Source organism: Meles meles, chromosome 1 (genome assembly GCF_922984935.1).
Source record: "Meles meles chromosome 1, mMelMel3.1 paternal haplotype, whole genome shotgun sequence".
Taxonomy (NCBI): domain Eukaryota; kingdom Metazoa; phylum Chordata; class Mammalia; order Carnivora; family Mustelidae; genus Meles; species Meles meles.
Genome location: NC_060066.1, coordinates 79,065,111 through 79,137,199, shown reverse-complemented (window position 1 = coordinate 79,137,199; position 72,089 = coordinate 79,065,111).

Sequence of the window (72,089 nt, the reverse complement as noted above, 5' to 3'; positions counted from 1 at the left end):
TGTCCAGTCGGAGGATTCTTTACCTAGCTGTCCATTCTGGACATTTTTTTCCCTAGAAGATTTATCATTTTACATAGAAGGCGGTGATTAATTTTGAGTTAATTTAACAAAATTTTTTTTCTTTTTGAGAGAGTGAGCATGCGCATGAGTGGGGCGTGGGGTGGAGGGAGAAGAGAAAAGAGCGTCCTCAAGCAGTCTCCCCAGTGAGCTTGGAGCCTGATTTTGTCCCGGGACCCTGAGAGCATGACAAGAGCCGAAATTAAGAGCTGGCTGCCTCAGCGACTGAGTCACCCAGGCGCCATGAGTTCAGTTTTGTACAGAGGATGAGCCTTCGATTGTGGTCCTCGTCCTCCTCGTCCTCCACCTCCACCTCCTCCTCCTCTCTGCCCCTCCCTCTTCTTCTTCTCCTTCTTCTTCTTTGTCTCTGGAAGTCCACTTGCTCTAGCACCATTTATTCAAAACGCTGTCACTCTTCCATTGAATTGCTTTTCCCCTTTGTCAGAATCCCATTGACATGTTGGTGGTTGGTCTCTTTCTGGGTTTGATCCTGTTCCACTTATCTATCTTTATACTGTTCCATTTGTCTATCCCTTCACCAACACCACACATTTTTGATTACTATAGCTGTAGATCTTGAAATTGGGTGGAAGGATTCCTTTGGTTTTCTTCTTTAGTTTTATTTTCTCATCTTTTTCTAGGTTCTGACGTGGAGAGCTTATTGTTTTGAGACAGGGAGAGACAGAGAGAGAGAGAGAGAGAGAGAGAGAGAGAGAGAGAGACAGGGAAGGGGTACAGAGAGAGAGAGATATAGACGGATTGTTAAGCAGCCTCCATACCCAGCACCAGCACAATGCAGGTTCAGTCTCACAACCCCGAGTTTGATCATGACCCGAGTCCAAATCAAGAGTTGGACTAACTGACTGAGCCTCCCCGATGCTCCTCCTCCTTTCTAACATAGGCAGTGATTGCTCTACATGGTGCTGTCCATTGATTGAGCTGTGTCCCACACATTTTCATATGTTGTATTTTCATTTTCCTTCACTTCAATGCATTGAGATTTGATCTTTGATATTTGATCATCTAGAATGTTACTTTCTCAGTGTTTGGATATTTGTTATCTTTCTCCTTTGGATACCTAGTTTGCTTTTTAAATATTTTTTTTTTTAATGTTTAAATTGTACTTCCGAGAAATTGATCGATAGGGTTGTCTTTGTTTCAGGTGTACAATATAGCGATTCCCCTCCCCTACCCCAACTGCTGTCAGCTCCTGTTGCAGGCACTGATGTGCCTTGGAGACTCAGGTGCACCTCCCCCACCCCTCCTCCATTCAGCTCCTATGGCCAGGCACTGGTTTGCGTTGGAGACGGAACCCTCGTAGGGGTTCCAAGCACTTCCTAGTGGCCCAGAAGACACTGGTAATCGGAGACAAAGCCACAAGGCTCTTTGGAGCCAGCTGGTGGCCATCCAAATGACTCCCCACACAGTTCTGGAGCCGCTGTGGGCTGTCCTGGAGCAGCTATGGGCTGCTTGGTTGGTGATATACGAACGTTGGCCACATGTGCCACGAGTCTCTGGGTTTCGCTGGGAGATCCTGGTGTGCACTGCAGTGGTGGTGTTCCTGGGAAAGAGTGCATTCAGCTTCCGAAGAAGAAAGGGGCAGTGTGCCCAGAACGAGGAAGTCACTGAAAAGGCATGGAGAAGACCGAACCGGACGCACAAGCCCGTGGAGCTGTCGCATCATCCGAGCCGAAGGCCAGTCCTCTCCCGTTCCAGCTTCTTGCTCTGGCGGCCCTGAATCAAGATGCCGGGTATTGGTCAGGGGGAAACACCACACAACTGCTGAAGGGAGTTCGGGAAAGGCTGTTGAAGAGCCCTCAGCAGCTGCCTCATGAAAATCCCATCTGTGGAGCAGCCCAGGAAGATGGAGAAGCCCTGGTGAGGAAAACACCAGAAGGCTTCAAGGACAGCCGTGATCTGCAGGCAAGTGCAGACCCGCTGGTTCAGGAGATTGGCAGCTGTGGACAGAGAGTGCAGGACGAGGCAGGGCAGGCAGGCAGGCCAGAGCTTCCTGAAGGAGGAGTGTGGCGGCAGGCCAGCGCTGAGGGCCAGAGCCAACAGCACACCCTCAGCCAGATCCTCCTGAAGGGGATGCGTGTGCTTCAACCATACCCATGGCTCCTTTGACTTGAGATCCACCCCATTCTTTAGCCTGATGCTCCATTTTCCCTGGAGCCGTATGAGTGTGAGAGAATATTTTTCAGTGTTAAGCATAACACAAATAAAAATAAAAATATCCAATTGCTGAGACTACTGCTACTGAGAATGGATTTGATTAAGGGATTCTATGCCAAGAAAGGGACGGTTTGAAGTGTCCTTTATCGATCCCTTAATCGTCCCAGTAAGCCAGTGTGTCATTTCTGACTGAGGTTCAGACAGGGGAAACAACTTGCCCCAAGATCACAAAGCTGGTGAATTTCAGAGCTCCCGTTCCAAACCAGGGTTGTCTAATGATCACCTGCTGTGCCAATAACTTCTACTACTATGCCTACTACATTTCTTCTTCTTTTTCTTCTTTAGAGAGACAGAAAGGGAGAAGGCACGCGCACACACACAACACACACACACACACATACACACACACACACACACACACACACAGGCAGGTGGGGGAGGGGCAGAGAGAGAGAGATTCCTAGACAGGATTCAGACTCACGTGCTGAAGTGGACGCTGGACTGGATTTCCAAGATCACGTGATCAGCCCTGAACCGAAATCAGGAGCCAGACTGAACTGACAGTCACCCTTGGGCAAGGAACTTCTAGGCAAGCTGCTGAAGGATCCCAGAAGTGCTTGGTAAAATGTTCTCCTCGTTCACGTCCTAGTAAGGATGCAAAGATTTTAGTGGTGGCTAGCTGAGATCACTTCCCACCTAAGTAGAGAGGGCAGCCTTTAAGGGTCTCCAACGATTCCCATCTTGGGTACACATCGTTTTGTGGTCCATACTCTACCTCTGATTCAAGTCAGGATATACTGACTCACTTGGAAAGGACAGAATGTGGCCAAAGTGATAGGATGTCACTTCGGAGATTAGTTTACAAGGAGACTGGTCTCCTCTTGGGTTTCCCGCCCTCCATCCCTCCCTCCCTCATCTGATCCCAGGGAAGCCAGCTGCTCCTTGTGAGCTTTATTATGGACAGGCCCATGGGGCAAGGAATGACTATTTCTTGCTTCCAGCAATGGAGGGCCTCTGGCTGCTCACAGCCAGCTGAGTGAGCTCAAAAGCAGACTTACCCCCAACAAGCCCGCAGATGACTGAAGATCCAGAGGCCCTCTTGAATGCAGCCTTGTGAGAGATCCTGAGCCACAGGGACCTCGCTTGTTGCAACTGGATGGCTGGCCCACAGAATCCATATCAGGTTATGAATGTTGTTTTAAGCCCATTGGTTCGGGGAAAGCATTCAAGAAAGACAGGTGTGTGAAGCCAAATGTTTGGCTTCTGACCCACCCCCCCTCTCCTGGGATTGAAATTCCAGGGAAATCAAGAGATGGTAGAAACGCCTGAGAGTTGAGGGTAAACAATGGAAGAGAGAGAACGTCTATTCTGTTCGCCATAGATCTCTCTGAGAGGACATCCTCTCACTTGCTCCTCCCGTGTCGATAGGTGGCAAATGCAGGAGGAGACACCTGGCAGTGTGGTCCAAGTCGGCTGAGAGCACTCGACCCAGGCCCGCAGAGCCTCCTAGAAGGCAGAGAAAGAGCCCAGAATTTCCCTGTGGCCCCTAGAGAAAGCACAGAAATTAGATGAGTTGAAACCCTGGGACCTGGTCATTGTACTTCTGGGCTAGAGGGGAGATGGCCTGTGGAAGGACACTGCCCGCAACCCCTGTTGGACCAGACCCCTCCTGTCTGCTTTGGGAGACTGGGGGTAAATAAGAGAATGAATTCGTGTAGAAGAGATGGTGCTCTAACGCTTGGCAGGTTTCAACTTCTTGAAATCATTGACATTCCTTTTCTCCTTTTCGCCATGAGTGGGAAGGGGCTTTCAAAGAAGCAAGAGGATAACATCTATTACAAGCCTGTCCAGTGTCAATATCCAACCACTGCAGTCACTTCTACCCCCTTGGCAGCCCCACTGCTTCCATCAGGACACAGATCCGTTCCTGTACAGGATTTTGAGCAAACGTAAGTTTGGATTTCTCTCAGAGAAATGCCAAGAGTGCAATGACAGGGTCATAGGGTTGTTGCAAATCTAGTTTTCAGAGAAACTGTGTGGAGGGTTGGGTCACTATACTTTGCACCCGAAAAGCCTATTATACTGCTTGTTCACTGGAATTTAAGTCCAGGGCTTGAAAAAGAGAAGGAACTGTGAACTGTTTTCAAGAGTGAGCTCTCTCATCTTCCATTCCCAACAGCGATGCAGGAGCGTTCCAGTCATTCCACATCCTGCTTTGTATTGGGTAGTGGGGTCTCTCTATCCCTCTCGGGTGCATTTGGTTTGCATCATGGTGATAGGTGTGCATTGAGAGCTCGTTGGAGTTTCAATTTGAATTGCCCCGATGCCTACTTTTTATGGGATTTCCGTCTATATACTCTTTGGTAAAGTGTTTCGGTCTTTTGCCCATTTTTTTTTTTGTTTGTTTGTTTGTTTTTCTTCTGACTGGATGGCTTGCTAATTTGAGGGTCAACTTTTGAGGTTCTCTACTTCAGACAGGAGTCCTTTATCACGTATGTGGTTTGCACCTATTTTCTCCCAGTTTGTAGCTTCCCTTTTGGGTCTTCTTCACAAGGTGTTTCACACAGGACAGACTTCCAATTCTGATTGTTGGATCATGTCTAATGAATCAACTTTTCCTGTATGGAGAATGAATTGATGTCCAGTTGGAGGATTCTTTACCTAGCTGTCCATTCTGGACATTTTTTCCCTATAAGATTTATCATTTTATATGTAAGGGGGCGATTAATTTTAAGTTAATTTAAATTTTTTTTTCTTTTTGAGAGAGTGAGCATGCGCATGAGCAGGGCGTGGGGTGGAGGGAGAAGGGAAAAGAGCATCCTGAAGCAGACTCCCTAGTGAGCTGGGAGCGGGATTTTGACCCAGGACCCTCACAGCATGACAAGAGCCGATATCAAGAGCTGGCTGCCTCAGCGGCTGATTCACCCAGGCGCCCCGAGTTCAGTTTTGTACAGAGGATGAGACTTCGATTGTGGTCCTCGTCCTCCTCGTCCTCCACCTCCAACTCCTCCTCCCCTCTACCCCTCCCTCTTCTTCTTCTACTTCTTCTTCTTTGCCTCTGGATGTCCACTTGCTCTAGTTTATTCAATTTATTTGAATTGATAAATTGATAAATTAATCCATTTATTCAAAACGCTGTCACTCCTCTATTGAACTGCTTTTCCCCTTTGTCAGTATCCCATTGGACATATTGGTTGTCCGTCTCTTTCTGGGTCCTTGATCCTGTTCCACTTATCTATGTTTATTCTGTTCCAATTGTCTATCCCTTCACCAACACCACAGAGTTTTGATTTCTTTAACTGTAGATCTTGAAACTGGGTAGAAGGATTCCTTTGGATTTCTTCTTTAGTTTTATTTTCTCATCTTTTTCTAGGTTCTGAAGCGGAGAGCTTATTTTTGAGACAGGGCGAGACTGAGAGAGAGAGAGAGACAGGGAAGTGGTCCAGAGAGAGAGAGGGATTATTAAGCAGCCTCCATGCCCAGCACCAGCAAAATGCAGGTTCAATCTCACAACCCCGAGTTTAATCATGACCCGAGTCAAAATCAAGAGTTGGACTAACTTCCTGAGCCTCCCAGATGCTCCTCCTCCTTTCTAACATATGCATCGAGTGCTCTACATTGTGCTGTCCATTGATTGAGCTGTGTCCCACACATTTTCATATGTTGTATGTTCATTTTCCTTCACTTCAATGCATTGAGATTTGATCTTTGATCTTTGATCACCTAGAATGTTACTTTCTCAGTGTTTGGATATTTGTTATCTTTCTCCTTTGGATACCTACTGTGCTTTTTATATTTTTTCCTTAATGTTTAAATTATATTTCCGAGAAATTGATCGATAGGGTTGTCTTTGTTTCAGGTGTACAATATAGCGATTCCCCTCCCCTACCCCAACTGCTGTCAGCTCCGGTTGCAGGCACTGATGTGCCTTGGAGACTCAGGTGCACCTCCCCCACCCCTCCTCCCTTCAGCTCCTATTGCCAGGCACTGGTTTGCGTTGGAGATGGAACCCTCGTAGGGGTTCCAAGCACTTCCTAGTGGCCCAGAAGACACTGGTGATCGGAGACCAAGCCACAAGGCTCTTTGGAGCCAGCTGGTGGCCGTCCAAATGCCTCCCCACACAGTTCTGGAGCCGCTGTGGGCTGTCCTGGAGCAGCTGTGGGCTGCTGGGTTGGTGATATACGAACGTTGGCCACATGTGCCACGGGTCTCTGAGTTTCGCTGGGAGATCCTGGTTTGCCCCGCAGTGGTGGTGTTCCTGATAAAGTGTGGACTCAGCTTCCGAAGAAGAAAGGGGCATTGTGCCCAGAATGATGAAGTCTCTGGAAAAGGCATGGAGAAGAGCGAAACGGACGCACAAGCCCGTGGAGCTGTCGCATCATCGGAGCAGAGGCCAGTACTTTCCCGTTCCAGCTTCTTGCTCTGGCTGCCCTGAATCAAGATGCCGGGTATTGGTCAGTGGGAAACACCAGGAACTGCTGAAGGGAGTTCGGGAAAGCTGTTGAAGAGCCCTCACCAGCTGCCTCATGAAAATCCCATCTGTGGAGCAGCCCAGGAAGATGGATAAGCACTGGTGAGGAAAACAGCAGAAGGCTTCAAGGACAGCCGTGATCTGCAGGGAAGTGCAGACCCGCTAGTTCAGGAGATTGGCAGCTGTGGACAGAGAGTGCAGGACGAGGCAGGGCAGGCAGGCAGGCCAGAGCTTCCTGAAGTCAGAGTGCGTCGGCAGGGCAGCGGTGAGGGCCAGAGCGAACAGCACACCCTCAGCCAGATCCTCCTGAAGGTGATGCATGTGCTAGAGCTGCTTGGAGATCATCTGGAAGGTGGGGGCTCAAGGAGGCAGGTGGAGACTGGCTCCTCCTGCCCTGACCATGTGCTCTCAGGCGGGAGCCCCGTGAACAAAGGAAAGCCGTCCAGGGCAAAGGAGAAGGCACGTCAGAGGAATAAAGAGCTCCCAAGAAACCCAACAAGCCACCAAGCTGAGCAAGTACCTGTTCACCTTCGGAACACCCTCCTGGACGGTGAGATTCAGAAGTTGTGCCTGAAGCTTGAGGCAGAGCCGAAGCTGTGCGAAGAGCACCTCAGACACCTGGAGAGGAAGATGATGGAGGAGAAGGCACGCTGCCTGAAAGTGAAGAACGAACTTGCCAAGGTGCGCAGGAGGGCGGATGCTTCCCACTGGCACTTGGGCCTCTACAGGAACATGGCCGCAGACCTGCACTAAGAATGGCGGAAAATCTCCTCCTTGCATGAGCGGGAGCGCCTCCAGGTGGAGAACAGAAGTGAGGAGAGCCAGAAGGCTGTCCTGTGGGCAGAGAGGGTGTTCCAAAGGCTCCAGGCCCAAAACCATTGCCTCAGGCAGAAGCTGGCCAACTCTGGGCCCAAGGTTCAGCCTGTCTCTGGGGGGCTTCCTGCTCCTGCTCCTGCTCCTGCTGTTCCGGGCACAGCCTCCAAATACCGTCAAGGGCCAAAGGCTCCCCTGAAACCCAGGAAGCCCAAGAAGGGAGCAAGGGTGCACTGGCCAGACTCCAAGTTCTCGGGTCCCCTGCAGGTCTGATTCCCTTGCCCAGCAGCCACCAACTCTCACAACCAGACAACCAGAGCACAAAAGATCCTCTGTTTACCCCTTAAACCATACCCTTTGCTCCTTTGTCTTGAGATCCACCCCATTATTTAGCTGATGCTCCATATTCCCTGGAGCCGTATGAGTGTGTGAGAATATTCTTCAGTGTTAAGCTTAACACAAATAAAAATAAAAATATCAAAATGCTGAGACTCCTGCTACTAAGAATGGATTTTATTAAGGGATTCTCTGCCAAGAAATGGAGGGTGTGAAGTGTCTTTTATCGATCACTTAATCTTCTCAATAACCCAATGTGTCATGTCTGACTGATTTTCAGAGAGGGGAAACAACTTGCCCCAAGATCACACAGCTAGTGAATTTCAGACCTCCTGTTCCAAAAGAGGGTTGTCTAATGATTCACTGCTGTGCCAATAACTTGTACTACTATGTCTACTACTTCTTCTTCTTCTTCTTCTTCTTCTTCTTCTTCTTCTTCTTCTTCTTCTTCTTCTTCTTCTTCGGAGAGACGAAAGGGAGAAGGCACACACACACACACACACACACACACACACACACACACGCAAGCGGGGGAGTGGCAGAGAGAGATTCCTAGAGGGGCTTCCGACTCAAGTGCAGAACAGGATGCTGGGCTGGATTTCACAGATCATGTGATCACACCCTGACCGAAATCAGGAACCAGACCCTGAACTGACAGGCAACCTTGTGCAAGGAACTTCTAGGTAAGCTGCTGAAGGATCCCAGAAGGGCTTGGTTAAATGTTCTCCTAATTCACATCCTAGTAAGGATGCAAATATTATAGTGGTGGCTAGCTGAGGTCAAGTCCCACCAAAGTAGGGAGGGCAGCCTTAAAGGGTCTCCAATGATTCGCATCTTGGATGCACATCATTTTGTGTTCCATACTCTACCTCTTGATTAGAGTGAGGAACTAGTGACTCACTTCTAAAGGACTGAATATGGCCAAAGTGATAGGATGTCACTTCGGAGTTTAGTTTACAAAGAGACTGATCTCCTCTTGGGCTTGCCCGCCCTTCCTCCATCCCTCAACTTTTCCCAGGGAAGCCGGCTGCTCATTGTCTGCTCTATCGTGGAGAGGCCCATGGGGCAAGTAATGAAGATTTGTTGCATCGAGCTATGGAGGACCTCTGGCTGCTCACATCCCCCTGAGTGACCTCAAAAGCAGATTTCCCCCCAAGAAGCCTGGAGATGACTTAGGATCCAGATGTCATCTTGACTGCACCCTTGTGAGAGATCCTGAGGCACAGGGACCTGACTAGTTGCACTTGGATGGCTGGCCCACAGAAACCATATGATGTTATCAATATTGTTTTAGGCCCTTTGTTTTGCGGAAAACATTCAAGAAAGACAGGAGTGTGAATTCAAATGTTTGGCTTCTGACCCACGCCCCTTCTCCTGGGCTTGAAATTCCAGGGAAATCAAGAGATGGTAGAAAGTACTGAGAGATGAGAGTAAACAATGGAAGAAAGAGGACCTCTATACTGTTTGCAATGTATCTCTCTGAGAGGACGTCCTCTCAATTGATCCTCCCGTGTCGATAGGTGGCAAATGCAGGAGGATACAACTGGCAGGGTGGTCCATGTCCGCTGAGATCACTTGACCCAGCCCCGCAGAGCCTCCTAGAAGGCAGAGAAAGTGCCCAGAAGTTCCCTGGGGCCCCTAGAGAAGGCACAGATATTAGATGAGTTGAAAGCCTGGGACCTGGTCATTGTACTTCTGGGCTAGAGGGGAGTTGGCCTGTGGAAGGGCCACTGCCCGCAACCGCTGTTGGACCAGACCCCTCCTGTCTGCTGTGGGACACTGGGGGTGAATAAGAGAATGAATTCGTGTAGAAGAGATGGTGTTCTAATGCTTGGCAGGTTTCAACTTCTTGAAATCATTGACATTCCTTTTCTCCTTGTCCCCAGGACCACCATGAATGGGAAGGGGCCTTCAAAGAAGCAAGATGAGAACATCTCTTACAAGGCTGTCCAGTGTCAATATCCAACCACTGCAGTCACTTCTACCCCCTTGGCAGCCCCACTGCTTCCATCAGGACACAGATCCATTCCTGTACAGGTTTTTGAGCAAACGAAAGGTTTTTTTTTGTTTGTTTGTTTGTTTACAGCATAACAGTGTTCATTGTTTTGGCATCACACCCAGTGCTCCATGCAGTATGTGCCCTCCCTATTACCCACCACCTGGCTCCTCAACCTCCCACCCCCCCCCCCCGCCCCTTCAAAACCCTCTGGTTGTTTTTCAGAGTCCATAGTCTCTCATGGTTCATCTCCCTTTCCAGTTTCCCTCAACTCCCTCTCCTCTCCATCTCCCCATGTCCTCCGTGTTCTTTGTTGTGCTCCACAAATAAGTGAGACCATATGATACTTGACTCTCTCTGCTTGACTTATTTCACTCAGCATAATCTCTTCCAGTCCCGTCCATGTTGCTACAAATTTGGGTATTCATCCTTTCTGATGGAGGCATAATACTCCATTGTGTATATGGACCACATCTTCCTTATCCATTCATCTATTGAAAGGCATCTTGGTTCTTTCCACATTTTGGCGACCGTAGCCATTGCTGCAATAAACACTGGGGTACAGATGGTCCTTCTTTTCACTACATCTGTATCTTTGTGGTAAATACCCAGCAGTGCAATACAGGGTCATAGGGAAGCTCTATTCTTAATTTCTTCAGGAATCTCCACTCTGTTCTCCAAAGTGGCTGCACTAACTTGCATTCCCACCAACAGTGTAAGAGGGTTCCCCTTTCTCCACATCCTCCCCAACACACGTTGTTTCCTGACTTGCTAATTTTGGCCATTCTAACTGGTGTCAGGTGGTATTTCAATGTGGTTTTAATTTGAATCTCCTTGATGGCTAGTGATGATGAACATTTTTTCATGTGTCTGATAGCCATTTGTATGTCCTCGTTGGAGAAGTGTCTGTTCATATCTTCTGCCCATTTTTTGATATGATTATCTGTTTTGTGTGTGTTGAGTTTGAGGAGTTCTTTATAGACCCTGGATATCAACCTTTTGTCTGTACTGTCATTTGCAAATATCTTCTCCCATTCCGTGGGTTGCCTTTTTGTTTTGTTGACTGTTTCCTTTGCTGTGCAGAAGCTTTTGATCTTGATGAAGTCCCAAAAGTTCATTTTCGCTTTTGTTTCCTTGGCCTTTGGAGACATATCTTGAAAGAAGTTCCTGTGGCTGATGTCGAAGAGGTTACTGCCTATGTTCTCCTCCAGGATTCTGATAGATTGCTGTCTCACGTTGAGGTCTTTTATCCATTTCCAGTTGATCTTTCTGTATCGTTTAAGAGAATGGTCGAGTGTCATTCTTCTACATATCGCTGTCCAGTTTTCCCAGCACCATTTATTGAAGAGACTGTCTTTTTTCCATTGAATATTTTTTCCTGTTTTGTCGAAGATTATTTCACCATAGAGTTGAGGGTCCATATCTGGGCTCTCCACTCTGTTCCACTGGTCTATGTGTCTGTTTTTATGCCAGTACCACACTGTCTTGGTGATCACAGCTTTGTAGTAAAGCTTGAAATCGGGTAATGTGATGCCACCAGTTTTGTTTTTGTTTTTCAACATTTCCTTAGCAATTCGGGGTCTCTTCTGATTCCATACAAATTTTAGGATTATTTGCTCCAGCTCTTTGAAAAATATCGGTGGAATTTTGATTGGAATGGCATTAAAAGTATAGATTGCTCTAGGCAGTATAGACATTTTAACAATGTTTATTCTTCCAATCCAAGAGCATGGAGCAGTCTTCCATCTTTTGGTGTCTTCTTCAATTTCTTTCATGAGTGTTCTGTAGTTCCTCGAGTACAGGTCCTTTACCTCTTTGGTTAGGTTTATTCCCAGGTATCTTATGTTTCTTGGTGCTATAGTAAATGGAATCGATTCTCTAATTTCCCTTTCTGTATTTTCATTGTTAGTGTATAAGAAAGCCACTGATTTCTGTACATTGACTTTGTATCCTGCCATGTTACTGAATTGCTGTATGAGTTCTAATAGTTTGGGGGTGGAGTCTTTGGGGTTTTCCATATAAAGAATCATGTCATCTGCGAAGAGAGAGAGTTTGACTTCTTCCTTGCCAATTTGGATACCTTTGATTTCTCTTTGTTGTCTGATTGCCATTGCTAGAACTTCTAATACTATGTTGAACAAGAGTGGTGAGAGTGGGCATCCTTGTCGTGTTCCTGATCTCAACGGGAAGACTGCAAGCTTTTTCCCATTGAGGATGATATTTACTGTGGGTCTTTCATAGATAGATTTTATGAAGTTCAGTATATCCCTATACTTTGAAGCGTTTTCATCAGGAACGGATGCTGGATTTTGTCAAATGCTATTTCTGCATCAATTGAGAAGACCATGTGGTTCTTCTCTCTTCTCTTATTGATTTGTTCTATCACATTGATTGATTTGCGAATGTTGAACCATCCTTGCAACCCAGGGATGAATCCCACCTGGTCATGGTGGATAATCTTTTGAATGTGCTGCTGGATCCTGTTTGCTAGGATCTTGTTGAGAATCTTTGCATCCATATTCATCAGTGATATTGGTCTGAAATTCTCCTTTTTGGTAGGGTCTTTGCATGGTTTGGGGATCAGGGTAATGCTGGCTTCATAAAAAGAGTCTGGAAGTTGTCCTTCTGCTTCAATTTTTTGGAACAGCTTCAGGAGAATTGGTGTTATTTCTTCTTTGAAAGTTTGGTAGAATTCCCCAGGGAATCCGTCAGGTCCTGGGCTCTTGTTTTTGGGGAGGTTTTTGATCACTGCTTCAATCTCGTTACTAGATATCGGTCTATTCAGGTTGTCAATTTCTTCCTGGTTCGATTTTGGGAGTTTGTAGTTTTCCAGGAATGCATCCATTTCATCTAGGTTGCTTAGCTTATTGGCATATAACTGTTGGTAATAATTTCTGATGATTGTTTCTATTTCCTTGGTGTTCGTTGTGATCTCTCCCTTTTCAGTCATAATTTTATTAATGTGGGCTTTCTCTCTTTTCTTTTGGATTAGTGTGGCCAATGGTTTATCGATCTTATTGATTCTTTCAAAAAACCAGCTTCTAGTTTCTTTGATACATTCTACTGTATCTCTCGTTTCTACCTCATTGATCTCTGCTCTAATCTTGATTATTTCCCTTTTTGCATGTTGAGTTGGTTGGATTTGTTGTTGATTCTCCAGTTCTTTAAGGTATAGAGACAGCTGGTGTATTCTGGATTTTTCAGTGTTTTGGAGGGAGGCTTGGATGGCTATGTATTTCCCCCTTAGAACCACCTTTGCTGTATCCCATAGGTTTTGGACCGAAGTGTCTTCATTTTCATTGGTTTCCATGAATTGTTTAAGTTCATCTTTGATCTCCTGTTTTATCCAAGCATTCTTAAGCAAGGTGGTCTTTAGCTTCCAGGTGTTTGAGTTCTGATAGCTGTTAGATCTTTTAATTTACAAAGTTGATTATACTTGTTTACTAGCTTTTATAAGAGGATTTTAATGATGTACATAGCATAGTAAAATTTTATTTGTGATAATAACTTATTAATTTCTAACCTCTTAAAAAATCATGTTCGATTTTACTTTTGTCATCTGGAGACCCATATTTCTAAGTAAGAATTTTTGTGCCATTAATAATAATCCATCACTGAAATAAAACAGAATTATATATGATGAATTACAATGTAGAAGTAATAATAAATATCTTGAAATTATATTCTTTGTTTTATTTTTTAAAAGGCTTTTCTTGCTTTATCTACCAGCTATCCGGGGAATATCAAACATTTAATTGTTTCTATATTGAGTTGAGAGTATTTACACTTAAACAGTTGTGATGTCATTGTTTTTGTGTCTTTATCACTATCTGGATTTTTTGTAGGGTGGGTCTGCTTGATTTTATATCCCTGGCATTAATCAGTTTGCATATAAATTGAGTCAGCTTTGATTTTAATATTGCTTTCTTATGAAATATTAATGTTTTTATTAAATCTTTACTACTGCCAGGTACATTGAATGTTATGGAGAGATTGTAAAATGAAAATTGGAATTAGTCTAATGCCTTGTCTTGAAGTACATGATGAATTAGAGTGGTTTTCCTCTGAAGCTGGGATGATGTTACCATGGTGAGAGCTTCTGTTGCCATGACATTTGCTTGCATATTTTGATAGGTCTTCATTTGAAGAAGGGCTCTGTTTCCTGGCAGACTGGAAAAGTGTCATTCTATCTTTTCCCCAAATGTGTTATTTTTTACTGAAAAATATAATAATTTCCAAAGAATTGTAATAGTGAAGTGCCAAGAAAGAAAATATACCTTATTTTAAATTTTTTCCCTTGTTCAACTTTTGGAACATAGCAACATAGTCTTAGCTTGCTTTGTATGAGAAGGAAGAACATCATTTTTCTAGTTTTCTTAATAAATAGAATACTGTATTTCCATTGGATTGTGTTGACAAAATAAGCAGCTAAAGATGAATTATTTGTAATCAGTCTCAGTTGGATATAGATATATAATGTTATTGTACAACCAAAGACATGGCTAATGATGATATATTGGTAGCAGAGCAAGGGGAAATAAATATAAATAAGGATTTCACAAAAAATGAATGAATCAGTGAATTCCAGTAGGATAAATATATAAAGTGTAAAATCAGTTTTCATATAAATGATAAATATTAAACACAATGAATTAAGGATAGTTCTTTCTTACTCATAACGTAGGTTTAGTGTTGAAACATTAATGGTAATTTTTTTAAAAAAATGTATTTGACAGTGGTATGTTTTTAATTTTTAATTGCTCTCCCATATCATCTCTTCCTCAGTTACTGACTATTGCTAGTTTTTAACTTTTTGTGTTTCTTTATGCATTTATAAACAATTACAAATATGTTAATACATTCTTATTCCCACCCTACTTTTCAAGAAAGGCAGCATATTATTTTGTGCTTTGCTTTTAAGAATTTGTCCATCCATGTTTTTAAATGTGTATTTTGTTAGTGCTTTAATTTTAGCATATGGGGACATGTTGGGATCAGCACAAAGATAGGGGTTATTTTAGACATCTCCCATCCTTTATGCTTGAGGCAATTCAGAGTTTTAGAAGAAAATATTTAAAAGTACACATTCTGTCAATTAAGAATGAAAAAAATTGATTTTCATTTTGTTGTTGAAGTTCAGTGATGACTTCAGTGGCTTTTTCTACTGGTAGACCAATTTGTTTTGTAAAAGGTATAAATTGAAATGTTCTGTAATGAGTACACATTTATACAAGCTATTTTTTTTTCTGCTTCAAATTGTTTTCTTCTTTCCTCTATTACTCCCATTCATCCTTCGAATGTGAAATTAGGTGTTGCTTGGGGAAGCCAGGTCTGGCTAGGTGAGTGTGACTCTGCCCTGCTACCACAGTACTCTTGCTGGCTCCAAATCATTTAACACCATATTGTGATTTTTAGTTATTTTAAGAATTCGTTTTTCCCTAACTAGACTATAAATACCATGAAAGCAGAGACCATATTTGTCTCATTCACAGTGATATTTTTAGTACCTATAACGTAGTAGGTTCTCAGAGGATGACTATTAGGTGCTGTGTTTTGTATGTATACATTCTAAATGTCTCAGTTCCTGAGATTCACTGGACTTTCTCTTATTTCTGTTTATATTCATTCTTCTTCCCTAGAACTCTCTGTTTAAATTTTACTTCCTTTGAGAAGCTTCTCTTGATCTGTTTGATTATATGCTGTATTCTATATTACATACCATCATAGTTCTGAACTGCACATTTGGTATAGTTCATAATCTATTGTAATTGCTTATTTGTCTGAAATCCTCCCATTACCTTCATCTCTCTGGCCTCTAGTGTAGAGGTTGACACAGACCTACTAGTTGATCGGTAGATATTTGTTGGAGAAAAAAGGAATGAATGCATACTCTAGACAGTGGTTCTCAACTGGGGCCATTTTATTTGCCAGATGACATTCGACAATGTCTGGAGACATTTTTGATTATCACAGATGAGAGGGGGTGAATCAATGTTGGTGCTGGTGTCAGTGAGCACTGGCCAGGGATGCTGCTAAATCTTCTACTATGCACAGGACAGACCTCCCCTGGCCCCATTCCATGCTGTGCCCCAAGCAAACACTTATCTGGACTACAGATGAAGATTTGGAAGTAGGTTTTTTTAAAAAATATTTTATTTATTTGACAGAGAGAAATCACAACTAGGCAGAGAGGCAGGCAGAGAGAGAGAAGGAAGCAGGCTCCTTGTGGAGCAGAGAGCCCCATGTGGGGCTCGATCCCAGGATCCTGGGATCATGACCTGAGCTGAAGGCAGAGGCTTTAACCCACTGAGCCACCCAGGCGCCCCTGGAAGTAGTTTTTAGCTTAGGTGTATTTGGAGTTCTAGAGGAGTGGGTCATAATGCAGTGAGTAACAGTGAGAAAAGGCAGAGAATAGATACTTGAAGAATGTATATTCAAAATTGATTCCAATGTTGAAATTTACCCCAAGTGACACAATTTTTTAAATCTCTGATAAATATTTGATGTTAATGTTTCTCTGATGGTTTTTAGTGAAGCAGAATAAGCCTGTATAGTATTATATATTGACTTTTTTGCACATTTCCCTGTCTGCCATGCCCTGTTGTGTGATACTTGTATGTGTTTTCTTTCTGTTCCTTGCTTTCTGTCATTCAAGGGCTGTGTGTGTGTGTGTGTGTGTGTGTGTGTGTGTGTATGTGTGTGTGTGTGTTGTGTGTTTCATGTTGAGTAATGTAATGTAAAATTATAAAATTATTTTTGTTATGAAGTTTTTGAGAACTTCTTTGCTTCCTGAGATAATTAAAACTCTTGGAGTTATTTATTAAATAAATGATTTACAAAGAAATTGAGTTGTTCTCTTAAACAGAAATATTGACAAGAGGGCAAAATTACTCCCATTGCCTTCTTTAACTAAATTATCTGCCTTCCAACTGAGAGCACTGCCTATCGTATCAATTCTTCATACCAATGTTAGGAGCACAGAAGATTGTTTTAATGGTATATGTAGTACAAATTACTAAGAAGGAGCTTAATGTGGTTGATGTATAGAGTAACTAGGTTGCAGGTGTTTATTGTATCTAGAGTTTGATCAACTGTCAGTAGACTGCTTTGATTTAGACTTGTGTCCACCAGAGAAGAAGAGAAACTGTGAAAGTCTACTATCTTGAAAAGTTAATGTATGTTTTTAATCATATGACAGTAATCTTAGATATTAAGTGGGAATTAATCTGGAGTTGTGGAATGTATTAGCTCATTCCTTCGTCTAATAAGTTGGGTACTTACTATACATCATATACATTGCTGAGTTTTGGAAATGATAAAAATGGATAGAGGTGAGGTGTCTGCCCACAAAGCACTTGCATTCTGTGGAGAAACTTGACATAGCAGCATGTTACATTACAGTGTATAAGGTGAAAGGGTGCAGACTGATGGAGCAGGGGAGGTTCTCTGGTGGGCCCAGAGAGTAGGATCAGGGTACATGGGGAGATTAGGCCCATGTTAAAGTTAGGTATAGATAGTTGGCTTAGTAGGCTTTCACCATTAGTAGAGATGAAATAAGTGGTTTGGCTTCTGAAGAAGTTTAGGTGCTGAGCTCTTTTCCTGCTATCCAGGACTCTTGCCAGTTGCTTTCTCCTCCCACTCATCCCTCCCCACAAAACTAGAGTCATTAGAAAACCACTGACTTAAAATTGGTTTCCTTTGAACCAGTTTTATAATCTTTTCTCTTGACATCATTTAATCCAAACTTTTCAACCTTTAATCGTTTGTTTTTGGACAAATGATACATTTTATTATGTTAATGGCATGAAGATTTTTGTACTACTGTGATTTGGGAATTTTTTTGGACAAGTTGTAATCATTCTGGTTATCAATTTGTTTATCTGTAAAAGGGGGGAGTTTACTGCATGTTGTCAGGGCCTTTCATTTTTCTAGTATTTTTGTTTGGGTCTATTAACTGGTCTTGATACTGAGTATTTTTATTTAACCTTTTTTTTTAAAGATTTTATTTATTTATTAGAGAGAGGGAGAGATGAGAGAGAGCACACAAACAGGGGGAACAGCAGAGGGAATGGGAGAAGTTGGCTCTCTGTTCAGCAGGGAGCCTCATGTGGTGCTTGATCCCAGGACCCTGGGATCATGACCTGAGCCGAAGGCAGATGATTAACCAACTGAGCCACCCAGGCACCCCTAACCTGTCATTATCCCAGTTTCCTTATTGTCTAAATTTTAAAATCACTGTAGTTCTATGGAACCGCCTAGATACAGATACTAAAGCTGAAGTTTCAGAAGTCTTTGTATAATTATAGTTTTTTCAGAAGTTGTTTCATTAGAAATGTAAGCCACGGGTTATTTTATTAAAACAACAGCAAGAAGAAATTAATTAGACTTGTGAATAAGATAGTAGAAACAGTAATCTGAATGTTTTTGAGTAACCTGAATAAACCAAGAAACTAAATCAGTTCTCTTATAATTTTACTCTCAAATTACAACTTCAATTTCCAGAAGTATCAGTAAAACTTTGTAAGTAAATGAGAAATGTCCGCAAGCTTTTGGGAACTGAGAAGTCTCCATTTTCTTCTCTGAGTCTTTCCATGATACCTCTCCTTACTGTCTCTACAAAGTTTGTCACCTTTCAGAAATGGAATACAAAATGATTGCCTTGACACAGTTTTATTGAGAGAATGGTTCTCCCCTCCCCCCATTTTACATCAATAAGAACAGCATAGAGTAGTGAGCCAATTTAGTCTCAGAAGACTTGAACTAACTTCCCCTCAATTCAGATTATATTCCTGGTCCCATTACTTAGAATCTTGTAAACTGATTGTTTTTAAAAATTCATTTTATGCATTTTTCTTATTCACAAAGACTTCCTTTCACCCATCCCTCTGATTTTAATGTCTTTGTTGTACTTCCTTAGCAACTCTTCCTTTAGTTTTTTTTTTAATACCTTTATTATCTCTTGCAGATTAGATTAAAAGCCTCACTGTGGTTGAGGTCACTGTTTTGTTACTTTGTGTCTTCTCCAGCTAGTGTGGTACTAGGCACAGACTATTTAGTTAGTATTGAATGAATAACTTATCTTCCATACAGGGTATTTATATTTGTCGATTTTGCATCAGAGATATTTGCTATTTTCTTTTCTGTGATCTAACCAAGCCACTAAGTCTGGCGTTGTTTTACTCTTCTGTCCTGTAGCATTATACCTAATTATACCAGTTAGGATTTCTTCTGTTTTCCTTAAAACTAAATGCTAGGACAATAAAAATAAAACTAATATTATGGTAAGACCAGGGATCTTTCTTAGCTTCAAGGTGTGATCCTTGTAAAGAAGGCATTCTGTCTCAGGTTTCAGTGTAGGGCCTAGATGGGATATGATGACATAATTGCTGACATTTTACTAGTCTCAAGCCTTATTGCAGCCTCCCACATATCAAGTATTTATTGAGGATTTTACTAGGGGTTTTGTAGGCACATAATTAGACATGCTTTTTGCAAGAGTAGAATGTAAATTCTAATAAGTATTTAATACATTTTACTCATAAAATCTATGTCATTATAGAATTTACATTCAGTAATTGAGAACTATGGTATTTTAAAGTATAATTTTCTAAAATCTATTATGAATTTCATTAATTTTCATAAAGGTGCTTTGAAATTCCCAATAATATCAAGTCTATTATTTCAAATTAATAAATGGTTTGGTGTGCAATGAGATGAGGAATGACTTAAATTTCTGAATTATTGCTGTGAAAGAAACAGAATTAGTACATGCTGTTTTCTCATTAGATTGAAATTTCCAGAGAGAAGAATTGAAGGATATTTAATGTTTATTATACAAATAATATTATAGATTTAAAATTCTTTTCAGAATTTGTCATTAGCTACCTGTTATGAAATATTTTCAAACTGTACACTGTTAAACTTTCCTATATTTAATAACTTAGATTGGTATTGGTTTTTAAGTGGTCCCATACTCATAGTTGTAAATAAACAGGGAGCAGAAGCAAAGTCTCTAAGGATGACAGTCCTCTGGCAGAGGTTGTAAATGGTGTTAAGGTGGGGTGCTGAATTTACTTTCTTCCCTTACTTTTTTTTAACCCCTCAGTAGCAACAGCGAACCACTCTCACCAAAAGGTCTATGACATTTCTGTCAGGTGTACTTTATTAGAAAAAAGATTAAATTTTATCAGATTGTTTTCATTAGTGGGTTGAGAACTGGAAAATTTTACAGCTTTAGCATTTAAAAAACTTTATATTCAGTAAGTTTAAAGGGATTTATGTGTTCTTACCCCGAAGGAAATATGTTACCTAAATGAATCTTTCAGGGCAAAGAAATGGATGAAATTTCCACTGAAATAGTATATATTTGATTTTATATTCATTCATGTTTAAACACAAGACTTGGGGGAAATAGCATGTATTCTTAAATTTGCTACAGATAAAATATCTTTCCTTTCAAGGCCAGTGGTTTGCCTTTGTAGTAAATCAAGTCATACTAAATTTGTCATTATGTGGATTTCTGTTTGAAATAAGTAATCCCATGACTAGGGTTTTTGCAGTTTTTCTCAGATTTATAAAAATGTATTAGAATGCAATTTGACTTTTACATTTAAGAAAAATACTAGTAGTAGAGAATTCTTAGTCATTTTTCCTTCCTGATGAGTATCTTTCTCATAATACGGCTCCATTCTTAATGCCCTTGCTGAATATATATACTTGCCTCTCCTTCAGTAGGTCCTGTATTTTTCTACTCCTATGTTTTACCATGTTTATTTCATGCTCTGGTCTACATAAGTGAATGTTATCCATCTGTCAAGGCTTATAATGATCATTCCTCTATAATCAGTTACTAATTCACTCAGGTAAAATATTTCCTCTTTTTACTATGTTCCCAGAATATATTTAAACGTTTTTTTTTTTCCCTATAGTCTCTTTAATTGCATGGATAGCAATAACTTATATTTGCCCCACCCCCTAGCTCCTTGTACCTCTTATCACTATGAATTTGCCTATTCTGGATATTTCATGTAGGTGTAGTCATACAGTTTTTGTCTTTTTGTGTCTGGCTTATTTCACTTAGCATAGTGTTTTTGAGATTCATTCATTTCGTAATATGTATTAGAACTTCATTTCTTTTTATGGCTGAATACTCCATTGTATGTACATAGCATATTTTGTTTATCCATTCATATGGTGATGGAACTTAGGTTTCCACCTTTTGACTATGGTGAATAATTCTGCACCAAACATTTGCATATGTAAGTATCTGTTTGAGTCCCTGTTTTCAATTTTTTTTTGGCTGTGTACCTAAGTTAGGGTTGCTGAATCATAGGATAATTCTGTGTTTAACTTTTTGAGGAACTATCAAACTGTTATCTGTAGTGGCTGCATCATTTTTTATTCTGTATAGTAATATATGCCGGTTCTAATTTCTCTGTACTCTGTCTAACACTTGTCCCCCACTTTAAAGACAAATGAAAGCCACCCTAGTAGGTATGAAGTGGTATCCCATTGTGATTTTGATTTACATTATTTTCATGGCTTAGCTTTATGTGCTTATTGGACTTTTTATATCTTCTATGTAGAAATGTCTATTTGATTCAAATGTGGGGCTTATACTCAGGATCCTTATAACGAGAACTGAGCTGAGATGAAGAGTTGGATGCTCAACCGACTGACCACCCCAGGCACCCCTGATAATTTTTAAATTGTATTGTTTGTCCTTTGTTATTGAGTTGTAGGAGTTCTTTATATATTTTGGGTATTAAATCCTTATTAGATAATGATTCGCATTTTCTCTTCCATTCTGTAGATCGTCTTTTCATTTTCTTGATAATGTCTTATGATGTACAAGTTTTTTAATTTACTTTCTTAATCTTTATTTTTTCATTTTTTCCATTTATTTTATTTTATTTCTTTTCAGTGTTCCAGAATTCATTGTTTATGCACCACACCCAGTGCTCCGTGCAGTACATACCCTCCCTAATGCCCACCACCAGGCTCACCCAACCCCCCACCTTCCTCCCCTCTAAAACGCTCAGTTTGTTTCTCAGAGTCCACAGTCTCTTATGGTTTGTCTCCCCCTCCGATTTCCCCCATCTCACTTCTCCTCTCCATCTCTCCATGTCCTCCATGTTATTCGTATGCTCCTCAAGTAAGTGAAACCATATGTTAATTGACTCTCTCTGCTTGACTTATTTCACTCAGCATAATCTCTTCCAGTCCCATCCATGTTGATACAGAAGTTGGCTATTCATCCTTTCTGATGGAGGCATAATACTCCATTGTATATATGAACCATATCTTCCTTTTTTAAAAAATAATTTTCTAATTTTTTATAAACATATAATGTATTATTAGCCCCAAGGGTACAGGTCTGTGAATTGCCAGGTTTAAACACTTCACAGAACTCACCATAGCACATACACTCCCCAATGTCCATAACCCCACCACCCACTCCCTAATCCCCCCCCCCCCCCGCCGGGAACCCTCAGTTTGTGTTGTGAGATTAAGAGAGTCTCTTATGGTTTTGAACAATATCTTCTTTATCCATTAGTATTTTGAAAGGTATCTTGGTTCTTTCCATAGTTTGGTGACTGTGGCCATTGCAGTTATGAACATTGGGGTATATATGGCCCTTCTTTTCACTACATCTGTATCTTTGGTGTAAATACCCAGTACTGCAATTGCGGGGTCATAGGGTAGCTCTATTTTTAATTTTTTGAGTAATCTCCACACTTTTTTCCAAAGTGGCTGCACCAACTTGCATTCTCACCAACAGTGTAAGAGAGTTCCCCTTTCTCTGCATCTTCTCCAACACTTCTTGTTTACTGACCTGTTAATTTTGGCCATTCTAACTGGTGTAAGGTGGAATCTCAGTGTGGTTTTGATTTGAATCTCTCTGATGGCTAGTGATGATGAACATTTTTTCATGTGTCTGTTAGCCATTTGTATGTCTTCTTTGGAGAAGTGTATGTTCATGTCTTCTGCCCATTTTTCGACATGATTATCTGTTTTGTGTGTGTTGAGTTTGAGGAGTTCTTTATAGATCTTGGATATCAGCCCTTTGTCTGTAGTGTCATTTGCAAATACCTTCTCCCATTCCGTGGGTTGTCTCTTTGTTTTGTTAACTGTTTCTTTTGCTGCACAATAGTATTTTAATTTGATGAAGTTCAGTTTACTTTTATTTTTTTCTTTTATTTCTCGTGTTTTTTGTCTCATATCTGAGAATCCATGATTATAAAAATGTGCCCATGTTTTCTTCTAAGAGTTGTATGGTTTTAGTTGTTATATTTAGGTTATTGATCCATTTAAAAATATATACTTATTTATTTTAGAGAGAGAAAATGTATTTATTATAATTAATTATAAAATTATTTATTTTATTATGATTAATTATAAAATTGTTTATTTATAAATAATTTACTTTAGAGAAAGCAAGGAGAGGGGCAGATGGAAAGGGAAAGAATCTTCAAGCAGACTCCCCACTAAGCATGGAGCCTAATGGAGGACTTGATCCCACAACTCCAAGATCATGACCCAGAACAAAATCAAGAGTCAGATGCTCAATTGACTGAGCCACCCAAGCCCCCAACATTGGTCCATTTTTAATTAGTTTTTTTATATAGTGGGAGATAGCAGTCCAACTTCATTATATTTTGCATGTGGAAATCTAGCTATCCCAGCATCATTTGTTGAAGAGAATATTCTCTCCCCAGTGAATAAACTTTGCATCCTTGTAAAAAAAAAAAAATTCATTGGATATTACCATAAAGTTTATTTCTATACTCTCAGTTCTTTTCCATTTGTCTGTGTTTACCTTTATGCCAGTATTTCTGTTTTGATTGACAGTAGCCTTGAACTAAGGTTTGAAATTGCGATGTCTGAATCCTCCAACTTTGTCATTCTCTTTTAAATATTGTTTTGGTTTTCTTGGGTCTCTTGTAATTCTATATGAATATGGGGATCAGCTTTTTTATTTCTATGCAAAAGGCTGTTGGAATTTTGATAGGGATTATGTTGAATCTACAGATTGCTTTGGGTCGTATTGACATCCTAGCAATATTCAGTCTTCCTAAATTGATAGCTAAATTGAGACCATTTCCAGTATGTGATGTGTATGTGGGTTCCCCACATCAACAACTAATTCTAAGACACCAGCTGGGTGTCCTATAATCCAACTCAATTCTGACACTTGGACGTAGTATCAGATTCCACAGGTTGAAGACTCAGTCCTACAAGATTTCTGCCTTCCCCCTTCCCTTTGGAAGCCAGTGGCAAGCCCAGTTGTTACCTGTACTTCTGACCAACTGACTGTAAATCTGAGGTTTCCATGACCCTCTCCTCAGGTTTGATTAATTTGCTAGATGGAATCCATCCATAGACAAAGGAATTGGGAAGGGGCACGGAATTTTTATGCCCTTTCTGGCCTTGCCACTCTCCCCGAATCTTCACATGGTCACCAACCTAAAAGGTCTCTGAACCCTCTCCTTTTGTTGTTGTTCGCGCGCGCGCGTGTGTGTGTGTGTGTGTGTGTGTGTGTGTGTGTTTCCCCCTATGGAGTCTTTATTACATAGGCATGATTGATTAGATTAGTGGCCATTGGTGATTGATCTAATGTCCAGCCCTTCTCTATTCCCTAGAAGTCAGAGGGGGAGGGACTGAAAATTCCTACCCTCTAATCACATGGTTGGCTGCTTTGGCCACCAGTCCTCAACATTAATTAAGTGCTTTCCAAAATCCACCTCACTTGACAGAACAAAAGACCTTTATTGTACTCATCACTTAGGGAATTCCAAGGGTTTTAGGAGCTCTGTGCCAGAAGAAGGATGAAGACCAAATATATATTTCTTACTATAAATCATAATATCATACTATGTATGAACACTGGATGTTTTCCAACTTTTAGGTCTTTAACTTTTTCAGTAAGGTTTGGCAGTTTTCAGTATAAAGATCATTTACTTCCTTGGTTGAATTTATTCCTAGGCATTTTGTTCTTTTAGATGTTATTATAAATGGAATTGCTTTCCTTTTTGGATTGTTTTCATTGCTTTTGTATAGAAACACAATTGATTTTTATATTGATAGTTCAACCAAAATATTAAATTATGAGGAATGAATTTAAGAAAAGTTGCCTTAAGATTCACATATTGAAAACCAGACAACATTGCTGAGAAAATTTTGGAAGACCTAAATAAATATATTTGCAGTGTTCATGAATTGGAAGATTCAGTGTTAAGATGCCATGTCTCTCCAAATCGACCTTTTGATTCAGTGCAATCTTAAATAAAATTCCAGTAGATTTATTTTTTACAGAAATTGATCAGCCAATTTTAAAATTTATGTGGAAATATAAATGCAACCTTAGCTAAGAGGGTTTGGGAAAAGAACAATGTTTAAGGACTTACACAATGAGATTTCACAACTTATGATAAAGCCACAGTAATTGAGACTTCCTGTGTTTACTGCAGCATTATTCATAGTAGCCAAGATATGGAAACCACCCAAGTGTCTATCAACAGATGAATAGGTAAAATATAGTGTGTGTGTGTGTGTGTGTGTGAGAGAGAGAGAGTGTGTGTGTGTGTACACACATATACTTAGGGAATATTATTCAGTCTTAAGGAAAGAAGGAAATTCTGCCATTTGTGACAACATGGATGAAGGTGAAGTACTTTATGCCAAATGGAATAAGCTAGACAAATATCACATGATCTCACATAAATGGAATCTTTAACAAAAAAAAAAAAAAGAAAAGTTGAACACATCATAACAGAGAGAGGACATAGTTACTAGAGACTGAGGATAGGTGAGAAGAGAAGATACTGATCAAAGGGTAAAAACTTTCTATCACCTTGACCCAAAACTAGACAAAGACCCCATCAAAAAGGAGGAATAAAGACCCATATCCCTGATGAACATGGATGCAAAAATTCTCACCAAGATACTAGCCAAGAGGATCCAACAGTACATTAAAAGGATTATTCACCATGATCAAGTGGGATTTACTCCTGGGCTGCAAGGTTTCAACATCTGTAAATCAACAGTGTGATACACTACATAAATAAAAGAAAGGACAGGAGCCATATGATCCTCTTAATAGATGCAGAAAAGTATTTGACAAAGTACAGCTTCCTTTCTTGATTAAAATGCTTCACAGTATAGGGACATAGGGAACATACCTCAATATCATAAAAGCCATCTATGAAAAGCCCACAGTGAATATCATTCTCAATGGGAAAAAATGGGGAGCTTTTCCCCTAAAGTCAGGGATGTCCACCATCACCACTGGTATTCAACATAGTATTAGAAGTCCTAGACTCAGCAGTCAGACAACAAAAAGAAGTAAAAGGCATCTGAATCGGCAAAGAAGAAATCAAACCCTCATTCTTTGTCGATGACACAATACTCAAAACCCAAAGAACTCCACCCCAACACTGATAGAACTCATATAGGAATTCAGCAAAGTGGCAGAACATAAAAATCAATGCACAGAAATCACTTGCATTTCTATACACTAACAATGAGGCACAAGAAAGAGGAATTAAGGAATCAATCCTATTTATAATTGCATGGAAAACCATAAGATAGCCAGGAATAAACCTAACCAAAGAGGCAAAGAATCTGGACTCAAAAAACTATAGAACACTTATGAAAGATATGGAGGAAGACACAAAGAAATGGAAAAATATTCCATGATTATGGATTGGAAGAACAAATACTATTAAAATGGCTATGTTACCTAGAGCAGTCTGTTCAATGCAGTCCCTACCAAAATACCATTGACATTTTTCACAGAGCTGGACTAACAATCCTAAAATTTGTATGGATCCAGAAAAGGCTCCAAATAGCCAGGGGAATGTTGAAAAAGAAAACCAAAGCTGGGGGCATCAGAATGCCTGACTTCAAGCTCTAGTGCAAAGCTGTGATCATCAAAACAGCAAAATACTGGCACAAACAGACATTTAGATCAGTGGAACCGAATAGAGAACCTAGAAATGGACGCTCAACTCTATGGTCAACTAATCTTCAACAAAGCAGGAAAGAATATCCAATGGAAAAAAGTCAGTCTCATCAATAATTGGTACTGGGAAAATTGGACAGCCACCTGCAGAGGAATGAAATGGGACCATTCTCTTATACTGTACACAAAGAAACTCAAAATGGATGAAGGACCTAAATGTGAGACAGGAATCTATCAAAATCCTAGAGGATAACACAGATACTAACCTCATCGACCTTGGCCACAGAAACTTCTTGCAAGATACATCTCTAAGGCAAGGGAAACAAAATCAAAAATGAACTACTGGGACTTTCATCAGGATAAAACGTTTTGCACAGCAAAGGAAGCAGTCAACAGAACTAAAAGGCAACCTGTGGAATGGGAGAAGATATTTGCAAATGAGATCAGATAAAGGGCTGGTATCCAAGATCTATAAAGAACTTAACAAACTCAACACCCAGAGAACACATAATCCAGCCAAGAAACGGGCAGAAGACATGGAAAGACACTTCTCCAAAGAAGACTTATAGGTGTTCAACAGACACATGAAAAAGTGCTCCACATCATTTGCCATCAGAGATATACATATCAAAACCACAATGAGATACCACCTTACACCAGTCAGAATGGCTAAAATTAACAAGGCAGGGAACAACAAATATTGGCAAGGATGTGGAGAAAGGGGAACCCTCTTACAGTTTTGATGGGAATGCAAGCTGGTACAACCATTCTGGAAAACAGTGTGGATGTTCCTCAAGAAGTTAAAAAATAGAGCTACCCTATGACCCAGCAATTGCACTACTTGTTCTTTACCCCAAGGATACAGTTATAGTGAAAAGAAGGGCACATGCACCCCAATGCCCATAGCAACAATGTGCACAATAGCCAAACTATGGAACAAGCTGAGATGTCCTTCAACAGGTGAATGGATAAAGAAGATGTGGTTCATATATGCAATAGAATATTACTCAGCCATCAGAAAGGATGAATACCTGCCATTTACATCAATGTGGTTGGAACTGGAGGGAATTATGTTAAGTGAAATAAGTCAAGCAATAGAATATTACTCAGCCATCAGAAAGGATGAATACCTGCCATTTACATCAGTGTGGTTGGAACTGGAGGGAATTATGCTAAGGGAAATAAGTCAAGCAAAGAAAGACCATTACCACATGGTTTCACTCACATGTGGATTATAAGGAATAGCGCAGAAGATCATAGGGGCGGGAAGGGAAAACTGAATGGGAAGAAATCAGAGGGGGAGACAAACCATGAGAGACTCTTGACTCTGGGAAACAAACTAAGGGTTGGGGAATGGGAGGTGGGTAGGAGGATGGGGTAAATAGGTGATGGGCATTAAGGATGGCACACGATGTGATGAGCAGTGGGTCTTATATGCATCTAATGACTCCTTGAACATTATATCAGAAAATAATGATGTATTATATGTTAGCTAATTGGATTTAAGTAAAAAATGAAAAAAAAATGAAGAAAAGATCTTTCATTAGAGAAACACAAATTAAAATTATGAGATACACTTCTGAATTAAAATGACCAACAGTACCTAGTCCTGGAGTTGATACAGAGAAATTGACCTCTCATATATTACTGGTGGGAATGGAAAATGTTATGGCCACGTTTTAAAACAATTTGACAGTTTCTTATAATGTTAAATATATATTTACCATGTGACCCAGCCATTCTGCTCCTAGATATTTACCCATGTTAGTAAAACATGTCGACAGAAATGTTCAGAGCAACATCATTCATAATTTCCTAAACCTGGAAACAACCCAAATAGGCATTAGCCTGTAAATGTGTAAACAGTTTGTGGTATATACATAAAATGGAATCCCATTCAGTAGTAAAAGGGATCAAACTGCTTATATATGCACCGGCACTGATAGATCGCAAAACCTTAGGTTAAAAATTTCTTATGAGGGGCGCCTGGGTGGCTCAGTGGGTTAAAGCCTCTGCCTTCGGCTCAGGTCATGATCTCAAGGTCCTGGGATCGAGCCCCGCATCCGGCTCTCTGCTCAGCGGGGAGCCTGCTTCCCTTCCTTTCTCTCTCTGCTTGCCTATCTGCCCACTTGTGATCTCTGTCAAATAAATAAAATCTTGAAAAAAAAAAGAATTTCTTATGAATTCTAAAACAGGCACAGGTATAGTGTAAGAAGAAGGTCTCTGTTGCCAGAGAGTTGGAAGAAATTGAGTGCAGATGTCAGGAGGGAACTTTGGGGTGATTGAGTGCTATAGATGATTATTTTGATAGTGATTATATACTTATATCCATGTGTTAATAGTCAATTGTTAGGGGTATCTGGGTGGCTCAGTCAGGTAAGAGTCTACCTTTGGCTCAGTCATGATCCCAGAGTCCCGGGTTGGATGGAGCCCCATGTCGGGCTCCCTGCTCAGCCAGGAATCTGCTTCTCCCTCTTCCTCTGCCCCTCCCCATGTCCTGACTTTCTCTCTCTCAAATAAATAAAAATCTTTAAAAAAATCACTCATTAATTTTATTCTTTGTAAATTATCCCACAATAAAGCTGAACAAGAAAAAACAACTTTTAAATAAATGATCAAACTCCTTTAAGTCATAGAATGATTGGAGAGAATAACAGGTTTCATTTTTTTCTGGACTTTCACAAACGAGGGTGTGCATGCTTTGGCAGAATGGAGAAAGGCTATCACCAAGCAGGTAGGTATCTAGCTTTGCTCATCAGTTGGAGATAAAACTTAAATTCAGAAAAGAAGTAGTAATTTCGCTTAAAATAAAACAAAAATAAAATTTCACTTAAGAGTCTCAAATTTCCAATTATAAAAGAAATAAGTAACAATGATACAAAGTACAGCGTAGGGACTATAGTCAGTAATACTGTAATAATTGTGTGGTGACAGATGGTAACTGCACTTTTCGTGGTGAGCAGCGTGTTTGTAGAATATGTAAAACTGTCAAACTTCTATGTTGCATACCCGAAATGTACATAAGATTGTCTATCAACTGTACTTCAGTTTAAAAAAGTACAAAGCGGGTGCCTGGGTGGCTCAGTGGGTTAAAGCCTCTGCCTTCGGCTCAGGTCATGCTCTCAGGGTCCTTGGATCGAGTCCCGCATCAGGCTCTCTGCTCAGCCGGGAGCCTGCTTCCCCCTCTCTCTCTGCCTGTCTCTCTATTTGTAATCTCTGGCTATCAAATAAAATCTTTATCAAATAAAATATTTTTTAAAAGTACAAAGCAGACATCCAGATGGCCAACAGACACATGAAAAAGTGCTCCACGTCACTCGGCATCAGGGAAATACAAATCAAAACCACAATGAGATATCACCTCACACCAGTCAGAATGGCTAAAATTAACAAGTCAGGAAATGACAGATGCTGGCAAGGATGCGGAGAAAGGGGAACCCTCCTCCACTGTTGGTGGGAATGCAAGCTGGTGCAACCACTCTGGAAAACATCATGGAGGTTCCTCAAAATGTTGAAAATAGAATTACCCTATGACCCAGCAATTGCACTACTAGGTATTTACCCTAAAGATACAAACATAGTGATCCGAAGGGGCACTTGTACCCGAATGTTTATAGCAGCAATGTCTACAATAGCCAAACTATGGAAAGAACCTAGATGTCCATCAACAGATGAATGGATAAAGAAGGTGTGGTATATATACACAATGGAATACTATGCAGCCATCAAAAGAAATAAAATATTGCCATTTGCGACGACGTGGATGGAACTAGAGCGTATCATGCTTAGTGAAATAAGTCAATCGGAGAAAGACAAATTTCATATGATTTCCCTGATATGAGGACATGGAGAAGCAACATGGGGGGTTAGGGGGATAGGAGAAGAATAAATGAAACAAGATGGGATTGGGAGGGAGACAAACCATAAATGACTCTTAATCTCACAAAACAAACTGGGGGTTGCTGGGGGGAGGTGGGATTGGGAGAGGGGGAGGGGGCTATGGACATTGGGGAGGGTATGTGCTATCGTGAGTGCTGTGAAGTGTGTAAACCTGGTGATTCATAGACCTGTACCCCTGGGGATAAAAATACATTATATGGGGGCGCCTGGGTGGCGCAGTGGGTTAAAGCCTCTGCCTTCGGCTCAGGTCATGATCTCAGGGTCCTGGGATCGAGCCCCGCATCGGGCTCTCTGCTCAGCAGGGAGCCTGCTTCCCTTCCTCCCTCTCTGCCTGCCTCTATGCCTGCTTGTGATCTCTGTCTGTCAAATAAATAAATAAATAATCTAAAAAAAAATACATTATATGTTTATTAAAAAAAAAAAAATTTGGAAGGGGAGGCGAACCATAAGAGACTATGGACTCTGAAAAACAACCTGAGGGTTTTGAAGGGTCAGGGGTGGGAGGTTGGGGGAACAGGTGGTGGGTAATAGAGAGGGCACGTTTTGCATGGAGCACTGGGTGTTGTGCAAAAACAATGAATACTGTTATGCTGAAAAAATAAATAAAATGTAAAAAAAAATGTAAAAAAGTACAAAGCATATTATAAAAACTAGTTGATATATCTAACTTTTTAGCTCTTATTAACCATTGTCATTTTAATTCATTTTAGAAATACAAACCCGGCCGATGTGATGATATTTTGAAATGGAAGCCTCCCAGTCTAAAATTCTGTGGATTTCTGCCTAAAGATAACAAGAATGGGAGGAGAAGGGTAAGTATACACTTTTGCCATTTTTACATGAAATATTGCTGTTCGTATAAGGCTTCACTGTCTACTGGATACTTGACATATACTTTACCCTCTCAAAAGTAAAGTACTTTATTTTTACAATATACATACATACCTGTACATCTGATTTTCAGCTGTTAGAACTAACATTTTGTATCCTAACATCTGATTTTCAGCTGTAAGAGCTACTAACATTTTGGTCTTCAAAAGTACAGTTATTTCTAATACAAAAAAAATGAACTTTGTTAAATTGTAAAAGTGAAAATAGATTTTTCTATTCCTGCCAACTGAATTATAAATTAAGATATGATCATGGTTGTTACATCTAAGTGTTTTGAAGTAGGCCTTTTTACTTCAAAAGAAACTACTTCAGGCTTGCATTTGGATAGCAAAAACATTTCTTCATGGTTTAATTGTTGACTTTCATTAAGATTTTTCATAATTAGGGGCACCTGGGTAGCTCAGATGGTTAAGCATCTGCTTTTGCCTCAGGCCCTGATCTCAAGGTCCTGGGATCAGGCCCCACAAGGGGGACACATATAATGGGTTACTAGTTTCAGAAGTAGGCTTCAGTGATTCATCAGTCTTAGGTAATATCCAGTACTCATTACATCACATACCCTACTTAATGTCCATCACTGCAGCAACCCTCAATTTGTTTCCTATGATTAAGAGTCTTTTATGGTTTGTCTTCCTCTCTGATTTCATCTTGTTTTATTTTTCCCTCCCTTTCCCTATGCTCTTCTGTTCTGTTTCTCAAATTCCACTTACAGTGAGATTGTACTATAATTGTCTTTCTCTGATTGATTTATTTCACTTAGCATAATACCCTCTGGTTCCATCCAGGTCATTGCAAATTGCAATATTTCTTTTTCTTTTCTTTTCTTTTTTTTTTGATGGCTACATAGTATTCCATGGTATATATACATACCACTCCTTCTTTATCCATTCATCTGTTGATGGACATCTGGGCTCTTTCCATAGTTTGGCTATTGTGGACATTGCTGCTATAAATATTGGGTGCAGGTGCCCCTTTGGATCACTATATTTGTATCTTGGAGGTAAATACCTAGTAGTGCAGTTGCTGGGTTGTAGGGCTTTGTGTGTGTTTTATTGATGTTTTGTTGAGTTTTGAAAAATTATTTTGTTTTCCTTTTTACAGATCATAATTCTTAGCATTGAAAAGCTACATGAGGCTGTATATAGAATGTGCATTTTCTAGGTAGCAAAAATGGTAATACTAATTTTTTTCTTGCAGTTCCCCACTGCAGTTAAATACAGCAAAATGTTTAGTAGTTTGTCATCCCAGTTTTGCTTTGTTCTTAGTATATTTTAAACTATATTTTATTCTTTTAAAATTTTACCTATTTTTAAATGACTTCTTACAAAAAAAGAGGAATTACTTTTACTTCTGGTACATCTTTAAAACACACCACAATATTAATATTTAAGGTGATTTTATGATAGGAATGTGTAAGTTATATTTGTGTAGGTACATAATTTATTTATGTAACATGGGTTTCAGTTTTCAAAAATAGGGTATTTAATATGAAATACAGTGTAATAATATTACATAAAGCATGTATTATTCAGTTAGCTAGAGTAGTATGATTTTTTAATGTAAAGAATGTTATGTATTATAGCAGTTTTCACTAAATAAATGAGCTTACATCTAATGCCTATGTTAGATGCTGTATGTTAGAGGGCATTTTAAGAAATATGCCTTTAATAGTTTGAAAGGAGAGTAGCCATTTATCTAAATTATAAGAATCTGAGCGACCAGTGTAAGTGGTTTAAGATATTAAAATACCACGAGACAAGCTCATTTCTTTTCTTGATTGCACTTCTAAATATTTCTGAATCTAAAAGTTAATCTAATCTAAAGCTTAGAATGGAGTGGAATGTCTTAAAAAGTGCAATATAAGTACCAATCCTTAAAAATGTCTCTGGTTGGTTTTATTTATTTAATGAACTCTTAGATTTTCAAAGTATGTTTTTAAGTTTTATCCAGCTGCATTACAGCAATAAAGTGGGTATAGTAGAGATTCTTGTTAGTTTAAAATTTAATACAAATAGAAAAATGTATTGTTAAATGCCCTACAATGGCAATTAAAATCTAAACTTCACCTTTTTTTTTTTCAAACTCCTTTTAGTATCATTTCTAAAGTATATTAACTTTGATTTATCATGGCTGTGTCCCACAGATTTAGAACCGTTGTGTTTTCATTATCATTTGTTTCCATGAATTTTTTCAATTCTTCTTTAATTTCCTGGTTGACCCATTCATTCTTTAGAAGGATGCTGTTTAGTCTCCATGTATTTGGGTTCTTTCCAGCTTTCCTCTCGTGATGGAGTTCTAGCTTCAGAGCATTGTGGTCTGAAAATATGCAGGGAATGATCCCAATCTTTTGATACCAGTCGAGACCTGATTTGTGACCCAGGATGTGATCTATTCTGGAGAATGTTCCATGTGCACTAGAGAAGAATGTGTATTCTTTTGCTTTGGGATGAAATGTTCTGAATATATCTGTGATGTCCGTCTGGTCCAGTGTGTCATTTAAGACCTTTATTTCCTTGTTGATCTTTTGCTTGGATGATCTGTCCATTTCAGTGAGGGGAGTGTTCAAGTCCCCTACTATTATTGTATTATTATTGATGTGTTTCTTTGATTTTGTTATTAATTGGTTGATATAGTTGGCTGCTCCCACGTTAGGGGCATAGATATTTAAAATTGTTAGATCTTCTTCTTGGACAGACCCTTTGAGTAGGATATAGTGTCCTTCCTCATCTCTTATTATAGTCTTTGGCTTAAAATCTAATTGATCTGATATAAGGATTGCCACCCCAGCTTTCTTCTGATGCCCATTAGCATGGTAAATTGTTTTCCACCCCCTCACTTTAAATCTGGAGGTGTCTTCGCGTCTAAAATGAGTTTCTTGTAGGCAGCATACTGATAGGTTTTGTTTCTTTATCCATTCTGATACCCTGTGTCTTTTGATTGGGGCATTTAGCCCATTAACATTCAGGGTAACTATTGAGAGATATGAATTTAGTGCCATTCTATTGCCTGTAAGGTGACTGTTACTGTATATTGTCTCTGTACCTTTCTGTTCTACTACTTTTAGGCCCTCTCTTTGCTTAGAGGACCCCTTTCAACATTTCCTGTAGAGCTGGTTTGGTGTTTGCAAATTCTTTCAGTTTTTGTTTGTCCTGGAAGCTTTTTATCTCTCCTTCTATTTTCAATGATAGCCTAGCTGGATAGAGTATTCTTGTCTGCATGTTTTTCTCTTTTAGTGCTCTGAATATATCATGCCAGCTCTTTCTGGCCTGCCAGGTCTCTGTGGATAAGTCTGCTGCCAATCTAATATTTTTATCATTGTATGTTACAGACGTCTTTTCCTGGGCTGCTTTCAGGATTTTCTCTTTGTCACTAAGACTTGTAAATTTTACTATTAGGTGACGGGGTGTGGACCTATTCTTGTTGACTTTGAGGGGGGTTCTCTGCACCTCCTGGATTTTGATGCTTGTTCCCTTTGCCATATTAGGAAAATTCTCACCAATAATTCTCTCCACTAGACCTTCTGCTCCCCTCTCTCTTTCTTCTTCTTCTGGAATCCCAATTATTCTAATGTTGTTTCGTCTTATGGTGTCACTTATCTCTTGAATTCTCCCCTCGTGGTCCAGTAGCTGTTTGTACCTCTTTTGCTCAGCTTCTTTATTCTCTGTCATTTGGTCTTCCACATCACTAATTCTTTCTTCTGCCTCATTTATCCTAGCAGTGAGAGCCTCCATTTTTGATTGCACCTCATTAATAGCTTTTTTGATTTCTACTTGGTTAGATTTTAGTTCTTTAATTTCTCCAGAAAGGGCTCTTATATCTCCAGAGAGGGTTTCTCTAATATCTTCCATGCCTTTTTCGAGCCCAGCTAGAACGTTCAAAATCGTCATTCTGAACTCGTGATCTGACATATTACCAAAGTCTGCATTGATTAGGTCCCTAGCCTTTGGTACTGCCTCTTGTTCTTTTGTCTGTGGTGATTTTTTCCGCCTTGTCATTTTGTCCAGATAAGAGGATATGAAGGATCAAATAAAATATTAAAAGGGTGGCAAAGACCCCAGAAAAATGCGCTGTAACCAAATCAGAAGACACCCCAAATTGTGGGGGATTTTTTCCGCCTTGTCATTTTGTCCAGATAAGAGGATATGAAGGATCAAATAAAATATTAAAAGGGTGGCAAAGACCCCAGAAAAATGCGCTGTAACCAAATCAGAAGACACCCCAAATTGTGGGGGATTTTTTCCGCCTTGTCATTTTGTCCAGATAAGAGGATATGAAGGATCAAATAAAATATTAAAAGGGTGGCAAAGACCCCAGAAAAATGCGCTGTAACCAAATCAGAAGACACCCCAAATTATTTTTTAAATTTTTAAATTTAAAAAAAATTTAAAAAATAAAACAAAGAAAAAATATAAAAAAGAAAGAAAAAATATATATTTTAGATAAACTAGTCAAAAAACGTTAAAAAAGAAAAGGGTAAAAGTTTTAAAAAATTTAGCAGAAGAAAAAAGAAAGAAAAAAATTGAAAAAAAAATTGAATTAACCGCAAGACTAAAGAATCATGGGTAGAAAGCCGTGAATTCCATGCTTTGCTTTCTCCTCCTCTGGAATTCCGCTGCTGCCTTAGGTATTGAACCTGCTTTCCTTGATAGATGAACTTCGTCCTGGCTGGATATTTTGTTGATCTTCTGGGGAAGGGGCCTGTTGTAGTGACTCTCAAGTGTCTTTGCCCGAGGCGGAATTGCACCACCCTTACCGGGGGCGGACTATGTAATCCCCTCGGGTTGGCTTTTGGGAGCTTCTGTTCCCTGAACGCTTCCCGTAGAGTTCCACTGGATGGGAATGAAAATGGCGGCCTCCTAGTCTCCGGCCTGGAGGAGCCGAGAGCCTGGAGCCCCACTCCTCAGTGCGCCCCCAGAGGACAGCACCCAATCACTCCCGTATCCCCAGCCTCCAGCCGCGCTCCGAGCTCACCCAGCCCGCGACCAGTTCAAGGTAACCCCGAGCTGAGGGTTCAGTCCTTGGCTCTGTCTCTGTAGCCGGCTTCTCTGTTCTAACACCTATGAGCTGTGCGACACTCCGACACCCCCGATCCTTCTGTGACCCTGCGGGACCTGGGACCACACTGACCCCGCGTGGGCTTCACCCTGGGTTAGCCTCTGGAGCAATGTCCCTCAGTGGAACAGACTTTTAAAAGTCCTGATTTTGTGCTCCGTTGCTCCGCCGCTTGCCGGGAGCTGGCCCCTCCCCCCGCGGTCTATCTTCCCGTCGTTTTAGATTCACTTCTCCACTAGTCCTACCTTTCAGAAAGTGGTTGATTTTCTGTTTCTAGAATTGCTGTTCTTCTTCTCTTTGATCTCCCGTTGGATTTGTAGGTGTTTGCAATGTTTAGATAAGCTATCGAGCTGATCTCCTGCTACCTGATGTAGTCTCAGCCTGCTACTTCTCCGCCATCTGGACTCCTCCCCCCTTAAAATAGATTTTAAAGTCCATATTTCCTTTTTGTTGCTCCTGCAATCCTTTTGTTTGCTGAACTGTGTAAGTTCAATTTTCTATGTGAATTATTTCCCATTTGATTGCAATCCCTATTAACTTTTCCCTTTTAAAATGAATATATCTTCATCTTATTTGTGTAATTAATCATAAATTGTTAAACACCTGGAGAGCAAGAACGTAATGTCGCAAAACTTATTTGTAGATTTTTTGGGTAAAAAACGTCTTAAAAGAACCTTGGCAATATGTGTAGTGGTTAAGAACACAGGTCTACTGGTTAAGAACATGGGTTCTTGGCCCAGCCTGCACAGAATCAAATCCTAGCTCCAGTCCTTTCTTGCTGCTATTACTTTCTTACTAATATTTCTAAGCCTCCTCATCTGTAAAGTGCCCACAGTAATAGTTTTTAATATCTTGTTGTGAAGATTTGCTTATACTTTATAAAATTTTCAGGAGTTAACAAAGTAAATATGGGTTCTGCTGTTATACACTTGGTATTTACGAGCTATTGAGTTAAAATGCAAAAATAATACTGCTTTTTGAGATTTGGTAGGGATTAAATAAAATGATACATGTGAAGAATACACAATAGAATCTAATAAATGTTTATTTTTGTCATTGTTGATGGTTATAGTTATTAATTTAACCTCAGCAGACTGTGTAGTCATATCATGCACTAAAAGTATGCCCTGCATAATCATGTGGTGGGGGGGAAGTGCTCTGAAGGAAGAAGCTGCACTTTTCTGTGAAAAGATATAGATGTTTGCTCTTTCTAGTAGAAAATTCTAAAATCACAGTGAAGTTTAAGTTTTATCCATCACATTGGCAAATATTAACAATGTTCCTTTTGATTGGGTTGATTGGGGTGTGAGCAAATAGACACTCTGCTATTCTGTCTGATAGGAATGCAAATTGGTACAACTCTTCTAGTGGGCAATAAGGTAGCATATGTCCTGAGGAAGTATGCTTCAAGTTTTGTGAAAGGAGAAGTCTTATTTGTCTTCCGCATAGTTGTATTTCTAGTACCTGGTGTGGTAACTTGTACATAATAGATACTCAAGAAATATTAAAAGGCGTAATATATATGTGTGTGTGTGTAGACACACACACATTTTATTATATATATGTACATAAACAAAAATACCAAAAGGTGTATGTATAAGAATTCTGTTGAAGTATCACTTGTAATAGGGAAATTAGAAATATTCAGTGTCCTTTTTTATTACTGTATAAATCTTTTGAGATATCTATATATTCATGTGTGTTTCTAGGAGAGTTGCTAAGAATGTTATAAATAGTGTCTTTTACAAATAGGTCCAGTCTGTTGAGTTATAAGATTTTCTTAGAGGTTTGAAACTGAACTCAGACCTACTGTCCAGCTTTGTTGTTTGATTTTATATTCACACATAGTTTATATGATATTAATAGATACATCATTTTGGTTATAGGAAAAAACAAAACCACAACAATTACTTTAACAGAATTAATTTAATATGAAGAACTATAATCAGTTACTAAAGAACTGAAAAGGCAAAGAAGTGTTGAAGAGATAGTAACTTCAGGAAGGACCTACCATGCAAGGAACAGAGGAATGAAGGTGAATTACTAAAATATAAAAGTTTGGAAGGGGCCCTGTAGAGCTCATTAGAAGTTTACTGCCAGCTGGTCGTGGTGTTGCCTCAAGATCTTGGAGGATTATGGCTCTGAATTTTGACATCTGAGGAAGGGTACAGCACTGGCAAGGAGGTGCTGATTTTTCAGAAGGGGCCAAGTGAAGCTGGTTCTAGAACTGTGGGAAAAACTAGTGGAGCCAACTGGTACTGCTGGAATCAGTTGTCACTCCAGGGTAGAAAACTTGTGCAAACAGGAGAGAGTACATTCTTTCTTTCTTCTTTAGTCTTTTAGTACCCTTGCTCACCCACCAGGAGTTCTAGAATAACAAATTGGAGCATAGAGAGTGAGTTTGAAGCTAGATGACAATAGCTTAATATTAGCTCAGTGCACTTCTTTAGTTACTTGTCTATTCAATTCTACACATACTTGAATTTCCATAGAACAGCAAAAAAATTTTTTCACTTGAGAGGCATATATTCTCTTGCTATTCAAAGTGTACAGACAGGGGTCTCAATTAACCATTTACCCATTTCTGGGAGATACTCATGATATCTATCTCTGGGCAATATTAATCACTCCTCAAATTCAGTCACAGTTCTGTACAGATGGGATCGTGCACATTCAGGGTGTTATGGCTGTAGACAGTCACAGTTCTATACAAATACCTATTACTTAATGACTGAATCGTTAAGTTAGTCAACATCAGCAGTCCTGACAGTGGTCATGAGACAATGGCTGAAGTTCTCTTTCTGTCCATTTCATTTTTCCTTTGTTCTGAGATGATCCAGGCTTTTTACTTGGTGGGGTGACACAATATTCTGGACAGATTTGATCTGCAGTGGTTTTACAGGCTTTTTTGTTTATATAGTTTTCCATTAACTTTTACTGTTGGACATGGAAATACTAAGAGACATAGGTACCTCAGAGAATACTCTAGGTTCCAGTATTCCTCCCTAATGCTTTCTGTAGCAGCAGTCTAACTCTTCTTTGGGAACAGAATTGGTCACTTTAGACAGTAGTCAGTCAGTCAACTATTCAATCTCTCTCTCTTTTCATTTTTTGGTTCAGTTACATGAGAAGCACAAAATGGTCCACTAGCAGTTTTGGTTTCCAATTCAGTAAGACATTCTTGTGTTCCTTGATACAGAAGCATTCTTACTTGCAAACCAAAATTTCTACTCCAGAGTTGCTGGGATAGGAAACAAAAATTCTGTGAGTGGATAGTTAGAAATCATATTGAGATGAAGACAGTTCTTTGACTCACGTACTTTGGCTAAGGGAGAAATTACACCATATATTTGGATACAGATTTAAACCATGTCCCACATCCAGTGAGAACACAGCCTTTTAAAGTTTGGTCTTCTAACTGGTGTTGCAACTGAATTTTCAGTTGACCATCCTACTTGTTCTGTTAAGTCAGCTGCTTCTAGGTGGGCAGTAAGACCAGTGAATTTCAAGGCTATGAGCCTGTTGCCTCACTTATTTTTGCTGTGAAGGAAGTTTTATGGCAACCTTTATTAATGTATAAGATATCCCACAGGAGGTAATGTTAGAAGAACTGTTAAAGAATAGAAAAAATTTTTTTGAAATCTAGGATGCTTATGTGATCTGGTAAGGATTTATCCTCTCTATGGTAAAAGAAGTCAGTGTAATCAGCCTACCATAATGACCTAAAATATGCTATCAGCCTAGCATAGTGATCCTTACTCTATGGGTCAGTGTCTGTCTAATTCTCCTGGGGAACGATGCTGTGTCAAGGGCCTCATTGTAGTTGAGACTGAGTAGTTGAGTTGAGTTGGTAAATTGAGCACTTAGTGGTAGCTGGTGCCAGATGAGCTATGGTGAGGAAAGAGCCCCTGCATAGCCTCTATCCCTTCCACTTTTGTCATTTTTTTGTAAGGTTTCATTGAATAAACTCTAGGATGGCTGGAAGAAATAAAAGAATTGACATTTAGAATGGGTCACTTAGGACACCTGATTATTGAGAGCCTCCTTTGAGCTGGATACCTATTTCATCATAATCTGTGCCTCTTTTTTTTAAGATTTTATTTATTTATTTGACAGACAGAGATCACAAGTAGGCAGAGAGGCAGGCAGAGAGAGAGAGGGGGAAGCAGGCTCCCTGCTGAGCAGAGAGCCAGACGCAGGGCTCGATTCCAGGACCCTGAGAGCATGACCTGAGCCAAAGGCAGAGGCTTTAACCCACTGAGCCACCCAGGTGCCCCATCCACTATCCAGAGCTTTGGGCAAGCCCCAGCAAGAGAATCATACAAGTCCTCAGGGTTTTAGAGTAAAACCATGCCATTTCCTAAAGATCATTATTCTTTTGAGAAACAGATCTTAGCTTGTTATTGGACCTTGAAAGATACTGAAGGTCTAATCACGGGAAACAATAACCATAGGATGACTTAAATCACCCATGATGAAAGGGGTACAATTTCACCCTTGAAACCATGAGTACAGGGACAGTTGGAACAAACTATCCAGTAAGTAGAAATGCTTTGTAAGAAGAGTGCCTGGGTGGCTCAGTTGGTCAATCTCTGGGTCCTAGGATCAAGTCCCACGTGGGGCTCCCTGCTCAGCAGGGAAGTCTCTGCTGAGACTTCTTTCTCTCTCTCTTTTCTCTCTCTCTCTCTACTGCTTCTCTCTCTCACTCTCTCTCTCTACTTACCCTCCTCTGCCTCTCCTCCTACTTGTTCTCTCTCATAGATAGATAGATAGGTAGATAGATAAGAGAAATGCTATATAAGAGGAGCACCTGGGTAGCTCAGTTAAGCCTCTGACTCTTGTTTTTGGCTCAGGTCATGATCACAGGGTTGTGGGATTGAGCCCCACATCAGGCTCCGTTCTAGGCATGAAGCATGCTTAAGATTCTCCCTCTCTCCCTCTCTAAAAACAGAGGAAGGAAGGGAGGGAGGGTGGAAGGGAGGGCAATGCTACATAAGATATTGAGCTTCAGCAGGTCCAGAAATACAGATAGAGCTATGGCTTTCTTTACTGAGACACTGCCTTCTTTTCTTCAATCCATACCTAACATCAAGGGGGAATTTCTTAATACCAGATGAAGGAAAAAAAAACCCTGCGTTGCAGTTTAAAATTCAAAGTTCCATGATGGCCTAGGAAGAAAAAAAAAAAGAAAGAAAGAAAAAAACATACTGCTACATGATAACAGCCCGTAGACATGAGCAATGGGAAGTTCTACCAATGGGCTAAGCTCTTTTTGTTGTTGCTTCATTTTGACCCAATGTTTATTATCCTTTTACAATATGACATTTTGGGTTTAAAAACTGCTTGCAATTAGTTTTCCAACATTAATTCAAAAGCATGTAAAATAAAATCAACCTTTCTCTCTATAAACACCCAGGAACTGTGGCCCTGTATCCTCCTGCCCAGAATGGATAGAGGGAGGAAGAGAGGGCTTGGGTAGCACTGAGTGAAGTGCAGATACTTTACTGTGAGGAGTGGTGGTGATGCCTTGGTTCACATTCAGACAAGTCTCTGGGCCAAGCTTTGAAAAGTACAGTCTGGACTGAGAGGTAGGTAGAAGCACAAATCTACACTCACTGCAGATAGTTTAGAAAACTGGTCAACGATATAGAAAGAACAGGATTAGAAGATTAGTGGCAGTGAAGTGTAGGGAAGATATGTCGAGACCTCTCAGAAGAGGCACAGATTATGGGGCTCAGGTCATGATCCCAGGGTCCTGGGACAGAGACCCGCATCAGACTCTCTGCTCAGTGGGGAGCCTACTTCCTCCCCTCTCTCTGTGCCTGTGTCTCTCTCTGCCTACTTGTGATCTCTGTCAAATAAATAAAATCTTTAAAAAATAATAAGTTTCAAGTAATAGAAGAGCTTATACTACAGCCTGGATTTGTTACGGAGCTTTCTTTTGCTCTGATCCTGACTTACAAATGCTTGTCAAGCATTGTGCCTCCCCAGTCTCCCCTTCTTAGTAGTAAATGGTGTACATAGTAACTTCTCTTTAACCTTGGAGACAGGTCTTAGGCATTGGATTCCTAGAAATGTTACTTTACTAATGTTTACTAATGGTTTTTTTTTTTTTTTGTATATTGCCTCTCATATATATATTTTTTAATTTACTTGAGAGAGAGAGAATGAGAAAATGAGTGGTGGGGAGTGGCAGAGGGAGAGAAAGAAGCAGACTCCCTGCTGAATAGGAAGCCCCATGTGGGACTGGATCCCAGGACGCTGGGATCATGACCTGAGCTGAAGGCAGACTCTCAACGGACAGAACCGTCTTACTAAGGCATCTAAAGAACTTTGTGATTCCTCCTTCCCATTTTTAATAAGCATAAGTCCAAAGTCATCAGTGTTGTGGATCAGTGTTTTGTTCTGTGTAATGTCAGAATAATCACTGTCTCTGAAAAAAAAAAAAAAAGATCAAAATCAGTGGTGGTAAGGATACAGAGAAATTGGAGCCCTCAGATAATGAGATTGTAAATTGGTGCAGCCACTCTCACAGTTCCTCAGAATGTTAAAGGTAGACTTACCACATGACCGAGCAGTTCTACTTCTAGGTATATATCTGAGAGAAATGAAATCCCGTATCCACATAAAAATCTGCACATAAATCATCTTAGCAATATTATTCATAATATCCAGAGAGTACAAACAATCCAAATATTAGTCAACTAAAAAAGGGATAAGTGTACAAACAAAAAAAGCTCTTTTATTGAACAGATTTAGCATAGTGGATCCTCTTAAGCAAAGGGGCTCTGGATTTTGCCACTTAGGTTTCAGTTTCGGCTCTGCCACTCTTACGTTGTTTAATCTTTGTGTTGCTTGCATTTCTACAGCTGTATAATGTAGATAATAGAAGTGCCTATCTCTTGTGGAAATTTAATGAGAAAATACGTATAAACATTTAGTCCACTGCATGTCACATAATAAATAATAAATTATTAAGAAAACACGACCACTGTCTCTACGAATTATACAATGGCAAAAGCAGGAGAGTTAATGGCCATGAATTATGTTGTTGGTCATGCCTGAAAAAAGGCAAATATCTTCTGATAGTAAATCAGTTAATATAGAGACAAAGTATTTGCCGTCTTGTAGTTCTGTGTAAGATTTCAGATTGTGTTGATTTGCTTCATTAAAGATAGCACATCGGGAACAGCCACAGCATTTGGTGTCACAGCCTGATTGAATTTATGGTGATTTGTAATCACTCTTCACAGTCACCCACATTCTGTATAGGCTAAACAGGTAAATTCAATGGATATATGACTGATATTTATCACTCTAACATCTTTTTCTGTCTTGGGTGGTGACACTAACCTCTGCCACTGTCTTGGGGATATGGATGCATTATTATTGCTTTTGCTTTACATCCGTGGCAGGAAGAACAACTTCTAGGGACTTTCATTTGGTTTTTCCTAGTATACTGATGCTTACGCCTTGGATCAGAGAGCCAAGATGGAAATTCTTCCAGTTGCCAAATATTTCTCTTCCAATTATACTTGCAGGAACTGGAAAATAACCACAGGATACATCTGTAGATATACTGTTCCATTTAGATTTAAACTGGAGCTGGAAACCCATTTATCACCAGATCACCCTAAGCCCTCTAACTAACAGACCACGATGACATTTTATGTCCCTGGTAATTAATGTCTGTTTAAAGTATGTGTCTGAGTCCCTGACTGGTCTAGGTATTTCTTTTTTCCAGTGCATAATCACCCTAGCAAGCACTGCCAGTGTTTTGAAGAATAATTCAATGAAGATTTACAGCAAGGGTCAGCACATTTCTTTTTAATAAAAGACCAGATAGTAAATACGTTTGGGTTTGCCTACCATTCAATCTTTGTCTCAAACTTTGCCATTGTATTGCAAAAGTAGCCAGACCATATGTAAATGAATGAGTATGGCTGTTTCCAATAAAACTTTATTTACAAAAACAGTTGCTAGGATGGATTTGGTCTGTGGGTTGTTGTTTGCCAATGGTAGCTTTATGCTATAAATACTGGAGGTAGTATTGCTAGGTCTTTCTTCAAGGGGACTTGGCCTCTTCCTTCTATTAAGGAACTCAGGTCTCAAACCTGTTTAGGTTTGTGCATTTGAAGTTGAGAAATGCCAGCTTAATAGCAAGCACAATGAAATCAGTAGAATTGACTATATGATTTCACTTTACCTCCTATTGAAAATATATGAAAATGTCCTCTACTCTGCCGACTAGAGTGTTTTTTTTTTTCCTTTTGCTCAGGTTTATTTAAAAAATAGAACGATTAATTCTCTTTTTCATGCTTGTTTGAACTAGTGTTGAAGGAAATTAGAGTGGTAAAATATTCAAAGTGTTGGAAAAAAATGTTCTTGTGTAAGAAAGGATGAAGGCAGCAAGAATACAGGTAATAAACTATATGGGGAGAAAGTCGTTTCTTTGATGAGCAGAGTCTTTTTTGTTTTTTTTTTTCTCTTCTGCCTCTGTTTTGGAATGAAATGCTTAACTTTTATTTACATGTTATTAAAATTACATAAGTGAAATTAAAGATAAAAACACTAACATAACCAATATTATGACATACTTAATGACTAAGCAATTTGGCATATAGTTGGTCATATTTTTTTCATATGTAATAATGACTTTTCATCATCTAACAAATGGCCCATAGTAACTGCTTTAGTTACCTTATTTGAAATATTCTCATCACCTAAACTCTTTTCTTTCTTTCTCTCTCTCTCTCTCTTTTTTTAAAGACAAATGCTTCCTTGGATTTTAGTCCTTTAGGGGGTTTCTGTATTAAATTCTTGGTTATGTTTTATTTTTAGTGTGGGCTGGGAGAGGAAAGGAGGAGCCACAGCTGACTTTTCAGTTCCTCTGCCTGGCTTGCTATAGTAGGAATTACTAATTCCTGTTAACTCTTTCATTTCATCTTCCCTACTTTACAGAAAATCTTTCCCAGTCCATCTACCCAAAATAAATATCCTAGTGCCTGTGAGTAACTAGTAGGAGAAAGGGAGCATGTGGTTTTAAAACATCTGCATATGACTTTTCTGGAGACAATTTACTTCCTTTCACTTATTAATTTAAAAGAGAAATTGGTATCATCTTTGTGTCATCATTTAGTTCTTTGGAGTTTAACATATTTATTCATTTTAATTATTCTCTACAATGAGAACCTTTTGCTTGTGTCTTTTGCTCTAATCTAATGTATGTTTTCCTTAATTGCAGTTTTTCTCTAACTTAGCTTTTATGTTATGAGAAGCTTTCACTTGGTAGATACCTCTGGGGAATATTGTATAGATTAAATACTAGTTAAATTCCTACGTTGAATCAGTTGCATTCAAGGTGTGGGGGAGAATTTAGGTAACTTAATGTACATACTATTCAACTGTAGACCCTCTGGAGGTTGAGATGGAGAGGACTGTAAACAAAATTTGAACTCCTTTTTTTTTAGTAGTTTTCTTTTTTCACAGTGTAATGGATGTAGAAATGCTGTTTTAGAAGTGTTAGGGATTGAACAAATGAGAACTCATTTTAGAAGCCAGGGTTCTCATTGAGGAAAGATGAAGACAAAGATATGAAATAGAAGAAGACAGTGAAGAATCCTGTGGAATGGATTAGAGTGTCTAAAGTAATCAAATATTTATATATGTGCACACACATATATAAATATATAAGCATATATAATCATATATATGTGTGTATATATGTATGTATATGGGTGGTGCACACAAGTAAAAACTTTCCCAGCTCTGTCTGCTGACAAAACCTAGAAGCAGATGCCTCAGTTATAATGAATTATAATGAATTTATAACTTTTTATTATAATGAATTTAATGAATTTATAATGAAATTATAATGAATTTATCTAGCATCAAGATAAATTTCCCACGATTTCCCACTAAAGAGAACAAGCTATCCTCTAAGAAATGGCTTATTCTAAGGCTAGAAAAAGAAGTTGAAGGATGGCCCTAGAACATCTTTTTATGCCAGAAAGTAAGAAAGTGATAACAAAGATGAAAAGAAATGGAAGGCTGGGGCATGTTGAAAGGATACAGGAGCTAACTAAAGGTGACTCCCACTGGCCAAATCTAGGACAGTGTGAGTACCAAAACCATGAAGGATGGTAATGAATTATACACCTTGATAAAAATAGGAATCCATGAGCCCATACTGATAATAAATGCAGAGAAAAGGTAGCCTTGCTTAGGGTAGAATGTTCTTTGGCAAATGTGGAAGGAATCTTGGAGGTGGAAAACATTTTGCCATCATAATAGTGGAGATTGGCTCAGGTAAGTATAGTCAATGGATGCTAAGTCCAGAAGAAAAATTTTTATGAGAAGCAGAATACTTTTATGGTTGTGAAATGTCTTTCTATGGATTGCTTCTAACTTACAAGGGGGAAGAATAGTAATTATTAAATTGAGAAATTGGATAACCCCATGACTGGCTTATCAAAATTAACTTTAGCAGTGAGGCGAAAATGGGCATCATAGTGTTTCATTTACCTGGTATTCTAACTGTGGACATATAACTTGAATCTAACCACGAGGAAACATGAAACAGATTCCAAATGTAGAACATTCTGTATTTTTAAAAAAGGGTCTGTATTATTTAAATATGTCAGTGTTATAAAGGTAAAGCCTGAGAAATGTATACATAAAGTGTTGCATATGATTTTAGGAGGTCAAGTACTGCCTGGAGCAGTATACACCTTGCAACAAAAGTATAGTATCTTCGGGAAGCTTGCCTCCTGTGCATCTTTGCTAACCCTTTCCTTGTGGAACATTCATTCATTTGTTCTTTCCTATTTGCCAGGCACTGGAGTATATTCAGTGAGTATTTTCTAAATTGAATTTCTGAATTACAGTTATCACAGCACTGTTCTAAAATTAATTTTGGTAATTTTCTATCAAACAGGCTTTTCCTTACTATGGAACAGTTCACAAGCACTTCCACCAAGCATGAACCACTTAAGAGCTTTTTATTTTCCTCTCCCTTATGAGGAGGGAACATCTTCACCTTTTTTAAAAGTTGCCATATAGCGGAAAAACTTTAAAGTGTGGAAGAACATTCTGGGATAAATGAATTTGAAGTATAATAAGGAAAAATAGATTTGAAATCCATTTAAAATTAGTTGTGTGTGTGTGTGTTTTAAGATTTTATTTGTTTATTTGATGGAGAGATAGAGGAGCAGAAGTAGGCAGAGCAGCAGGTAGAGGGAGAGGGGGAAGCAGGCTCTCTGCTGAGCAGAGAGCCCGATGTGGGGCTCTATCCCAAGACCCTGGGATCATGACCTGAACTGAAGGCAGCCACTTAACCAACTGAGCAACCCAGGAGCACTTAATAAATAGTTTTTAAATCTTTTAAATCATGTAAATAATCGTGTCTGACGTATGACATACTGGAACTTAACAAAACACAAATATGACAGATGGAGGTGCCTAGGGTTCTTACTTAAACTTGTAAAGTAAAAGTTGCTCTTTGGAGCCTGAGATTGGAAAATTTCAGACTTTAGGATTAATTTGTGAAAGGTGTAACTTTGTGATTGCCTTGTCAAAGTTTAAGTGTTGTCAAAATCCTATGGTATAATTTCAAAAAGAAAAAAACTTTAATCTTTTTAACTAAGCACGTTTTGTTGTCTTGCTTTATGTTTTCACTGAATTTTTAATTAGAAAATCTAGCTTGGAGGTCTGTGGAAGATGACGGGGAAGTAGGAGGAGGTGCCGTTTCAACCTGTACCCTAAAGTGAGCTGATTACCTACCAAAGAACTCCGGCCACCCATGAAATCAGCCTGAGATCAGAATTATACATTGATCTCTATAGGAGCAGAAGACGCCAGTGGCAGGTAAAGCAGAGTGGGAACGTCGGACTGATCTCAGAATATAAACAAAAGGGGGAGGGAGCCACCAGAGGTGACCGATTGGAAAGTAATACGCCAATACGAGAGTGCCCTGTGTATGGGGACCAGCATTAGCTTGGAGTCTGGTTGAAAGCACTAAAAAAAAAAAAAAAAAAAAAAAGAGCAAAGGATCATGGTGGGTATTACGGAATCAGGGCGATTAGGGACAGGGGCTTAAGTCCCCGGACCCAGGACAGCCTCCCCTGGTGCTGAGCCAGAGAGAGTGTGGCAGAGAAAGCAGGTCTTGGTTTCTGAGCCTCCAGCGCACCTGAGCAGCCAGCGTGCCTGAGAACGCATGGGGTCCGGCTCCCGAGAGGGGCTGGGAGCCTGGCCAGAAGGTATTCCTGAAACACGTGTCCCACACCCTCCCCTGGGAGAGGTGCACACAGGTACTAGCCTGGACCTCTGGCATCCTGAAAAACCAGGCATTCCCAGCCTGGGCCAGCGGGAAAATCTCAGTGTGTGATCACTGCTTGGAACCTCTCTGGCAGTCTGGAGCTGCCCAGACAGCTGCCGCTGCCGTAGTATTGGGTACAAGGAGGAGACCCTGCATCCCCAGGGACCGTGACTCAGAACTGACTCTGCCAGCAGTTCTGCAGAGCATTCTGAGGCTTCTCTCTGAGAGGGAGGTCTGGGTGCAGTTTGCTCTCCTCTAAACCTCCAAAAACCATCAAAAGCTGTCAAGATGAGAGAAAACAGATGAAAGAACATAAAAACCTCCAGAAAACAAAAGCCTGAAAAAAAAAAAAAAAACGGTTTCCTCAGAGCCCACCCCCTTGAGGGGGGTAAGAGGACCTAACTCAGGGAACATCAATGTCTGAAAACCCAGAAAACCAACCAGGAAGGAAAAAAAAAAAAAAAGAAGATGACAAGAGAACAACCACCACTACTTCGTAACTACAACTTTTATTTTTAACTCTTTGCCAATATTCTGTGTTTTTATACATATAGATAATTTTTTAACCTATTTACCATCACAGTGAGATGTCCAGTACATCAAATTCCTTAATAACCTTCTAACCTAAACTTTTGGATACATACACCCGTGTTTTTCTTTTGCTTTTCTATTTTTTAAATTTTTATTTAAATTTTAATTTAGTTTAGTCTAGTTTATTCTTTTTTAATTTTTATTTTCTAATATACATATAGAGTTAAACTTCAAGGTAGTCCCCTTTCCCCAAACAATGCTACCCCTATAGGCAAACCAATTTTTATTCCCCTTTATATTAGGAGAGTTGAGTCCCTTAACAAAGACATCAAGATACATCCAGGAAGAATCAAAATAACCTTCCTCGCCCACACTGAGGTTCTTCCTTTGTTTTTGCTTTTATATATACATTTTTTCTCTTGTCATATACTTTTATCAGTCTTTTTGTTTGTTTTTGTTTGTATACTTCATAAATCTTACCTCGGGGCCCATTTGAACTGAGCCTTCTCTTTTATCTTCCCTTTTGTTCCTGTCTCTCTATCTATTTTTTTCTTTTTTTTTCTTTTCTTTTCTTTATTTTTGTCTCTTCCCTATTTCTTTTTCTTTTCTTTTTTCTCTCATTTGGGTGGGGAATCCTGATTGCACAGAAGTGTTCCAGGGTGCACCTTGACTGCACCACAATCGATACATCCAGCTGCATCTGTTCAGTCATCTCTTACCAAAATTGCAGCATTATTTACAATAGCCAAGATGGAAGCAACCCAAGTGTCCATTGACAGGTGATAGACACACAACGGGATATTACTCAGCCATAAAAAATAATGAGATCTTGCCATGTGGGACAATGTAGATGGACCTAGAGGACATTATGTTAAGTTAAATAAGTCTGAGAGAAAACAAATACCATATGATTTCATTTATATGTGAAATCTGAAAAACAAAACAAATGAATATACAGAAAACAAAATCAGACCCATAAATACAGAGAACAGACTGTTGGTTGCCAGAGGGAAGAGGGGTAGGGAAGGCCCAAAATGGGTGAAGGGGATTGGGAGATAGAGGCTTCCAGTTGTGAATGAAAAAGTCACAGGATGAAAGGTACAGCACAGGGAATACATACAGTCAATGATACGGTGTTTCATGGTGACAGAGGGTAACTACACTTGTGATAAGCATAGGATAACATAGAGACTTCTTGAATCACTGTGTTGTACCTGAAACTAATGTAACATTATGTGCCAATATACTCAAATTAAAAAAAGAAAAAAAAAATTCCACTGGTATTTTTCAAAGAGCTGGAGCAAATAATCCTAAAATTTGTATGGAATCAGAAGAGACCCCGAATTGCTAAGGAAATGTTGAAAAACAAAAACAAAACTGGCGGCATCATGTTACCTGATTTCAAGCTTTACTACAAAGCTGTGATCACCAAGACAGCATGGTACTGGCATAAAAACAGACACATAGACCAGTGGAACAGAGTGGAGAGCCCGGATATGGACCCTCAACTCTACGGTAAAATAATCTTCGACAAAACAGGAAAAAATATACAGTGGAAAAAGTCTCTTCAATAAATGGTGCGGGGAAAACTGGACAGCTATATGTAGAAGAATGAAACTCGACCATTCTCTTACACTGTACACAAAGATAAACTCGAAATGGATAAAAGACCTCAACGTGAGACAGGAATCCATCAGAATCCTAGAGGAGAACATAGGTGGTAACCTCTTCGATATCAGCCACAGCAACTTCTTTCAAGATATGTCTCCAAAGGCCAAGGAAACAAAAGCAAAAATGAACTTTTGGGACTTCATCAAGATCAAAAGCTTCTGCACAACAAAGGAAACAGTCAACAAAACAAAAAGGCAACCCACGGAATGAGAGAAGATATTTGCAAATGACAGTACAGACAAAGGTTGATATCCAGGATCTATAAAGAACTCCTGAAACTCAACACACACAAAACAGATAATCATATCAAAAAATGGGCAGAAGATATGAACAGACACTTCTCCAATGAAGACATACAAATGGCTATCAGACCCATGAAAAAATGCTCATCATCACTAGCCATCTGGGAGATTCAAATTAAAACCTCATTGAGATATCACCTTACACCAGTTAGAATGGCCAAAATTAGCAAGACAGGAAACAACATGTGTTGGAGAGGTTGTGGAGAAAGGGGAACCCTCTTACACTGTTGGTGGGAATGCAAGTTGGTGCAGTCACTTTAGAGAACAGTGTGGAGATTCCTGAAGAAATTAAAAATAGAGCTTCCCTATGACCCCACAATTGCACTCTGGGTACTTACCCCAAAGATACAGATGTAGTGAAAAGAAGAGCCATCTGTACCCCAATGTTTATTGCAGCAATGGCCACGGTCGCCAAACTGTGGAAAGAAACAAGATGCCCTTCAACGGACGAATGGATAAGGAAGATGTGGTCCATATACACGATGGAGTATTATGCCTCCATCAGAAAGGATGAATACCCAACTTTTGTAGCAACATAGACGGGACTGGACGAGATTATGCTGAGTGAAATAAGTCAAGCAGAGAGAGTCAAGTATCATATGGTTTCACTTATTTGTGGAGCATAACAAAGAACATGGAGGACATGGAGAGATGGAGAGGAGAAGGGAGTTGTGGGAAATTGGAAGGGGAGATGAACCATGAGAGACTATGGACTCTGAAAAAGAAGCTGAGGGTTTTGAAGGGGTGGGGAGTGGGAGGTTGGGGAACCAGGTGGTAGGTAATAGAGAGGGCATGTATTGCATGGAGCACTGTGTGTGGTGCAAAAACAAGCAGTACTGTTATGCTGAAAATAAATAAATAAATTTTTTAAAAAAGGAAAAAAAAATCTAGCTTGGAGGGCACCTGGGTGGCTCAGTTGGTTAAGCAACTGCCTTCAGCTCAGGTCATGGTCCTGGAGTCCCTGGATTGAGTCCCGCATCCGGCTCCCTGCTCAGCAGGGAGTCTGCTTCTCCTGCTGACATCTCTCCTCTCATGCTCTCTCTCTCTCTCACTCTGTCTCTCTCTCAAATAAAAACATAAAATCTTAAAAAAAAAAAAAGAAAATCTAGCTTGTAAAATCTTGACTTAAAAGAATTTTTATTCCTGGCTTTTAGTATCATGTGTTGATTTTTCTAGATATCCCTTGGATATACTGACAACGATATTTCATTATTTGAGGAATATAACATTTTCTATTTATTAAATTGAGTTTTTAAAAACTGTTTATCAGTGAATTCCTTTACTCCTTTTACTAGTTCTGCCCTCTATAAGAGATGTTTTGAAGGCTTACATTATAACCAAGTTCTCTTTGCGTATCTGTTACCTTTATATTAGATCCCATGCCATTTGAAACGTGCAGATTTTAAAATTGATATTTCTGCCTCCCAAATCATGTCTTCTGTCATTATATCATGTACCTCTTTATCCTTTTTATTGCCTTTACCCCTAAATTCCTTCTAGTCTGATACTAATATTACTTCTTACGCTTTCTTTTTTCTTGAACTTGTTGGGTGTTTTTGGTTTCACTGTGGTAGTTCACGACTGCAGCTATCATGCTGAGATCTCTGGCTTTGGGACATAGGAAATACACGATCACCCATATGCAGGAACCAGTCATTGTTACACATTGACAGTGCAACTGTACATATTTGATGACTAGTCCTTTTATGAAATCATTGAATAATGTAGCAGTGTGGAATGGTAGATGTCAGGTGTTGAACTAACATCTAGTCAAAGAAAATTTTTTTTTACAATCAAATTAGGCAATTCTTTCTAGGGTTTCAGTCTGAGGAAACAAGAATTCTAGAAGCTAGTGAACCCCCCTCCCCTTACGTTTCCGTCTCACATTTTCCATAACTTTCACTCTGGACAATTTCCCTCATAAGGCTAGCACTTAGCTCCAAATGAGCAAACTAGAAGAAACTTCCAAAGCCACATACTCTGAGTTTTGCTACCATCTTTCTGAATTTTGTAGATGTATTTTAAGAATGTAGTGATAAAGTGTGATTTATATATGGTCAATATATTCATTCTTTTTAAATGTCAAACCAAATTCTTTGTTGAGGAAATTCTGTTACTTTGCTTTAAGTTTGTTCTTGAAAATAATTTGGTTTAATTTAACTCACTCTTTAACCTTAAGCCACCTTTCACAAGAGAATTTAGTGCATTCAAAATTAGTGAGCTAAGGTATTTGGTTTTATTCTTTCTACCCTAATTTATGTTTATTATTTATTTTACCTACCTTTTTTTCCCCTTAAAAAAAACTTTCTGCTTAATCACTTTAATATTCATCGCATTTTCCTCTTTGTTAACAAGGAATTACATGATACTTTCTCGTTACATTAGTGGTTACCTTTCCTTTCCCTACATTCATAATTAGGTATGTATTTCTCTGTTGTTTGAAAATAAGGTATCAACTGTTTCCCTTACCAAGACGGTCCCTTCACTCTCCCCTCATTACGTCAGAAACCTGGAATACTTTCTAATGCTTTACCTTTTTTTCTGTTTCTCCAGATGAAATCCTTGCAATGTTTTTATTCTCACTACTTCCTCCCCCGCCCCCTGCTAAGTTTTATTGGATATTTACAGAAATTCTCCCCAACCCAACCCAAGCCTATTGGTATTAACTAACATCTTAATAGTAACAGCTTCAAGGCTGCCCTGTTTTTTGTTTTTTGTTTTTAAAGAATTTGTCTTAAAACCATGCATATTCCTTTTATTTCAAGAATATGTTTTTTGGCTGTCACATATCCAGTTTGTTATTATCTAATTTAAATTTAATAGCATTTATATATTGCAAGATTTGTCACCTAACAATTTTCTCTTTCCTTCATTTTCTGTTTCTTTTTCAGATTCATGTGTTCTCTGGATAATCATTTCTTGAGTATTTTTCTCTCAAGAGTATTTTTCTTGAGTATGTTGCTCAATAATAGCATAGGTTATACATTACTCTTCCTTTATGCATATCTGCACATATCTTTCTTTTTCCTGACAGGTTAATTGTGTTTTGAGCACAGAATTCCTGAGGTGCAGCTGTTCTCTCTTTTTTTATTGTCCTTTCGCTCCATTGTTAAAGATGAGAAGTCTAATGTCACTTGGATTCTTTTTCCTTCCTTTATGGGCTATCTTGTTTTTGCTTTTTCCTTATTGGCTCATTGGGACTCAGGTCTAGGTGCTGTAAATGGTGGTGGCCCACCCAAGAAGGAAAAATTTGTGTTCTTTATCCCACTGCATCAATTATATAGAGGTTTCTAGTTCTTTACACTAAACAGGGAAAGCCTCCCGGCTTCCTTATTCTGCATGTTCTCCCAGCTTAGGCCTCCCACATTTTCAGCCTTAGCTTCTAATTGCCAGGAAGGCCAGTCGTAACATCTGGGGCTGCTGTTTCCTTTGTCTCTAGGATTTTCACAGATTTCTGTGGTGTGTACTTTTCCCATGATTTGGTCATTTTCAGTCTTCATCTTGTGGCACTTTTTGCCCATGCAGGAGAAAGCCATAAATCCCTTCCCTTACCAGGGAGCCTTCAAATTCCATAGTCAAAAGGTAGTTGGCTTAAAAAGTGAATGATTTGTAGTTGGGCATGAGGAGTCAGACATTTTTAAAATTATCATCCTTTATGATTCTTTTTTTATCCTTTATGATTCTTAATCTTTTATTTTTAATAAGAAGTCTTTCTGCTTTTTTGACTTTTAGAAATATATTTATGTATTATTATTTTATTCCTTGTTTCATAAATTATGTTCAGAAAAATATTCCTCCATAACCCTCTTCTCTACTCCCCCCACCCAGAAGTCAGCCCAAACTGCTGTAACAATATGCCATAGACTGAATGGCTTAAACAACAGACATTTATTTCTCATGGTCTGGAGGCTGGAAGTCTGAGATCAGGCTGCCAGCATAGCTTGGTTCTGGTAAAGGGCCCTCTTCCAGGCTGCAGATACACTGTATCTTCACATGGTGGAAAAAGAGGGGAGCTAGCTCTCTGGCATCTTCTCCTCCTCTTCTTCTTCTTCTTTTTTTTTTAAGTAGGCTCCATGCTTAGTGTGGGCTCAAACTCGCAACCCCAAGGTCAAGACCTGAGCTGATTTTTTTTTTTTCTTAAGTAGGCTCCACACTCAACATGGGCTCGAACTTAAAACCCTAAGATCAAGACCTGAGCTGAGATCAAGAGTTAGACGCCTAACCGATTAAGCTACCCAGGTGTCCCTACCTTCTTGTAACAGCATTAAACCTGTTCATAAGGGCTCTAACCTCAGGACCTCCCAAAGGCCCCAGTTCCAGATATCGTCGCATTGGGGATTACATTTCAACAAAAGAAATCTGAGAGAATATGAACATTCAGTCCATCACAGAAGGAAAAGAGATTTTCATTACTGTCTAATATTGTGTATTCTATTTTAACTTCTATGTATAGTCACTCTTAAGTTTGCCAAAGGCCTTTGAAACTCTAAATATCTCATTCTAGAGTGAAACTCTCTCTTGAGACTCCCGTGTGTAAGACAAGAAGCTTGATAGGCTGTTTAGCTACTCCCTTGCTTCTCTTGCTCTTTGTCAGTACAGTCTACTCTTTTAGATATAAATCACCTGCATTGCGTTTTTATTTTTTCTTTATGTATCTTTCAAAAAGTTTGTTGGGATTTATATTTTAATTTCATTACGATATTTTTAACAATTATTTAAACTCATTCCTATTTCACCTGGCTCTGGTGCTCATTAGTAGTCACTTCATACCTTGACTTTACTCTTTTTCAGAGTCTTTCTCTAAGTTCAAGTATATTTGCACATAATATTTTTTTAAAGATTTTATTTATTTATTTGACAGATAGAGATCACAAGTACGGAGAGAGGCAGGCAGAGAGAGAGAGAGAGGAGGAAGCAGGCTCCCTGTCAAGCAGAGAGCCTGATGCGGGGCTCGATCCCAGGACCCTGGGATCATGACCTGAGCGAAAGGCAGAGACTTTAACCCACTGAGCCACCCAGGCGCCCCTGCACATAATATTTTTAAGAAGATTGCTTATTTAGTATTTTCCCATAACCATAAATCTTTATATTATGGTTTAATTTGCAAAAAAATAAATGATCTCCTTAATGGTGGGGGAAATGTTACATTATAATAGTTCTCACTGATTTTTATATTTTTATATTAAAATCCTAAAAGTTAATTTGAAGTACTAATTTTGTTTTTTCTGTTTATTATTTCTAAGAAACTTTTTTTTCCAGACCATATACGAAGACTTTTTCTTTTCTTTTCTTTTTTAAAACCTTTGTAATATCTTTAGGTCATCAGAAATTTTTAGACTGTCCTTGAAAAGTAGAGACTTTATATCTACTCCTAAAAATAGACTTTTCTGTTTATATTTTGTATATATAAAGGGGAGTTATTTTCCATGACATTTCATTAGTCTACTGCAGAAGCAGTTGTGTTTATAGTAAGAATATCACTAAGCCCAGTGGGTCATATTTGATATAATTATGGATGGAATTTTTTAAATTAGCTGTTGATTATATTTTTTGTATTAGAATTTGGCCTGAAGTATTTGTAAGGTTACAAAATATTGCTAAATACCCCAAATACAAATTCTTGTAGCTTTTTAGCCACATTTCTCAGTGAAAGTCAATTATGGAATAAAAAAGCTCTGATTATTAAAATAATTTTAAAATAATTAGTAATAGAATTATATTCTTTTAACTTTCACAGTCTGTGTTGAGCCAAGCCATTTAATTTGGTTTAAGGAGTTAATTACGACAAGAGGATATTTAACATCCTCTCGCATATGACAGCATCAAAATACAAATATGGTAATTTATTATAAAAAGAAGAAAGCTAGGACACATCATTGTTAATGCAGTCCTTTTATCTCTGGAAAATGGAACTCATATTAAGCTTTGAATCTCAGGGGACAGAATATGGGGGGAGGGTATGGAAGAAGCTCATTTTATTCTTTGTGTACATCAGAAAACTATCTTAGGAAACTGGACTTCCAAGTATTGAATAGTGGAATAGGGGGAACAATTATGGCCCAGGACTTTTGCAAATCTACGTGTGGTGGTTGTGCTAATGGTTATTTTTAATATCTTAATTTTATTATATTGGCACCTGTTATTTACGACTTTTGTTTAAAAATTATACTTAATTGTAGGAAATGCATTTCACTGTGTAATAGCAGTTGAAGCTTTAGATTTTCTGAATGCCCATAAACTATACAGCATTGTCCAATGGAACACTACAGAAGTAATTGTATTTATACTAAATTACTGCCTTATATTCTTTTAGTTAGAAAACCCTATCAACTGGAAGTTTTGTATCTCTACAGCTTAAAGATCCTTTATGTTCATATTGATAACCAGTAGCCATTGCAGGTTTCAGACATGTTTTCAGTAGTCAAAGGAAGTCTAGCTTTTGTACCTTTTTAAAAAAGTACGTTTTATTTTCGTTTAATTTTTTTGGAAATTGACCATCTAAGTTACATGTAAGTTAATATGTTAGTATCAAAGATATTTTTACTGACCATTATACAATTACATGAATTCCTTAAATATTATCAAATTTATCTCTTTTTTTTTAAAGATTTTATTTATTTATTTGACAGACAGAATTCACAAGTAGGCAGAGAGGCAGGTAGAGAGACAAGAGGAAGCAGGCTTCCTGCTGAGCAGAGAGCAGGATGTGGGGCTCAATCCCAGGACGCTGGGATCATGACCTGAGCCGAAGGCAGAGGCTTTAATCCACTGAGCCACCCAGGCACCCCTCAACTTTATCTCTTTTGGGTAATGTTTTAATTTTTATAAGTAGAGCTGCCATATGTATTATATAGATTTAAAAATTACTTGGGCATTTTAAATATAGGTTTATTATAGAAAGTATAGACCATATTACATGGTCTCAAGGGAGTTTAGAATAAATTAGCTATAAATTGCATAAATTCATTACTAAGAAACAAAGACCTTTTATTCATCTTTTTCAGAATCTAATTTATAAAAAAGAAAAAAAAATCACAATCCTACTTGTGTTCCGTTTACTTTCAGACTTTCATCATAGTAAGTAGCAGTGCTAGTTATAACTGATTAATTGTGGTTCAGTAAGCATTTACTGAAAACTATGTGCAAACCACGTTGTTAGGTGCTGGGAATAAAAAGGATGGATGAGCCCTGCTCTGAAGTTGTGAGTAGCTTGACTGGAGAGACAGCTATAGATAAATATTATTGTGACAAATATGGTACAATCGGTGTGAATAAAGTGCTACAGGGGTACAGACAATCTTATATTACATATAAAAATATTCTAATTATCAGTCATAACAGAAAGAAGGTCCCAAAGAAGATGGTTCCTTTGAGTAGACTTTGTGAATACATAGGCATGGCATTTGAGATAAAGTATAGTCTGAAAGAAGTCATGAAATCACATGGACTATTTATTGAATAACTGGAGTTTATAGAAGTGGAGATTTGAATAAAGTAGGCCAGGCCCACATTGTGATAGACAAAGCCAGACTAAAGAATTAGGACTGACCTTAGAGAGTTAGTGAAGACCATAAAAATATTATCTGTGTTTTAGAAAGTTACTCTGGCTAGAAGACAGAGATCAGTAACATATTTCAACCAGTTTCACAAGCCAGAAACCTATAAGTCATCTTCATCTGATTATTATATGAAGCACTATTGCTTAAATCTGTTGACTTACCTCTGTGCTATAGACATGATCTTAATTCAGACTAGCATTCTGTATCACTGGGACTACTGCAATAGCCCCTCACTGGTCTTACTGCTTGTTCTCATGTTGTACGTTATCTGACATTAATAGATATTACTAGAACTCTGCCAGCTTTTCTTCTTCTCCTCTTCCTCTCCCCATCCTCCTCCCTCTCTTTTTGGTTTCTGTTTGCCTGTAGGAGGTATGTTGAATACACTGATACCTGTGAGGGTGACCTTGTTTAGAAATAAGGTCTTTTTAGGTATAATTAAGGTACAAAATAAGATGAGGTTATATTAGAGTAGGGTGGGCCCTTAATCCAATGTGACTGGTGTCTTCAGAGGAGATAGAACAAGAGAAGAGATAGGAGATAGGAGAGAATGCCCTAGGATGATGGAGGCAAAGATTGAAGCACTGCTGCTATAAACCATGCCAAGAAATGCCAAGAGTGGTCAGCAAGCCACCAGGAGCTAGGAAGAGACAAGAAGGGATTCTCTCTTACACGTTCTGAGGCAGCATGGCCCTGCCAATGTCTTGATTTCAGATTTCTAGCCTCCACAACTATGGGACAATAAATCTCTGTCGTTTTAAGCCATCAACTTTGGAGTACTTTGCTACAGAAGCCCTAGGAAATAAATATATTTATTTATAATATAATATATATACCTGTTATATATTGTTTATCTTTTAAGTGTAATCTTCCTTTATCTTTATATCTTTAGAGTTATTTCTTATAAATAGCATTTAGCTGATTTTATTTTATTTTATTTTATTTTTGGTTATACTTTAGCATTCTTTATCTTTTAAAGATTTTATTTTTATTTATTTGACAGAGAGAGAGATCACAAGTAGGCAGAGAGGCAGGCAGAGAGAGAGGAGGAAGCAGGCTCCCTGCGGAGCAGAGAGCCTGATGTGGGGCTCCATCTCAGGACCCTGAGATCATGACCTGAGCCGAAAGGCAGTGGCTTAATCCACTGAGCCACCCAGGCGCCCCATAGCATTCTTTATCTTTTAAATGAAGCATTTTGCTTATTTACTTAAATTTATCTGAATTAGTCATATATGTGAAAAATTTTTGGCCTCTTGTGTTATGTGTTTTACCTTTTCTGTATTTATTTTCCTATTCTTTCTTACCTTCTTTTATTTTGATAGATTTTTTTCCTGTTCGATTTGAAATATTGTTATTATGATAGTTACTCTAGAAATTTTAGCTTGCATATTTAACTCAGTAGTCTAAAGTTGACATCTTTACCTTTCCAAGTAGTGTATTTTGATCACTCTTTTTCAATTTATGTGTTTTGACTTTTTTCTTTCTTTTTTAATAGTAAAGTCAGAAGACATTATTATTTTTATTATGTACAATCATATTTCCTTGCTTTTCCTATTTATAATTTCTTTGTTATGCATTGCTTTTTATACTTTCTGCTCTGTGGAATTACTAAACTTCTGCCAGTAGATCCTCTAACATTTCTTTTAGGTTCTTCTAGTAGCCAATTCAGTTGTTTTTAATGACAGTCTTTATTTTATCCTTATTCATTGGACATTGAATTTGAAGTAAACAAATTTTTTCTTTAGCATATAGATGATTTTCTTCCAGTGTCTTCTGACACTGTTTATTAGCTCATTTGTTTTGTTTTTAGAATTCCACATGTGAGTGGAATCATATGGTATTTGTCTTTCTCAGTCCGACTTATTTCATTTAGCATTATACCCTATATGTTCATCCCTGTTGTTGCAAATGGCAAGAACACTTTTTCCCTGTGTGTGTATACATACATGTATGTGTATGTACATGCACATACATCTTCCTTATGCTTTTGTCTATTGACCGATACTTAGATTGTTTCCATACTTTGCTATTGTTAATAATGCTGCAGTAAACATAGGGTTGCATAAACCTTTTCAAATTCATGCTTTCATTCTCTTTGAGTAAATATCTAGTAATGGAATTATTGGATCATATGGTGTTTCTATTTTCAATATTTTGAGGAACCCCTATACTGTTTTCCATAATGATTATACCAATTTACATTCCCACCAGCAGTGCACGAGGGTTTCTTTTTTTCCACACCCTTGCCAACACTCATTATTTCTTTTGTTTTTGATTTTAGCCATTCTGACAGGTGTGAAGTGGTATCTCATTATAGTTTTGATTTGTATTTTCCTGATGATGAGTGGTGTTAAGCATCTTTTCATGTATCTATTGGCCATTTGTAGGACTTTTGGAAAAATATGTATTCAGGTTCTCTGCTCATTTTTAAATTAGTTAGTTAGTTTGTTTGTTTGTTTTGGTGTTGAGTGGTAGAAGTTCTCTATATGTTTTGGATATTAGCCCCTTACTGGATATATCATTTGTAAATATCTTCTCTTATTCAGTAGGCCACTTTTTGGTTTTGCTGGTAGAGTCCTTTGCTGTGAAAACACTTTTTATTTTGATACAGTCCAAATAGTTTATTTTTGCTTTTGTTTCCTTTGCTTAGGAGACATATCTAGAAAAATATTACTACAGTCAGTGTCAGAGAATTTACTGCCTGTATTGTCTTCTAGTATTTTTGTGGCTTCAGATTTCACCTTTACATCTTTAATCCAAATTGAGTTTATTTTTGAGTATGGTGTTAAAATGTGGTCCACTTTCATTCTTTGGCATGTAGCTGTACAGTTTTCCTAGAACCATGTATTGAAGGGACTGTCTTTCCTCCATTGTATATTCTTACCTCCTTTTCGTAGATAAGTTAACCATGTAAGTGTGGATTTGTTTTTGGGCTTTCTTTTCTTTCCCATTGATCTCTATGATACTACCACACTGTTTTGATTACTACAACTTTGTCCTGTATCTTGAAATCTGGGATTGTGTTACCTCCAGCTTTGTTCGTTCTTTGTCAAGATTTCTTTTGCTATTCAGAGTCTTGTAGTTACACAGAATTTCAGTATTATTTGTTAAAGTTCTAGTTCTATGAAAAATTCTATTGGTATTTCAGTAGGGTACAGATTCATTGCACTGACTCTGTAGGTTGCTTTGGGTAGTAAGATTTTTAACAGTATTAATTCTTCTAATCCATGAGCATGGACTATTTTTCCAGTGTTTTTCGTTTGTTTGTGTCATCTTCAGTTTCTTTTATGAGGGTTTTGTAGTTTTCAGAGTATAGACTTTCATTCCCTTAGTTAAGTTTATTCCTAGGTATTTCATTTTTATTTGGTACAACTGTAAATGGGAATTAAAAATTTTTTTCCTGCTACTTTGTTACTAGTGTATAGAAATGCTGTTGAGTTTTGAGCATTAATTTTGTATTCTACAACTTTACGGAATTCATCTATTAGTTTTAAGTTTTTTAATGAAGTCTTTAGGGGTTTCTCTTTATAGTTATGTAATCTCCAGATAGTGGCAGTTTAACTTCTTTATCAATATGGATATCTTCTTTTTTTCTTGTCTGATTGGAGTGTCTAGGACTTCCAGTCCTATGTTGAATAGAAGTGGTGAGAGTAGACATCCTTGTTTAACTGTAATACTTTTTAATACAATCAGAGAACCCTGTGCCCTCCCTCGCATCTCTACTAATAACTTGGATATATGCTGCTGAAGCGAGCACTCTACTAATAACTTGTGATGTCTTTCTTTCCCCATTGTATTTAAAACATTTCCCTCCAGATCACAAATAGGAAAAATAAAGGAAGCATATATATATATATATATATATATATATATATATATATATACACATATATATATTTTAAGATTTTATTTATTTGACAGAGATCACAATTAGGCAGAGAGGCAGGCAGAGAGAGAAAGGAGAAAGCAGGCTCCCTGCTGAGCAGAGAGCTAGACTCAGGGATCAATCCCAGGACCCTGGGATCACCACCGGAGCCAAAGGCAGAGGCTTAACCCACTGAGCCACCCAGGTGCCCCCAAAAACATATATTTTTGAAGGTGTTGAATGCTGTAGGAAGGTATTCTGATAGGTTAACTAATCTTGTACCTATATTTAATATTAAAACTTCAACTAATTTTTAAAAACAGATATGATATAAAAGCCAGCAATTTTAGGTCTTTTTAAAACATTCTTAAAAGAAATGTTTTTCCATTGCAAATTTAAAATATGTTTGAACAGAGGTGATGAATTTTTAAACAGGCAGTTATTTCCACTCAGTTGTTTGTGATTTCTGAGTTGACTCTTCCTCTCTTTTGAAAAGTAAACTCCCAACTTTCTGCCTTAACCTAATACATGTTGTTAAAAGCACTGTTTCGTTTTGGCTTTGGCTTTTTATCCATCTTACTTGTCTTGAGTCAGCATTTTCTGTTTAAACTAAATTTTCATAGAATGCAGGGCCTCTTGTTTTTATGTTGCGTTGTTGTTGTGCGTAAATGAAAGGGCAATTAGTAAATGCTTTTTATCATTTGTTGATGAAGTATATATGATTTTTCTAGCTCCTTTCTTATAGTATTTTAGATTGTAAGATTATTTTTATGATCTACGTTCCTATAAAGAGAAGACATGATTTTGTTTGTAAGCTGGAAGGCTAAGATGTTATATATTAATTGATAATTATTTGGGTTTATTTCAATTATAAAGCTAATAGATGCTTGTGAGGAGGGAAAATAAAACTTTGGAGCCATGAAAAGGAAAAGTTCTTCCTCTCCATTATTCACATACAACCACTATTAATAGTTTCTTGTATGTTATTACTCTTCACTAGATCTTAAGAAAATATGTTCTTGACCATATAACTGCAGAGGACCCATATAATGATTGTTGGACCATGATGTCACATCCTTTGGCTTCAGTATGTGGATGAGAGTGGGGGGCTGACAAGGTAAAGCAGTATTCTGTTTCTTTGATTGACCTTGATTATGCTTTTCTATTTCTAAGCAATAGAAATTTAGATTTTTTTTAATTCTTTTGAATTCTATAATGAGTCTCTTAATTTTCTCTTAAGCATCTTTTCCTACTTGTTTGTAAGAATTCCTTTATTTCTTTTGTGGTATCTTTGTGATTCTGGAAAAGGAACATTGGGACTTCAGCATAAATTTGATTTTCTGGAAGGAGACTAGGATGATATCTGGCTACTGGCAGATTGGGAGGGTAATTGACAAATTCATTTTGATTCCTTTAAGATGGTGTTAATGTGTTAATGTTTGTTCTAAATGTCATTTAATCGTTTTGTTCATAAAAACTAAATATGATCAACTTAAAAGACTGAGAGAAGTGATTTACTTGGAAATGGGAGGTTCTTGAATGTTTTTCTTATATTTTGTTGATATCCTTTTAAAAAAAATTCTGCTATTTCATGTTCTATCTGAAGAGTACATTTTAATAGGAACTTTATATAGCAATTCAAATTTTGTACTTACTTGGGCTTTATAATAAAATCAAGCAATGTTAGCTTAGATAATGGAACATGTGTTAGATAGGACATAATTTAAAATTTTTTTTTTTACACAGCAGTTGCAGGGGGGAAATATATCCTAATTCTAAAATGTGAAATTTGAACTGGTAGAATTGTAAACATTTTTAACATTTTAAAGTCTTTTCAATCTGTTCTATATGAGATGCAATTTTTTTTTTTTAGATTTTATTTATTTATTTATTTATTTATTTGACAGACAGAGATCACAAGTAGACAGAGAGGCAGGCAGAGAGAGAGAGAGGGAAGCAGGCTCCCCGCTGATGCGGGACTCGATCCCAGGACCCTGAGATCATGACCTGAGCCAAAGGCAGCCGCTTAACCCACTGAGCCACCCAGGCGCCCTGAGATGCAATTTTTTTTTAAAATCTATCATTACATGATAGAAAATAGTTTTTAAAAGCAAAAATTCTCTTTTATTTGATCACTTTCTATTTTTACACACAAACACAAACCTTGACTTCAGATTGTCGAATTGTCATTAAGGACCATTGATTTATTGTTTTCAAATCAATGAGACTTCTTATTTTTTAATACATGAAACTCATACTTTCCCTTTTCCTATGACTCTTACTCTTTCATGTTTCATCTGCTCATGGATTTCAGCGTCCTCCTTGGCCCTTAATAGATTTGCACTGTCATTTCTGCCAACTACTTTATTGATCCTACATCTGTACTTTATTTATTCCATAATTTAGTGAGCAAATGTTATATCTTACGGATATGAAAAGGTTAAAATATCTATCCAACAAAGACAGGGATATCACCCTGTGAAGCTGTAATCAGAGTTTCATATTTTCTGACTATTTTTGAAGTTCATACAGATAGATAATGGAAGGTTATTATAGCTTAGAATTTATAAAAATATCTTTTTTTCTATTTTATTGTTCAAAGGTGATTTCCTCTGTTTAAAGATATTCATTAATGATATTATTGAATGTCTTTTTTGTTATATGGAAGCTGTTGTTTCTTGGTTTTGCTTCCTCATTTTTCTCTATTTTTCATCTTGCTCACCTCAAATCTAGTTAGAATTATTTCAGTTCTGAATTGGCGTTTATTGATCCAATAAAAGGAATCTGGTACCTTAAAAAAGCTCTTTACAAAAGCTCTCAGTTCCATAATTTTGCTTTACTTTTTGTCTTATCAGCTTGTTACTAATAATGGTACCATTTATTGACTGAATGTGTTTAATGTGCTCAATTTCCCTTGTATGTCATGCATATACCTACATTATCTCATTTGATCAAGTATTGTATAATTTCTGTTGGCAACAGTGAAAATCAAGTAGTTTTTTAATTGCCTTTTGATATTTACATCATATGCTTTTGTGTGTGTTTTATTTATAGACTTTATTTTTTAAAACTCTTTTAAGTTTACAGAAAAATTGAGCAAATAGTACAAAATATTCCCCTGTACATCCGCCAGTCCCCCTCCAGAGTATTCCCAGTTTCTTTCTTCCATCCCTTACAGCATTACTGTCATTCATTTCATTTATTTAATTTCTATAATCACTCAATAAATTTCTACTATTACTACTTTGAACTAGAAATTAATTAGTTCAATTAATAAAAAAAACTTTTATTTTACATCTATTTATTCCCTCTCTGACAATCTTCCTTTTTTAATGTAGAGTTGAGTTTCTGACCTATGTAATTTTTTTCTCTCTCAAGAACTTCTTGTTAACACTTCTTGCAGGGCAGGTCTCCTGGCAACAAATTCCTTCAGTTTTTGTCTGAGAAAATCTTTGTCTTTGGCTTTGAAGGATAATTTTGCTGGATAAAGAATTCCAGGTCGGTGGATTTTTTTTTTTTTCTTTTCACACTTTATAGTTCACTCCACTTTCATTTTGCCTGCATGATTTCTGACAGACAAGAAGTCTGATGTAATTCTTATCCTTGTTTCTTTATAGGTAAGGAGAGTGTCCGTCCCCCCCCGCCCCCGCTTCCTTCAAGATTTTCTCTTTGTCTTTGGTTTTCTTTTGTTCAAATATAATGTACCTAGGTATAAATTTCTTGTATTTATGCTGTTTTATGTTCTCAGAGTTTCCTGGATCTGTGGTTTTGTGTCTGTCATTAATTTTAGAAAATTCTGTCAGTTAAAAATCATTAAAATATGATTAAAGGTTATTTATAAATTAAGTAAAATAAGAGTATGTAATTTCTTGAGATTTTCTTGATTCTCACTATAACCATTTTTTCCTAAAACCTGGACATGTTGGACATTAGGTTATCAAACTCTGGGTCTTGTCTTATTTAAGCTTCTTGTTTTAGCAGGCTTCCCCTGACAAGTCTCTAGCAGGGTTAAAGGAAGTGCTGCTTTGCTAGTGCCAGATTGGAGTAGAAATCCAGGTCCCCACTTGGGGTCTGTACAAGAGGGGTTGGAGGGAGAATAGAGGTTGCCCCTTGTTTCCACTGAGCAGGAATATAAACTTAAGAGTCCCCGTTTGGTCTCCACTGACACTGTCTTGGAGGAGAGACAGCCTTTTTATCACTGGGAGGTGGTGAAATCTTGATTCTGCTAGACTACCCCAGTGAGAGACAGAGGTGTGCCTCATTAGAGCTGGGTGGGCATGGAAGTCTAGGTTCTCCCCATGGTCTTCACTGACCTTAGGGGAGAGGGTATCTCATACTCCTTGGTTCTCCACTCAGCTTTCTCTGGCCAATACTGTCAGAGGGTCAGTGTTCCTTGGTATAGTTTGGTGAGGCCAGAAGTCTAGACTCCCACTTGGCCTTTGTTGTTAGGGCTGGGAATGGGCAATTTTTCCTGTAGTGTTTTGCTGAAGTGGAGTGATAATTATCTAAAAGCTTTCTGTCTTGCTGGATTGTCTCTTTCCTGGGTAAAGAGCAGGCTTTTCTTGATGTTTTTTTTTTGTGTGTGTCTTCTCTGATTGATGTTTTTGGCTTTATGGCTTCTCTGGTGGTCATTCTGTAACATGAAACAAAAAGAAAACCCATGATATTCATTATCTTGTTGTTCTTTGGATCCTGATTTTCTTTTTTTTTTTTTTCTTTCAGTAATTTATTTATTTATTTATATTTTTTTTAGACATTCTTTTCATTTTATTTATTTTTTCAGTGTAACATTATTCATTCTTTTTGCACAACACCCAGTGCTCCATGCAAAACGTGCCCTCCCCATTACCCACCACCTGTTCCCCCAACCTCCCACCCCTGACCCTTCAAAACCCTCAGGTTGCCCCAACCTCCCACCCCTGACCCTTCAAAACCCTCAGGTTGTTTTTCAGAGTCCATAGTCTCTTATGGTTCGCCTCCCCTCCCCAATGTCCATAGCCCGCTCCCCCTCTCCCAATCCCACCTCCCCCCAGCAACCCCCAGTTTATTTGTGAGATTAAGAGTCATTTATGGTGGGGCGCCTGGGTGGCTCAGTGGGTTAAGCCGCTGCCTTCGGCTCAGGTCATGATCTCAGGGTCCTGGGATCGAGTCCCGCATCGGGCTCTCTGCTCAGCGGGAGCCTGCTTCCCTCTCTCTCTGCCTGCCTCTCTGCCTGCTTGTGATCTCTCTCTGTCAAATAAAATCTTAAAGAATAAATGAAACAAGATGGGATTGGGAAGGAGACAAACCATAAATGACTCTTTAAATCTTTTTTTTTTTTTTTTTAAGATTTTATTTGGATCCTGATTTTCTTAGTTGGACTTCCATCTTCTCTCTACCTTTTAGAATCTTCTTCCTTTTGTGTTAGATATCAAGTCCCTAGGTTTTGGTTATATTTAGTGAGAGAAATAGGGAAAGGTTTGTCTTTTCCACCATACCTATGGTTTGTAAGCTGAAGTCCTAGAAATATATCATTTAATTTACAGAAATATAATTATGCATACCTTTTTAAGAACAGTTGACACTATTGTTACTCACTATTTATTGAATTGAGTCAAAAGTTCTGGAAATTTCTTCAGGAAAGTTGTTTGTCTCCATCTAAGATGTTTGTGAATTGAGAAGAGGAAAATGCTGCTAAAACAAACACGTGCAGCATTTATACCAAGTTTATTTTCAAATGTATCAATTTGTATACTTTTTAGTAAACAATTTATGATTTAGGGAGGAAAGATAGGAAGTTTTGTGTTGAACAGTAACTTCAGTCTTCTATCATTTCCATTGTTAACTGGAAACTGGTTCTATTATGTGAAATTCATTTTGGATGATCATTTGTCTTTTAAATTTGTGATGCACATTGTAAATGAGCCCCATATTTTATTATAAAACTACAAATAACCTCTGGATCTGGTGAGCCATTCTAAGCATCTACTCTTAATTATAAGTTCTCATTTATTTTGAAGCTACTGCACACCATTTGAAAGATAAAGGTTCATATGAGTTGGGTGTTTGCATGTTCAGTTCAGATTTTAAAAAGTATTTTTTTTAAATTTCAGTTTAAATAATGACTTATAGGATAGTTATCTCCATTTTACAGATGAGGAAATTGAAAAAAATGTGATTTGGTTTATGACTTATCCAAGAGCATTCAGTAACTTGAGATTAGAACTGGAACAATAGGCCAAAATTGGAACTCTATTTTTTTTTTAAACACTGTGCTCAGTCCAAGAGAACATGCCAGCAACCAAATTAAATTTATACAACTTTGAAAATGAGAGCAAGGGGGGAAAAAAGAGTTATCCAATTAGAACTGTAGCTTCAGACATAAATATCTAATTTTTCAGTCTGATGCATCAAGAATGTTTCATCATTATCATATTCCTTCTTTCTTTTTTTTAATATTTTATTTATTTATTTGATAGAGAAATCACAAGTAGACAGAGAGGCTGGCAGAGAGAGGAAGGGAAGCAGGCTCCCTGCTGAGCAGAGAGCCCAATGTGGGCTCGATCCCAGGACCCTGAGATCATGACCTGAGCCGAAGGCAGAGGCTTTAACCTACTGAGCCAGCCAGGCATCCCTATTCCTTCTTTCCTATGCAGCATAACAAAAAGTCTATACACACAAGACGATAGTTTCAAAAAATATTTTCTCCTTAACAAGAAATATGATAGTTATTTGAATTTTTACAACTTAAAGAAAAACTGAAAAAAATGGTATGTATAACAAATGGCACAAAAAGCACATATACTTGCTGTTAATTAGATTATGGCTATACCATATATATTGCACATATGTGATATAAAATGTATTGAAAATTTATGATAAGTTTATAACTTATCAATACTATCATGTTAAAGAATACTGTTGTATCAAGTAAGTTGGAATTTGGGAACTGGTGTATTTTACTTACTATTATTCCATATCTGTCTTCTCATCTTGAAATATTTATATAAAATATATATATGCTTTCTTTTTAGAGTAGGTTGTTATAATATGTGGGAAGAATTTATCACTAAAAATTAAAATTTGTTTTACATTTAGTTCTTATTTTGCTAAATATATTAACCATAGAGGCATATTTGCAGTATTGTCTGGGAAATAGAATCCTGTGGTAGCAGTTAATTAATGTTGTAGCACCACAGAAATTTCTTCTCGCTATTTTTTTAACCTTTTCTCCTATTTTTAAGATTCTCCTTTTGAACTCCATTGTTAAAATTCTGTCCATTGTGAGGTGAAGCTGGGTAATAATATATTGCTTTTCCATTTACTGCTTCTGCTTCTCATAATGGGTATTTCCATTAAAATGACTCAGTTTGAGATGATATTACAAAAAAGTTTAAAGCCCATATCTCAGTTGCCCAAGATTAGGAATGTATATAGTGAAACTAAGTTATTATAAATTTTATTCCCTAAGTCCAAACTAATTTTTCCTATTTTTGAAGTTTCAGTTTTTTTGTTAATAATATTTATTGTATTTTGCCTTGTATTATTGTGACCCCCATAGTACCTATGAAAGTGTACGCACTTTGTCTATTTTCAGGTCCATGTTCTAAATTGAGTTTAGTTCCCTGAAGATAAGGTAAGCAAGTGATCCCTTCAAAATATCTGATTTTTTAAAATATGGATATGATCCCATCTTGTTTCATTTATTCTTCTCCTATCCCCCTACCCCCCCATGTTGCTTCTCCATGTCCTCATATCAGGGAGATCATATGATAGTTGTCTTTCTCCGATTGACTTATTTCACTAAGCATGATACGCTCTAGTTCCATCCACGTCGTCGCAAATGGCAAGATTTCATTTCTTTTGATGGCTGCATAGTATTCCATTGTGTATATATACCACATCTTCTTGATCCATTCATCTGTTGATGGACATCTAGGTTCTTTCCATAGTTTGGCTATTGTAGACATTGCTGCTATAAACATTCGGGTACACGTGCCCCTTCGGATCACTATGTTTGTATCTTTAGGGTAAATACCCAGTAGTGCAATTGCTGGGTCATAGGGTAGTTCTATTTTCAACATTTTGAGGAACCTCCATGCTGTTTTCCAGAGTGGTTGGACCAGCTTGCATTCCCACCAACAGTGGAGGAGGGTTCCCCTTTCTCCACATCCTCTCCAGCATCTGTCATTTCCTGACTTGTTAATTTTAGCCATTCTGACTGGTGTGAGGTGATATCTCATTGTGGTTTTGATTTGTATTTCCCTGATGCCGAGTGACGTGGAGCACTTTTTCATGTGTCTGTTGGCCATCTTGATGTCTTCTTTGCAGAAATGTCTGTTCATGTCCTCTGCCCATTTCTTGATTGGATTGTTTGTTCTTTGGGTGTTGAGTTTGCTAAGTTCCTTATAGATTTTGGATACTAGCCCTTTATCTGATATGTCGTTTGCAAATATCTTCTCCCATTCTGTCAGCTGTCTTTTGGATTGGGAGGGAGACAAACCATAAATGACTCTTAATCTCACAAAACAAACTGGGGGTTGCTGGGGGGAGGTGGGATTGGGAGAGGGGGAGCGGGCTATGGACATTGGGGAGGGGAGGCGAACCATAAGAGACTATGGACTCTGAAAAACAACCTGAGGGTTTTGAAGGGTCAGGGGTGGGAGGTTGGGGGAACAGGTGGTGGGTAATGGGGAGGGCACGTTTTGCATGGAGCACTGGGTGTTGTGCAAAAGAATGAATACTGTTATGCTGAAAAAATAAATAAAATGGAAAAAAAAATAAAATAAAATAAAATATGGATATGATGATTTTGTTTGTTTCAGCTTGCTTTTCATTGGGCTGTCAAGTTATGTATTCATTTTTAATTTTATTGTCTATTCATAGTTTTCTTCACATGGTTAGATTATTAAAATTTTGTTTCCCTAGTACTCTTTTAATTTGCATGGTGAAAAATCAGATTTGTATTTCCCTGATGATTAGTGACATTGAGCATCTTTTCATGTGTCTGTTGGCCATCTGTGTGTCTTCCTTGGAAAAATGTCCTATTCATGTCTTCTGCCCATTTTTAATTGTATTGTTCATTTTTTGGATGTTGAGTTTTATAAGCCATTTATGAAATTTTGGATACTAACCTTTTTTATTATTTATTTATTTGACAGAGAGAGAGATCAAAAGTATACAGAGAAGCAGGCAGAGAGAGCAGGGAAGCA